At 32.3% G+C, this 72,089-nt stretch overlaps 4 protein-coding genes across 4 annotated transcripts; 2 read left to right on the forward strand and 2 right to left on the reverse strand.

Moving 5' to 3' along the window:
• The first annotated feature begins 11,664 nt into the window (after positions 1-11,664).
• On the forward strand, positions 11,665-14,271 carry LOC131601943 (L-ascorbate peroxidase, cytosolic-like). Its single transcript, XM_058873877.1, has 10 exons — positions 11,665-11,823; positions 12,017-12,147; positions 12,291-12,465; positions 12,569-12,634; positions 12,950-12,998; positions 13,085-13,170; positions 13,385-13,468; positions 13,560-13,658; positions 13,762-13,820; positions 13,945-14,271. The coding sequence occupies exons 2-10, from the start codon at positions 12,029-12,031 to the stop codon at positions 13,958-13,960; spliced, it is 753 nt and encodes a 250-aa protein (XP_058729860.1). The 5' UTR covers positions 11,665-11,823; positions 12,017-12,028; the 3' UTR covers positions 13,961-14,271.
• Positions 14,272-35,433: 21,162 nt separating this feature from the next.
• Positions 35,434-38,805, forward strand: LOC131601944 (mitogen-activated protein kinase 3-like). Its single transcript, XM_058873878.1, has 6 exons — positions 35,434-35,779; positions 35,899-36,028; positions 37,219-37,356; positions 37,479-37,811; positions 38,076-38,259; positions 38,379-38,805. Exons 1-6 carry the CDS (start codon positions 35,619-35,621, stop codon positions 38,546-38,548), a joined length of 1,116 nt encoding a protein of 371 aa, XP_058729861.1. The 5' UTR covers positions 35,434-35,618; the 3' UTR covers positions 38,549-38,805.
• A 12,003-nt stretch (positions 38,806-50,808) lies between these two features.
• LOC131601945 (uncharacterized) lies at positions 50,809-57,053 on the reverse strand. The gene is made up of 7 exons (XM_058873879.1): positions 56,870-57,053; positions 56,291-56,550; positions 56,057-56,164; positions 52,147-55,952; positions 51,916-52,024; positions 51,472-51,552; positions 50,809-51,046 (listed from the first exon to the last, which is right to left on the reverse strand). The coding sequence occupies exons 1-7, from the start codon at positions 56,913-56,915 to the stop codon at positions 50,966-50,968; spliced, it is 4,491 nt and encodes a 1,496-aa protein (XP_058729862.1). The 5' UTR covers positions 56,916-57,053; the 3' UTR covers positions 50,809-50,965.
• A 163-nt stretch (positions 57,054-57,216) lies between these two features.
• On the reverse strand, positions 57,217-59,343 carry LOC131601946 (uncharacterized). The gene is made up of 4 exons (XM_058873880.1): positions 59,029-59,343; positions 58,770-58,934; positions 57,794-58,041; positions 57,217-57,689 (listed from the first exon to the last, which is right to left on the reverse strand). The coding sequence occupies exons 1-4, from the start codon at positions 59,162-59,164 to the stop codon at positions 57,573-57,575; spliced, it is 666 nt and encodes a 221-aa protein (XP_058729863.1). The 5' UTR covers positions 59,165-59,343; the 3' UTR covers positions 57,217-57,572.
• Positions 59,344-72,089: the final 12,746 nt, after the last annotated feature.

Here is a 72,089-nt window from a genome sequence, read left to right on the forward strand (position 1 = left end):
AGAATAGGACTCTACAAGAAATGGCCAGAACCATGATCAATGAAACCAATATGGCTAAGCACTTCTGGGCAGAAGCAATAAATACTGCATGTTATATTCAGAATAGAATCTCTATAAGACCTATTCTAAATAAGACTCCTTATGAATTGTGGAAGAACAGAAAGCCCAACATTTCATATTTTTATCCTTTTGGATGTGTTTGTTTCATTCTGAATACTAAAGATCATCTTGGTAAGTTTGATTCTAAGGCACAGAAATGTTTCCTTCTTGGATATTCTGAACGCTATAAAGGCTACAGAGTATACAATACTGAAACATCGATTGTAGAAGAATCAATCAATATCAGATTTGATGATAAGCTTGGTCTTGAAAAGCCAAAGCAGTTTGAGAATTTTGCAGATATAGATATCGATATATCAGAAGCTAAAGAACCAAGAAGCAAAGTTTCAGAAGCTGAAAATCTCAGAAGTAAAGGATTAGAAGATCAAGTTGCTGCGTCTTTAGAGAATCTCAGAATTTCTGAAGAGCCAACAGTCAGAAGATCTTCTAGACTCACCTCTGCTCACTCAGAAGATGTCATTCTTGGAAAGAAGGATGATCCTATCAGAACAAGAGCATTCCTTAAGAACAATGCAGAATGTCAATTAGGTCTTGTTTCTTTGATCGAGCCAACTTCTATTGATCAAGCTCTAGAAGATGCAGACTGGATAATTGCCATGCAAGAGGAACTAAATCAGTTTACAAGGAATGATGTATGGGATCTTGTTCCTAGACCAAAGGATTTAACATCATTGGTACAAAGTGAGTTTTCAGAAACAAACTAAGCGAGAAGGGAGAAGTGGTAAGAAACAAAGCCAGACTGGTGGCTCAGGGTTATAGTCAGCAAGAAGGTATTGACTATACAGAAACCTTTGCACCAGTGGCCAGGTTAGAATCTATTCGTTTATTGATTTCTTTTGTCACTCAACACAACATCACTCTATATCAGATGGATGTTAAGAGTGCCTTCTTAAATGGTTACATAGATGAGGAAGTCTATGTCCACCAACCTCCTGGTTTTGAAGACTCTAAGTCTCCAGAACATGTTTTCAAATTAAAGAAATCATTGTATGGATTGAAGCAAGCTCTTAGAGCTTGGTATGAAAGATTAAGTTCTTTCCTTCTGAACAATGGTTTCACTAGAGGACAAGTGGATACTACTCTCTTCTGTAAAACATTTAAGAAAGATATTTTAATTTGTCAATTTTATGTTGATGATATTATCTTTGGAACATCTAATGCTACACTTGGAAAGGAGTTTGCTAAGTCTATGCAGGCTGAGTTCGAGATGAGTATGGTGGGAGAACTCAAGTACTTCCTTGGGATTCAAATCAATCAAACTTCTGATGGAACATATGTTCATCAAACGAAGTATGTGAAAGAACTTCTGAAGAAGTTTAATCTTTCTGAAAGCAAAGAAGCCAAAACTCTTATGCATCCAACGTGTGTTCTAGGTAAGGATGAGGTAAGTAAAAAGGTAGATCAGAAGTTGTACAGAGGTATGATTGGATCTCTTCTATATTTAACTGCTTCTAGACCTGATATTTTATTCAGTGTTTGTTTGTGTGCAAGATTCCAACCAGATCCTAGAGAATCTCACTTAACAGCTGTTAAGAGAATTCTGAGGTATCTGAAAGGTACTACTAATGTTGGTTTAGTCTACAGAAGATCTAAAGAGTACAACTTAGTAGGATTTTGTGATGCTGACTATGCTGGAGATAGAGTTGAAAGGAAAAGCACTTCTGGAAGTTGTCAATTTCTTGGAAGTCACCTGATCTCCTGGTACAGCAAGAAGCAAGCTACCATTGCCCTCTCAACAACAGAAGCAGAATATGTTGTTGCTGCTGGTTGTAGCACACAAATGCTCTGGATGAAAAGTCAGTTAGAAGATTATCAGATATATAAGAGTAACATTCCCATCTTCTGTGATAATACTTCTGCTATATGTTTATCTAAGAATCCTATCTTACATTCCAGAGCTAAACATATTGAGATTAAACATCATTTTATTAGGGACTATGTTCAGAAGGGTGTTCTTTCTTTAAACTTTGTGGATACAGACCATCAATGGGCTGATATCTTTACAAAACCCCTTGCTGAAGATAGGTTTAAGTTCATTCTGAAGAATATTAGTATGGATTTATGCCCAGAATGAGAAGATGAGAAGTTCTAATGTATGGATTAGTTCTGAAATGACCTTGTGATTATCTTCTTATAAGAAGTTCTGATGGTGATCAATTAGAAGTTCTAATTTAGTCATCTCTGACGTTTCATTATCTAAGTTGATTCAGAAGTTCCTTTGAAGCAAAACAGCTGTCACCAGCTTTCCAGAAAATGAACACGTGTTCACTCTTTTTGGACAAGCATGCGTACAGTTGAGGAGACGCCGCCTTAGGTAACTGTGCAAATCATTTCATTTTTCACTTTATCTCTCCTAACGTCATTTCTCATTAAATGCATTTGATTCCATGTTTTCTGTAATCATATTCATTCAAACACATACTGCATTTCATTTCAAATCCGTCCCTTTATATACTCATCTCAGATTCATTTCAGTCTTTTTACATTCTCTCTCTTCATTCATCTCTCTCTTTCTATTTTTCTTTCTTTTTCTGCATAAACCCTAGTTTGTAACCGAATCTTCAATATATCTCCATGCTTTCTTCATCAAGTTCCTCAAGTAAAGAAGAAATGCCTTCTGCTCATCTTGTTTTTCGCAAGTATGGTTATGCTCCATTGAAGACATGCTCCATTCTTTCAACTGAACTGGATAACAGTTGAGAGATAAATATCTAATGCTTCTGGTATTGCATCTCGTCAAACTGGTTTGTTGAAGCCGTTCTACAAAGTTTGGGCTGAGATTATTCTAGGATCTCTCTATCATAGAAAGAGATCTTTTACCTCAACATATATCAATCCGGATCATAAGTATGCTCTTTTCTGCATTGGAAGAGGGATTGAAGTTAACATCTCACACATTCTATTTCAGAATTTGAAAGCAAGTATTGAAGAATCACGAGATGAAGAACGCAAGAAGTTTCCAAACTTCAAGAAGAATGCTATTCCCTTCGCCAGAATGATTTCAGACATTCTGATAGAAAGTGACTTGTTGGATCCTCTAAGAACTATTGGAACATCCAGGTTCTTTGGTGTCATTCAAGGATATGTTATGAATGGCTTTGATCTATAAAGGATGCGTCTTATTGAGAAGGTAACTTCTGTTCCAAGAATATTTCCAGATATTCTGACCAGAAGGGTTCCTGTTGAAGGCTTCGCTTCCTTGTTCAAAGAAGAGCTTAACAAGGCTGTTAAACGGTATTTGAAAAATTCTGTAATAGCTCAATCTTCTGTTGATCCTGCATGAATTCGAGGAAGAGTGCTTCCTTCTTTGGCTGAGCTGCAGCAGAAGGAACAGAAGAAGAAAGAAGCAAGTTTGAATAGAAAATCTTTAGAAAAAGAAGCTAAGCAAGCTAAGAAGCGGAAGATTACCTATGATCCTCTCAAAGTAAATTCCAAGGAATATCGAGAGAAGCGCATCAGGGATACTTTCCGTGCTTTAAGAGCTGGCAGTTCCTCTAAGCCAAAGCCTCCTTCTCCTAAACCTCAAAATACACTCACCATCCCAGATATTATCCAACCACCTCCTTCTCCTGTTATTCTTAATCCCCAACCACTAAATGTTTGTCCCCCAACACCTTCTGATATCCCCTCTTCATCTACCCTCACCACAGAATCTCCACCTTTTTTAACCCTTTCCTTACCTGACAGAGAATCCAACCCCCACTCTCTTTTTTACCCTGACTACTGCTTCACTTTTAACCCTCCTGAACCTACCATTCCCATTGATCTTGCTCTATTCAACATAAAGTTCAGCAAGAGAATGGAAGTTCTGAGAGCTGCTTATGACTCCAAGTTGGATCATGTTGCTACTCGAAGGCTATGGAATCGTTTCAGAAGGGAGTTTTGGAATGATGCACTGAACATCCAGAGGAGATGTGTTGCTGAAGCATCTGGATCTTCTGGTTACTATTTGGATCTTGATGATGGCAAGTATTATCATCAAATCAGAAACAGGAAACCTCTTGAGGAGAAGAAGTTCACTGATGAATTGGAAGATGAACCATGTCTGACTATGGTTGTTTGGAAGCCTCATTATTCGGTTCTGACTGGAGACTTCAAATGGTTATTCAACTGGTTAAGGATGAATCCTTCTGAGGAAGCACCAAATATGGTTATTCCTGAAGTTGTCTACCCTTCAGAAGTTGCTGCTCCCATTCCTCCAAAGAATCTGGCTGAGATTCTTCAAGCTTTGGAGAATGAAGATTCTGAGATCCCTGATCCAGAATATGCTAAAGTTGTTTCTGAGTCAGACTCAGATGTTGAGATGGAAGATGCTGAGAATCACCCTGCTGAAAATGATATTCTCACTTTAGATGCTGTTGCTAGTAATGCTATCCTTCTGAATGATAGTAGTACATCTTCTTCTGCTGAACCCTTTACTCTAGTGAACGCTATCAAGGCTCTTCAACAGAATCAAGAAGTTCTTGCTTCTCGCTTGGATAAGCATGATGTAGCACATGAAGAGTTCAGAGACTTCATGAAGAAGCAGAATGAAAGCACTGCTGGGATTCATGACATGCTGGCCAAGATTATGTCTAAGCTAGGCTAGTCGTAGTCTTTTTGTGTCTTAGTAGTCTCCTTGTTCTTGCATCTGTCTTCTTGCATCTCCTTTTGTATCTTCTGATAATTCTTCTGATTAAATCAATGAAAATTATCTTCTTTTCTCTCATATTGTTTGTTTTTCATCTGAATCTTTTTTGCTTTTTGATGTTATGACAAAAAGGGGGAGAAAATATGATAAATGATCTGATTTATATTATCAGTTGCTGGAAGTAAGTCTCCACATTTCTAACAGAATTTGCAAGTTCTCTGTCTTTGAGTGTTTTGTAGGATTGAAGACATTCTAAAAAGCTCAACATGAGAAGCAAAGACATGAGGAAAAGCAATTCTATATAGAAACTAGCTCATGGAAATTGAAGCAAGCTGAGTGCTGTGAAGCTTCAAGATCAGAAGCAAGAAGGAAGAATGTTCTGATATTCTTGTGATAGAATATGCTCTAACACATTCTTACTCCTTATATGTTCTGATACATTTTTTATATGCTCTGATACATATTTTATGTTCTGATGCATTTTATGTGTTCTGATACAATTTGTTTTGTGCTCTAACACATACTATGTGCTCTGATACATATTTTATGTTCTGATTCATTCATGCTCTGACTTTTGTCGTCTAGTTTGTTCTGAAACATTTCAGGACGTAGAGATACTCTGATGATGCTCTGGTACATTCAACAATGTTCTGATACAAGCTAGCATGCAATGATTCAAGAAGAAATTCAAAGCTCTGAAGCTGTCCTATGGAAGCAAGAAGCAGAAGCTCTGAATGTTCTGAAGTTCTAAGCATATGTGATCGTCTCAACTGAAATGGAAAATACTCAGGGAAGTCCTTTATTTATAAATTTCTTCCGGTATTTATTTCAGGGGGGGAATTATTTATCTCAGGGGGAGATTGTTAATCTCAGGGGGAGACATATTCACACACTATGTTTATATGCTTATGCTATAACTGTGTAATTGTCCTTAGCCGTCTGATATTCTGATTGCAAATTCATATCATTTATATATGTTTTTGTCATCATCAAAAAGGGGGAGATTGTTAGAACAAGATTTATTCTGATCAATATTCTTAGTTTTGATGATAACAATGTATATGAATTTTGTATGAGATAATGTGGTACTCTAATTCTATGCAATTTCCATTTTAAGAAATATATAAAGAGTATGCACAAAATCAGCGCAAGAAGCACTGACTCAGAAGGTTCAAGTATGCAACATCAGAACATGCTCTCGTAAGACATCAGAAGATGGTCAAGTAGAATCAGAACATGGTCTATTGAAGCATCAGAAGAACTTGAGATCAGAAGCAGAAGCATTGAAGTTCTCATGGTATCACGCTAGAAGCACTTCGAGGTCAGAAGACAAGAAGATGCTCTGCATCAAGCTGTTTGACTCTGATGATATTCAAACGTTGTTTACACAAACATCAGATCAGAAGCAAGTACAAGATGGCAGGCTACGCTGACTGACAAAAGGAACGTTGGAAGCTATTAAAGGCAACGTCAGTAGACACAGCAAAAGCAAGGCTCGAGGTAGTTGACAAAAGAGTGAAACATTAAATGCAATGCTGTACGGATCACGCAATGCATTAAATGATCCAAACGGTCATCTTCTCAAACGCCTATAAATAGAAGTTCTGATGAGAAGCTGAAGATAACACTTTGTGCAAACTTACAGAAACGCTGTCAAATTCTAAAAGCTCTCAAACTTCATCTTCAACCTCACTCCATTATAGTTGTAATATCTTAGTGAGATTAAGCTTAAACTTAAGAGAAAAATCACAGTTGTGATAATAGCTTATTAAGAAGCATTGTAACTCTTATAAGAATTTGTTTACATTCATTTGTAAGAACTAGAGGAGATCAAGTTGTGATCGGATTCTCTAGAAAGTCTTAAAGGGTATCTAAGCATTGTGTTCCTAGAGTGATCAGGTTGTGATCAGAATACTCTATAAGACTTAGAGGTTATCTAAGTGAAAAACCATTGTAATCTTGTGTGATTAGTGGATTAAATCCTCAGGTGAGGTAAATCACTCCAAGGGGGTGGACTGGAGTAGTTTAGTTAACAACGAACCAGGATAAAAATCATTGTGCAAATTGTTTTTATCTTAAGAGTTTTAAAACTACACTTATTCAAACACCCCTTTCTAAGTGTTTTTCTATCCTTCACAATTTCCTATCCATCACAACGAGTTAATTATATGTGTTCACAAATACTTTATGTTTATTGGCATATGTAAAAGTTACTGCAATTTTGTCATGAATTGAGTTTTAAGGATAAACTGAGTTCTAAGAAATGATATTTGATTATCTATTTATAAACATTTTTGTTTTACAATTGTGTGTATATTCCTACTGAAACTTGGATACAATTGTGTGTATCTTCCTACTGAAACATTTTTTTGGTGCTACAATATATTAAAAACTCCTATTAAAATTATAGTTTGTTTTAAATAAATTAGAAACTCCAATCCCTTCTAAATTGACAAAAATTTGTAGAATGTCGATGTTGGTTTGTGATTGGAGTCAATTCTTGCAGGGAATAGCCGACGACACTTTTGGATGCCAATGTTCGTAATTGAGTGATATTCAGCTTTTGGGTTCTATTTCTTTTCATGGAGAAGAAGATGAAATCAGAGAGAGATGTGTTTCTTTATAATAAAATTGCTTTGTTTCTTTACAGTTTTGTTTTCTGTTCAATTTTATCTTATCATGTTTTTTGACGTGAGAATAACCTTAATGTTGATGTATTATAATTATAGCAGTTCTTTCTTTTTTTTTTTTTTGGTAGAAATTATAGGATTGCATTGATCACCTATTACAGATGAATCGATTGCATTGATCACCTATTACAGATGAATCGATTTGCTTCATAGCAGTTCAATTATAATTAGTCTTCTTTTATAATTAACGGATATAATTATAGAATAAATTTATGCCATAATTATGATTAATCTCTTTTTATTTTTTATTTTTGTAATATGTGTATACCTTTTTAATCAATATTTGTTTCTTAATATCTAAATGCATTGTAATATATTTATATATTTTGTATTCTAAATATATAAGCAAATTATTTAATTTTCTTATATTATCAAAGGTTTATAATTAGACCTTCGCTTGATTGATGTTTATATTAGCACATCTATACAATGCTTATTTTATTTTAATTAATATTTTTTCAAAATCCTTATTTTTATATGTTAAAACTTTTTTTTCTCAAAATGATTTATTTTATCTATCTTTAATTTTTCCTTTATTTATTATATAACATTTTTGAAACAATAAAAATGGAAATCTATTATAACTATAAAACTCAAATTTTACTGCTTAATGCAATTAATTTGAAAGGTTTTACGGGAGATGAAAAGTGAAAACCCAATTTTTTTAGTTTTCCATTCAAATTTTTAATTTTCTTAAATCTTAAAGGTAGTTAAATGATAATTACAATAATAATGCTCCAGTTATCATTTAATGTAGACTTTAAGAAATTTTATTATTGAATGTAATTATTATTACTAAATTGAAAATTAAATAATTCCTCTTAAATGATAATTACAATAATAATGGTCAAGTTATTATTTAATGTAATGTAATTATTATTACTAAATTAAAAATTAAATAATTTCTCATAATTATTCTCTCCATTTTTTATTATATGTCGCTTTAGTCTTTTTATACATACCAAGAAAATCTTTAACTTTTGCTAATTTTGTTAATATATTATACGAATCATTATGATTTGACAATGAAATATTTAAACTGCACTTATTTCATCCAAAAAAAATAAATAAAATGTACGTGTCTTTCCACTGATCCCACTAATAAAATAAATTCTTATTATAAAATGAAAATAAAATAAAATTAACTTTTATTATTTTCTCTCTCTTGAAACTATGCCATTTTTTATAGTGATTCCTTATTTTTCTCACTGAAACACTAAACCACTTTAAAAAATTGTTAATTTTTTATACTAAATTAATCGTAATTTGATAATAAAAATATACTGTGTTTTTTAATTTACCACCATTAATAAAAAACTTCTTATTTTAAAATAAAAAAAATGAAATTCACATTATTATTTTCTTTCTCTTGAATAAAGTCATTATACTATTAGCAAAATTAAGATATGCATTATACGTGACAAATTTATATGTTTTGTATTATGAAAATAGTATTCAAAATTTTAATTTAATGTTCAAACATATAATTTTTAGTATTCAAAATTTAAGTGGTTGTTGTTATTAAATTTATTTTTCTTTTTAAAATTTTTGTAATATATTAACTATAAATAAAACTATTATGAAAAATTATTTTGTAATTATTTAGATTCTTATTTGAGATAAAATTTATTTTGAAATTATTTAGACTTTTATAGAAATGTTCATAAAACAAAACAAAATTAATTGAGATTTTGTAATTTTTTAAAACTTATGCAATAACTAAAAATTTTCAGAATTTTTTCAAATTAACTTCATAATTGCAATCATGTTAAAAATATGTTAATGAGTAGTGATAAAAATTTAATGATAAATGGTATCATAAAAAATAATGATAAAAGATAAAAATTTATTAATATAGTCAATTTTATAAATTGAATAAACTACGATTGTTTTTATAAACGGGAATAAGTTACAAAGCATTTTAAATTTGAGATTTTATATTTATTACACTATTTAATGGAGACTACTTAATGTGATTATTTTAAATATATGAGAATAAGTATATATTATTTACCATACATTGGTTTTAAATTTCTATTTTTTTATAATTGTACATAGATCTAATTACTCTATTAAAATATTCACATTTTTTATTATTTGTTTAATTTTTAAATATTTTAAGTATTCATCAAACATAGAAACTTTTAATATTTGACGGGAGATGTCATACATTTTAGGTTTGGAAAAAATGAGCTAATATCTCAAATAGGTTTAATAAATTTTATTCTCTAACTATGTTTAATTTCTTAATTAAAATTATATTTTTTAAACTTATAAAATTATATATTTTTTATATTATAATAATATACATTAAATGTAGAAACTCTTAAGCATTTAACGATAGTTGTTATACATTTTCGTTTGAGAAAATGGGCTAATATCTCAAATAGGTTTAATAAATTTTTAGAATTAACTCATTTGGATTCAACTGAGATTTCTTAACTCATCTGAATTGACGGGTAAATGTGAATGTATCTATGAGATATCAGTGATTGACGGATCGTTTTAATGTCTATCTTTTAACTATTTCTTTTGTTACTGTTTTATATATTTGAAGTTATAAAATTAATTGACGGGTAGATGTGAATATATCTATGAGATATCAGTTATTGATTGAAATTACGTGAATATTTATGAACTGCAAAATAAGTTATATTATGTTTGATATTCCAAACACATCAATTAAATTTTGATAAATTATAAGTTATAAATATATTAATGAAATCTAACTGAAAATATGATGTCATATTTAGTAATTTAGTCATTGATACGTGTAATATGAATCCATGTGTTTATTGTTTTTACTTAAAGAGCTGTATTACTAGCTCTTTCATGGTTAACTATTATGTTTTTGGGATTAACATTGACTAAAATTTATTTGCATTTTGGTTAAATATATATGGTGGATTTATATAAAAGAACTTTACAAGTGATATTTGGATACATGTAATGTGAAATCTGGACCAGACCCGTGCGATAGCACGGGTTTCCTACTAGTTAGAATACGTAAAATGTTTTTTATTGCAAACAAACTTATTATAAAAGCTTGGAATATGTAAAAAAATTTAGAATAATAATGAGGATTGAATTAATTAAATAATAAAATAATTATTTAGTTGAAATTACGTTTAAGGGTACAAAATAAGGTTGTTAAACTGTTTTAATTAGGTTAATTAGGTACTTTTGTTAGTATATTAATTTCTTATATTAGTATTAGTATTAGACTATTTTCTCTGTTTCTATTCATAAAAAAAGTTTGCATTTTAAATACATTGAATAACCAATGTATCCACAATATATAAATCAAATACATGAGTTATTCAAACCAAGTAATTGAGCTCGGGCGGTAAACGATCTCTTGTTCAGGAACGAAGGTTCGGAGAATACCGAATTTGATTTAGTTATTCAATAAATTTAAAAAGTAAATTTTTTCTTATAAGTTAGACAAGAGACAGAATTACATAACTATCTTTTGGTTAAAGATATCATTCAAAGTCATTAGTTAGATCCAACAGTCAATTTATTAGGTCGTTTGACGAACATTGCATAGTAATAGCGTAATATAAATTGAAACTTAGACCAAGTTTAAAATAAATTATATAGTATTTTAATTAATTTTAAAATATTAAGTATAACTAAATATTTTTTGTAATACATAATTATATTTATTTTGCTTATATACAAAATCCAGATAATCATGAGTCATGATTCTTTAGGTTATCATTAATTATTTCAAAGATAAATTTATATTAAAAAATAGTAATTTCTAAGGTTCTAGAAAATTGAATCCCAAAAAAATATTAAACAGATCATTTTTAAGATAATATTTTTAATATTTAAAATAACTTAACATTTAAAAAAATAATACCTAATAAAGTTGGCATTTATCAATAATTAATTAATGGTTTTAAAAATAAAAATGACGATGTATGCACGACTTTCTTTTCCGAAATCTATTCTACAATATTATAGTCAACAACGGGGCTATGTCATAACTCATCACGCAACAAAACCCGTTTTCACGCATCTAAAAAACTCACGACCTTTCAGAATAGTATTTTTTTATTCCATTATTTCCCATTTTTCTCCGTCGCTCATTCGTCATTCACGAAACCTACCTCACCTACCCAACGATCAACCACACAGTGAATTTAGTCACTTACACGTGTATATTCATCTTAACCTTCGACTCTTCAAATCAACAATAACCGTACGATTCAAACCATCCAACGGTTAACAGTATAGCTACTAGAACTTTCGCTTCTTCCTTCCCCTTTATATTACGTGTTCTTCATTTCTAACACACGCTCTTCACTCTTGGCTCGTGCTCTCCTCGTGTCACTAGGGTTTATCGTTGTTGCTCTCTTCTTCTTAGATTTCGAGGTTCGAATCGCTTTCGATTTTAATTCTGCTTTTTCTTCGTTATAGTAATTGTAGAATAATCGAATCGCTTCTTGAATCGTTTTTTTAGTGATTAGATCCATGTTTTGTTCTTGTTTTTACTTCGATTTGTTCATACACGCGATGATCTGTTACTGTTATGTGATTTGTGAATTTTTGTTTGATTTTGATGTAGAATCGTTAAGCTATGGGAAAATCTTACCCTACCGTTAGTGCCGATTACCAGAAGGCCATTGAAAAGGCTAAGAGGAAGCTCAGAGGTTTCATCGCTGAGAAGAAATGCGCTCCTCTAATTCTCCGTTTGGCGTAAGTTTTATAATCTGCTTATTTTTATAGGATAATCGATTTGTGAGATTTTGATTTTGTAATTTTTGTGATTAAGTCTGTGTGTAATTTTTTGTTGATGATTTTCGTTGTGATTATTTTTTTGTGATGGTTTGTTTGTGTAGATGGCATTCTGCTGGTACTTTTGATTCGAAGACAAAGACTGGTGGTCCTTTCGGAACCATTAAGCACCAAGCTGAGCTTGCTCATGGTGCTAACAACGGTCTTGATATCGCTGTTAGGCTTTTGGAGCCTCTTAAGGAGCAATTCCCTATTGTGAGCTATGCTGATTTCTACCAGGTTGGTAATTTTTTTCTGTGTGCTTTGGTTTTAGGTTTGAGGTTATGTGATTGTTTAGTTTTTGTGATTACATGGTTGATGGTTTATTTTAATGGTAACACAGCTGGCCGGTGTTGTTGCTGTTGAGGTCACTGGTGGACCTGAAGTTCCTTTCCATCCCGGTAGGGAGGTATGTTTGACCACTACTGATACATGAGATCGCATTTGTAATGTTTATCAATCTCATTTACATGATTGATAAATCAATTATTGCTTTTAACTTTACTGGTTTTATAATGATTGAATTCATATCAGTGGATACTTTTTTTTAACATGATAAGTGTGTGGTTATTCTTTTATAACATACTATTATATTTATGTAAGCAAATTATGGTTGAATCTTTTTACACAGTAGTGATGATGTATCCTTTATCTTTCTTTTTTACTTTATTCATAAAGCTATTGGAAGCTAATATCAGTCCTTTTGTTTTGTTTTTTATATCAGGACAAGCCTGAGCCACCTCCAGAGGGTCGCTTGCCTGATGCCACCAAGGGTCAGTGTTTTTATAATTGTGATGTGAATTAATTCATATGTTTTATTGTATTTGTTTGGCTTAGGATTTGTTCTTGATTATTGCAGGTTCTGACCATTTGAGGGATGTGTTTGGAAAAGCTATGGGGCTTAGTGATCAGGACATTGTTGCTCTATCTGGTGGTCACACCATTGTAAGTCATTACTTTAAGCTTTCTTCTAGTATTATAGTTGTATTAATAAGATTTGCATAATCATATAGTACATTATGATTGTGCAATTCAGGATGTGGTTGGTAATATTACAAGCTGTATAATTAAGCTGACCTTTGTAAATGTTATATATAATGATGTATTCTCAATGCTGTGTGGTCTTGACTGTTTTGGTTATGCTTAATGTAATTGGTAGGGAGCTGCACACAAGGAGCGTTCTGGATTTGAGGGACCATGGACTTCTAATCCTCTCATTTTTGACAACTCATACTTCACGCAAGTCTTTTGAAACTTTTTCTTTCAACCTTGTCCCCTTTTATCCAGTTTAAAATTATCTCTATTGACAATATTATTGATAAATGTACAGTGAGTTGTTGACTGGTGAGAAGGATGGCCTTCTTCAGTTGCCAAGTGACAAGGCACTTTTGTCTGACTCTGTATTCCGCCCTCTTGTTGAGAAATATGCTGCGGTATGTATATCTCCACAATCTTTTTTAATAATGAAGTTCTGTATAAAATTATAATGTCTGCTATTAAGCTATTAAAATAATTCTCATCTGTCAATGTTGGCAGGACGAAGATGCCTTCTTTGCTGATTATGCCGAAGCACATCTTAAGCTCTCAGAGCTTGGGTAAGTCATATCTTATCATTAAAATTTGAAGCTTATGAACATACTTGGTGGTATACCTTTGTTATTTTAGTTGTGGATTGTGTCTATTAGGGAATTGATTCATTTATATATTTTTACCTTGCAGATTTGCTGAAGCCTAAGTGATAGAAGTTGTTTGGTGTTTAGAGAGGCGTTGTGCTCTGAATCTTTACATAAATTTCGTAGAAATTGCTCTTATCTTCAATGTGGATTCATCTTAGTTGGGTAGCATTTTGGTTGTATTTTGGAAGTTTGATTGTTTTCTCTATTGTTGAACCTCGGTTTAATAACATTGTTAAGTGGTAATGCCCAGCTAAATTGGTTTCCTGTTAATAACTTCCGCGACATATCCAAAGCTTTTGTGTTTTCCTGTTAATAACTCGTCGGTTGAAATTTCATGTGAAGTGGTAATGCCCAGCTAAATTGGTTTTTATACTCTTTAATATCACTTCCGGGACATATCCAAAGCTTTTGTGGTTTCCTGTTAATAACTCGTCGGTTGAAATTTCATGTGAAGTGGTCAATTTATCTATTTAGTAAAATTTGAAACATCATCCATTGGTAAAAATCAATGAAAGATATTGTTTATTAGATCATTGGGGAAGAAGATAACAACACTTAACTCTTTTTTAATAAACTATTAACATGTTGGGGGTCAAGTAACATATTTGCCCTTTGCAAAGTTGGTGAATTGTGATCGACTATTAAATGTTATAAACAATATCAATCACAAACCTTGCCCATATCAATTTCGCTGTAGAAAAAAAGATTAAAACAAGGTTGCACTAATGGTTAGTTATATAGTGATTTTAATTTAACAAGTTATACCTTAAAAAGCAAAACATTTAAGAATAGATTTATTAAGGGTTTTTAACTTGGAGATTAATTTCAGACCCTTACGGTCTTTGAGTTGGAATCTTATTAAAGAGATGTAGTTTAGATACTTATAAAAGAAAGAGAACGGAGGGATTAATAGTTGGTGGATTTTATCGAAAGAGGGTCCCGAGAATGGAGGGATTAATAGTTGGTGGATTTTAACGAAATAGAGTTTCGAATTTGGGGTTTTAAGTAAGTTGTGCTAAATGGTTGCGACACTAGTTTCTAGAATGATAGGTGATATGTCACAATAGGTTTTAAGTATAATTGGCTATCCCTAAGAATAGTAAAATTATTGATGTTGGTTGCAAGAAGTATTAAGTATATTTGGTTATCCTCAAGGATAAGTAGAGTTATTGATGTTGGTTGCAAGAACTAAGAAGTATTAAGTAAAGTTATTGATGTTGGTTGCAAGAAGTATTAAGTATATTTGGTTATCCTCAAGGATAAGTAAAATTATTAATGTTGGTTGCAAGAAGTATTAAGTATATTTGATTATCCTCAAGGATAAGTGAAGTTTAATGTTGGTTGCAAGAAGTTACAAGTAATTGGTTATCCTCAAGGATATGTAAAGTTATTGATGTTGGTTGCAACACTAGCTTCAGGTCTAGAGAGTTGCTAAATCAGAATGAAGAGAAAAATTTAAGGAAATTTTTTTATAGACTTCATCTTTATTCATCTTTATTGTTCATCCGCGGTGAAATTCTCAAAATGTTCCTATATTTCGGAAATGTATTTTCGAAGTTAAAAAAAAGAGTGATTTTGGAAATGCATATCTCAAAATACTTTTTTTTACTTAAAAAAAATTATTTTGAAAATACATTTTCGAAAACACCATTTCGGAGATGCATTTTCGAAAAAATGCGCATTTTGCTGTTTAAACAAAACAGCCTCCCCCATTTCCATTTTACTCTAAATTTCTCAAATCTCTAAATTACTCAAGCATTTGCAGAAGCACCCTACAAAGACTACTTCAAAGAACATCAAATTGCTCTCCAACATTCAAAGACCGCTTCTAAAACACTTCCAACAACACTTCAAATATGTAAAAGTTTTTAAAACTTGAAATTTAAAATTGAAATTGATATTAGGGGTGTTAGAAATTAGTATAATGTAGTACATTTAAGTTATTATATGTCACTGTATTTACTTAGATAGAAAAAAATTTGATTTTGATGCACTTAGGGCAAGGATTGGAAGTTATGCAAAAATGGAGTTCGCAGGCAGGTTTCGTAAGTGCATTTTCGAAAACACCTCCTTGACCAGTTTCGGAAATGCACTTTCGAAATTAAGCCAGAAATGTTTTTATTTTATTTTCTTGATTGTTTCGCATTCTTATGGATTTCAATTTTTTCAAGAAAATGACAGGCAACCCGCACAACTTAGATAGAGCAGAGAGATCCTGACAGCGTCGGCTAGATGCGAGCGGACGTCACAGCTGGCATCGACGTAGGGACGGGGTAGAGTACGAGTATCCGTTCAGATGGATGAGCTTGGTTCCTCATTTGGATCGAGGAGTCGGCTGGCTCGGGTGTCTTCTTCCCATCAGGAGGTACGGGAGGATGAGGAGAAGGTGATACCTGGTGTTAACCCTCCGCACGGGGAGGAGGAGGAGGAGGAGGAGCAGGGCTATCCGGGAGGGCCTAGGGACACTTCCTTGCTTATTTACTACCACGACCACGTCGCTCAGCATTTCCGTAGCTGTTGCCTATTTATTTGTTAGTCTTGACTTTTTTTTATATTCGGGTTGTATTATTTTGACATTTTCTTACTATTATATATATATATATATAAATATAATATTAGTATTTTATTCCAATTTGCGTGTTATATTTAGTTTATATCAAGCATTGTTACATTGAGCGTTGTCGTTTAATATAGAATACAGGACTAAACATTGTTTAGAAAACAAAAAAAAAAGTAGGTTCTGCATATTTCAGAAATGCATTTCTGAAACACCAAAAAAAATGTGAAATTGATGTTTTTAGAGATGCATCTCCAAAAACACCCCTCAATTGATGTTTTCGGAGATACATCTTTGAATTCTGGGAAAATTTGGAGAATTTTTTTCTTCAAAGATACATCTCCGAAATAGGGGTATTATGGGATTTTCGCTGGAGATTCTCCCCATAAAAGGTCTACAAAGATATTTTCAAATTTAATTTCTTTGAGAAAAACTATTCTGGAAGGAGTGGAATGTAAAAAGTTACAGAGGAAGAATTTAATGTTCTATATTATAACTTAATAAGTTAATTCAATAAAACCTCATAAAATATTTGTCAGATTAAATTGTGATTTTAGATGATTTTTATTTATTTTAAAAATTTGAGACGCTCTGATTTCAATATAATAGTGAAACATATTTAGACAAATTCAAAGGATTGAGTAGCAGGAGGGTAAAGACGTAAGTAGTGAGAATGAGGGCTATTTTGACCGGTTGTGTTTGGATAATTTTAGAGCAAAGAATGATAAGAACTATCTGAATATAAGTATTTGTGTTGAGAATTTTGTTGAAGAAATAAAGCAAATGTTATGAAGTAGCTTTATTTATAAATTTAGCTCACCTCTTCAAATAAAAAAACATTTAATTTAACATAGTTCTAGAAGAAAAAAAAAGTCCACTGTTCACTGTAATTTCAATTTCCAATTCAAATTTCTCACTTAGGGATAAATTCATTTCAATTTTCTAGAAAATCTATAAAGCAGCAGACCTAATATCTCTTTTCCACTTCATCCCATTAAACTAGTGAATGTAAAAGCTTGTGTCATAAGAAAAATATATGAATAGTATTAGAGTAAATAAAACCGTGTAACTGTTTTGGTAAAAGTTATACAAAGTTGGTTTGGGTAGTTAAGCAAGTTAGTTAGTTTGTAACTAACTCTATGCCATGTATAAATATATCCACATTATTCCTTTGTAAAACAATGAACTAATATCAGCAATTACAAGAAAATCTTGTAATGCAATTATCTTTAGTCTTCTAGTTTCTTTGCTTCTAATATCTTCTCTTTCCTTTATAGAAGTCTGAATGGCTGATTGTGAAAGTTCTTATTTAGTTTACAAAATATGTTTCGATTTTTAAAGCTGTATCTTCGTATTGCAAATTCAACATCCTCACACCTTCGCATCAAAGGGGTCAATCAAACTCTAAGAAAACGATTTTCTATTTTGGAATCAACATTTTGAAGGTGTAGTCATGACTCACAAGTTCTACAAAGTGGTATTTAATTCTTACATTTCTCCCATGTTCAAAATTGATGTTGATGGAGTTGACAACATCGTCTCCGTAAAGTATGAGTCTTGGATAATTTAAAAACAAACCCTATTCATTTGGCTTCTATCAATAATTTTTGAAGTTGTTCTTTCTCAAATTCTATCTTGTAATTTGGGACATATGCACGAACACTCATTCACTGATGAAAGCCAAAGTTCATCAATTAAGATCCGAATTAAAGATCACAAATAAGTGAAATTAATTGATTTTTTTTTTTTTTACGTATCACAACCATAACTGATTTGTTGCTTGCGATTGATGATCCTATTTTTAAAAGGCACTAAGTTAATGCAATTCTTCAAAAATGACTTAAAGAATAAAATCCATTCATATTTTATATATAATATAACAAATTTGCTATTTATTAGGAGTGAATTGCAGAGAGCCGTTGAATGTACTTGCAGTTGAGATTCTTTGTGATCAATGGGACAATAACTCTCGTGTACTAAGAAGGTCCAGGAAAGAATATGTCCCCTCTGGGGTGGTCGGGCAGGGTTGATATGACAGGTCTAGAACATTTTCCCCAAAGCCATTGTCTGTGCGCAACATGGTAAGGGTTTTGTTGTATCAATCTCAGATGCCGACAACTCCATCAATCATCTTTAGACCAACGACAAAAAATATTTCAGTTTCTTAGAGATTCATGCATTTAATGCTCCATGTTTCAAAACGTCTTTTTTGTAGTATCATTATCACAACTCTAAGGAACCAAAACTCTTGAGTACTTCGTATAAATAATTTGACACATTTGGTGGAATCTTCTTGCATGCAAGATAATAATCTTTGAAGAGTTAGTGCTACTTGCTTTTAGTGATTCTTCAATTTATCAACTATCTTTTTCTGTGGCATTTGAAAAAGTTAGTATATTATCAACAAGAAATCACATAAAAGTACTCACCAATCTGTTTACCCTAAAATTTGGTAAACAAGCACTAGTTTTTTAAATAGATTACTTGTAGGATCAACTAGATTGATCTTAAGACATATGTTCTAAAAGTTTGTTGATTTATTATGTAGTTTTTTTTTAAATAAAAAACAGTGACTTCGACCTCATTGAAATCTCTAAAATAAATGCAAGACTGAAAGTGAATGCTGAAAAATATAAAAATTTTCGAAAGGAAATAAATGCTAGATATAAATTTAATGAAGACTTTTGCAAAAAAATTAAAAGCGGTGTTTGTGGCAAACATGGGTTATACTTGTTTTGATAAATAATTGGCTATAGTTATTTTCATAAATAATTGAAAGAAGTAATAATAAAATAGGTTAATTAATAAGATAAAAATAATAAAGAAATAAAGAAATAAATATAAATTAAAAATATGAAATTATAAAATCATTCTCAATTTCGGCATTAAAATTGTTAAAGAAATTTAACAACTTTAATATATAGGATTACCTCACTATCTAACGGCATTTTACTACCTTATAATGAAGTTTCTTGGCACCAGTAACAACTCTTTGATGTAATTGTGTATTTAATGTTGTAATGGAGGAAAAACAATTAATTTTAAGTCTATACTAGAACAAAATTTTTTTTATTAAAAATATTTTGTATTTTTTTATTATCATAAATGTGAAATAGAAAACAATAATTTAAAAATAATAAATATAACATTACAATTGAAAATTAAATAAATTTTTGTTTGAATAAAGCAAAATTAATTTCTATCATTATGAATCAAAAGTTCAATACAAAGAGGAACAAGATGAATAATACTATGTCTAATCTAAAAATTGGCCGCTTTCGCTAACGAGTGGACAACCATCTTCACTCGACGTTTGATAAACTCAACCTCAAAGTTGGGAAAATTATGTAACAATAGCTTAATAACTAATAATAGAATAAAACTCAGAATTGCCATTGATGTTGGCACGAAAGGCTTGCACCACTCGAAGAGAGTCACTTTCAAAAACAACTCGATCAAAATTCAGATCTATAGCTCTTTGGATTGCTTCTTTGAGCGCTAAGGCTTCCGTTTCGATGATGGAAAGATTATCGACATCTCAATCCACACTGTAATAAGAAAGTTACCAGAGTTATCACGAACACACCAACCTCTGTTCGAAGTTCCACAATTCTTGTTGAAACCCACATCCACATTACACTTGAGCCAACCAAGAGATGGCGGAGTCCACTCCAAGTTAACACATGGTGATGGCCGTTCTCATTATCATGGATATGTTGGGCCGAAAACCATTCCTGCCACTTATGGAATGCAAGCCAACCAAGCTAAGAAACCTTCTCTCGTTCATTATTCCAAATAAATTCATTCATATTCTTCCACATTACCTCTATCATAACTGCAACTCTACCACCAGTATTCATATCATCTCTGCCGCAAATATCAAGAATAATCGACTTTACATCATGTAAAGAGTGCAATCGGTGATCAATAATATTATTCAAGCCTGCTGCCCTCCAGGATTGATTCATTTATGAACATTCAAAGAAGATGTGCCAATCATCCTCGATATTATTATCGTTAAACAAACACTCTCCGGCACAGGGGACATGATGCTGACAAAGTCTCAGCTGAGACGGAAGACAATCCTGACAAATTCTCTACAACAAATGTTTAACTCTAGAAAGAGTTTTAATATTTTATAGGCTATTCCAATTAAACATATTAACCGAATTTAAACATTTCTTCTATAAATATTGAAGGAAACTAATTTTAAAATGTTAACAAGCTTTTTAAGAGTTAAGAAATTATTAATTCTATTTTGAGAAAGTATTAAATTTGTTTTTAAGAAAAAAAGAAAATATTAAATTACTTAAAATAACACACACACACACACACATATATATATATATATATATATATATATATATATATATATATATATATATATATATATATATATATATATATATATATATATATATATATATATATATATATATATATATATATATAGGAGGGATCAAATTACACCCGAAGAGTTACACCACGAGTTACACTCGTTCAATAACTACATCTCGAAATAATATTTTTTAAATTCAACCGTTGGATTGAAACATAATATCATATAGATCATTCCTATAAAGTTTGAGCTTAATCTATAATGATTTACTATATCATTGAATAACATCAAAATTAACGTTATATGAAAGCTCATTTTGACGTTAATATTTGGATATCTTGATGATATAGTAAATCATTATAGATTAAGCTCAAACTTTATAGGTATGATCTATATGATGTTATGTTTCAATCCAACGGTTGAATTTAAAAAATATTATTTCGAGATGTAGTTATTGAACGAGTGTAACTCGTGGTGTAACTCTTCGGGTGTAATTTGATCCCTCCTCATATATATATATATATATATATATATATATATATATATATATATTGGTTAAATATAGTTTTGTTCTCTATAAAATTTCAATTTTTCACTTTTGATCTCTCTAAAAAGATGCCATGTTTTGCTCCTTATAAAATTAGTATGCACATAGTTTTAGTCCATGGTATTACATCAATGTGTATTTTTAAATAATTATTTTACAGACATGTTTAGAACGATATGAAAAGTTCTTTGAAAAAAAACTCAAAAGTAGAAATTTTTATTATTTCTATCATTATTTTTTGAAATTTCATTCTTCTCATTTTAAAAAATTCTAAAATTTAGTAAATAAATATTTGACAGTATTCTAAACATCTATGAAAAATATTATTCAAAATTTTAAAAGTTAGAGGATAATTAAACAATTTTTAATTTTTTTTAATAATAAGGACTAAAGTCTAAAAAAATTATATTTTTGTAGAAATTAAAATATATTAATTTTTTTTACTAAAGACTAAAAATAAAATTTAAAAATATTCATAAGAAAATTTTTTTTAACCCTATTTTATTTTTTAGAGAACACCACTTCTATATCTTTTGCCGGATTCTCGTAAAGTGTGACGGAGCTATATGACATACACAATACTAAATTCTTCCAATCTTACAATAGAAAAAAGCAAGATGAGTATTTTGGCAAGTTTGCCACTTGGCACTCTCTCATGCATTCTTCTATTTATATTTCTTCTATAAAAGGAAAGTTTCTTATAATATTTTATTATTATTTTTATATTATTTTATAGTTTATCTCATTAATGTAAGGACATAGATTTTGGATCAAATTTAATCAACTTGCGCGCATCTCTTCACATTCTAACATTGGTTTCTCAATTTTCCAACCCCAATGCAACTTTTCAGTATCCTTCAACTTATTGTGTTCAACATGCATCTGAACTTACTCAATGTATTCCACTTATTGTGTTTCCCATGTAACTCTCTATATTCCAAAGATTCCAAATAAATAAGCAGTCCAAATGAAGTTTCAAAATGTCACAACATAAACCAGTTTGGGAAATTCATTTACTATCAAAAGAATTACTGCAAAGTGAAAGGTAAAGTTTCTGATTTCTTTTTCAGTTCTTCTTACTAATCTTCAATTTGTTGCAGTATGATTTAGTCGATTTTTTTAACAACAATATGCTATTAGTGAAAGAAGCTTTGAATTTCAAGCGTGAGAAGATTCTTCAAGCCGTTGATTAATCGACTGTGTGTCCCACTTTCAAAGAAGAAGACATATCGATGATGAACGCATCTGCTACGGTCATCAGAAACGCATACACGACCATCACTGTCGTACTTTTCTCTTGCACCTCCGTTGCTCACCAGATCCGTCGTCGATAGCTTTTCATTTTCCTTTCTTCAATTATCGAATATATATCATTCCTTTTGATTGTTTCAAATTTGAAAAGTGAAAGCATGGATTTGGGTACTAATTTTTTTTAATTGTTAAATAGAGGAAGGATATTTGCTTTTATTTGTGAAGTTACTGTATTTTTTTGAATAAGAAAGAAAAGAGAATTTGATTTATTTTTTTTATCTCCATAATCGTTATTTTCCATTACTAAATATCTCGATAATTTTTATTTTTTATTTTCAAATTTTATCATTAATGTTACATGTTTAATTATTTAATTTTAAGCATCTTTTCAATGTAACATTGAAAAGTCCTAATTATGAAACAAATATACCACTTTAAGGTAACAAAAAAACCACTTTAATTGCCTTTTCATTATTTTTTTTTATTGAAAATTGGTCACTTTAATTGTCTTTCTATCACCCTTATTTCTATCACCTAACCTTAAAACAATTTCTCACCCATAAATCTTCTATTAAATTTTTTTCTACTGACTTTATTACAATATAATATGATTTAGTTGTTTAATTTTTTTTATTGATTTTGTTTGGTTCGCTGTCATGAATTTTTGCATAGTTATATTTTCTCATACATAGATAAGTGTTACAACATTTTGGTCTAATTTGTTGTAACAAAATAATAATATTTGTTATAATGACCATTAAATTTTAAAGTTAAACAGAATCAAGTGATTATTTTAATTAAATTTTTAAAATTTATCAATAATATCACATGTCAATAATAAAGTAATCAATAATAAAGTAATTTAACAATTATTTTCATGGAATAACAAAATTTACTTATAATATTTACACTCAATGCCTAACTTTTCTTTTTACACAATTTAATTTTCTTTTTACACAATTTAAATTTTTTTAAACGTATATTAATTCCCTACATTTTATTATTATATTATTTATTTTAATTTATTTTGTAAAGACATGATACATTAAAATTATAACATAATTAATTAGTTTATAAATAGGCTTAAATTGTTTATTTTCACTGTACCATTATTAGGTACACACTTACATGAATAGACCTTTAGGAATCTTTGAGTTAAAATATAGGATCAATATGTATCATTTATATGTAATTCAATATTTTATTTAATAATATATATAATAAATAAAACACACATTTAACAAATATTATAAGATCAAATTAATAAAATAAAATCAATAATTTATCTGAGTAGGATATTTTTAATAATATTAAATATAATTAGACGTCTTGCTCATAAATGTTTTATAAATCTCACCTAATTATTGTTGTTTACATTTAGCGACCTAATTATTGTTCCTTACATTTAGGGACATGAAAAATCATTGATTATTTTTAGGCCCAATATATTTTTCTTTCATTATGAATTATATATTTACATATTAACTCATATTAATTTATAGTAGATTAAATTAATGTTTATACAACTATTATAATTTTAAATATTATATTTTTTTAACCACCACTATATTATATTTCTTTATTATTTTTAACGATATTGCGCGATCCGTGCGAACACACGGATAAATGATTATTTAATTACTTTATTTATTTTTTTTATATTAAAGTATACATTTTCCATATGCCAAGATTACTTAATTTACCTATCTTTTATATATGTTTCTTAACCATCACTATACTATATTTATTTATTATTTATAACGAAAATGCGCGATCCGTGTAAAAGCACGGGTAGAATATAAATCATATTAATTTATTTATTTATTAATATTAGAAAAATGTTAATCAACTATAAATATTGGAAACAAAATTTATAATATAATATATATAGGAATATGACATATTTAGAATATTAATATTATTTTATTTTACAATGCACTTTTGGTTTTTGGTTGAATGTAAGGTTTATCATCCTTATTTTATTTAATTTGTGTTTTAATTTGTGTGTTTCTAAATGATGTGTGGTGCTATTATGATTTTTATTGTGCTCTTCCTAATCTTTCATCTATACAAGTATAATAAATAATAAAAAATTATTTAATTTATTAAATAGAATTAGTTTAAAATAATCAATATAATGTAAATTTAAATGCTTTAAAATGATTATAATAATAAATTTTTTATCAAATAATTTTTTATCAATTTATTTTACCTAGCACTTTGAAATATGTGGTTCATTATCTACCATTTTTAAATATGTTAATACAAAATCACAAGTAAATAATATATTAAAAACAAATATTCTTAATGTTTTTTATAAATAATATTTGTAAACAAAAATATTTATTAATTGTAATAGGAAATTACTTTAATGGCTAATGTACTCTCACAATTTGTATTTTTTGTTTTGTTTTAGTGAATGAAATAATATACTTTTATTCATAAATCAGCTATGAACACATATTATTATTAATATTAATATTATTACATATTAATATTACTATTATTATATATTATTATTTATAATAAAATATATTTAAAAAATAAAACTAAAAGGGAAGAGATTTAAAAAATAACGTGGAGATTCTATGGTGTGTGATCCTCAAAAATGGTATAACATTTATACTAAAAATTATTATAATATTTGTTTTAACAAGAAACGTAAGATAATTATGGTGTATATAAATCACAATTTTCTTATGTAAAAACTAAATTTGTCATTCTTTTTTAATTTATTTTGTTATGTATTCAATATTTATAAGAAAGGTGAAAAATGTAAATGTATAATATATCAATTTTATATTCATATGATATTTTTGCTAATGTAAATTCATACTATACGATCCAAGGCCATGAGTATATCCTTAATCCTTATATAGTTATCTTGAATTTCATTTTAGTCATTTTTATCGGAATCAATCATATCATCTCATAAATTTAAACCCGTGCCTCGCACGGGTATACGCACTAGTATATTATAATGTAAGTAGTAGAAGTTAAGAGTTGAAATTAAAAAATATATTTTAAACTAAAAATCAGTTTGGAAACATAATTGTTTTGAAATTTTTTATTTTTTAAAATTGGTTTTTGTGACAAAAGTATAATTTATCACAGGTGAACCATATAGTGGTTTTTTACCAAAATCCAAAATACCCTTATTTGATTTTTTACCACCACATTAAAATTGTGGTTTTTTGGTCTTTGTACCATAAAGTTTTTAATTTTATTATTAAAATAATACAACTCTTATATTTTATCAAACTTATCAAATCTCTCTCTATTATCTATTTTTTCTCTTTCATCACTTTCTCACTTCTTTCTTCAAAAAAAAAAAAAAACTATCAAAAAAATTTATCAATCTCTCTCTATTCTCTATTATTGACCTAAATATTTTTATATACGAAAAATTGTATTTATGATCAAAAAATGGTATACGGGAAAAAATATATTATTGATCTAAATATTTTAATATACAAAAATTTAATACTGATCCAAATATTTTTGTAAATGATACCTAAACAAAAATAATATTTGTATACGGAAAAAAAATCTATTATTTAAGAAAAATAATATTTATGACCCAAATATTTTTTATTTAAAAATGGTATACGGGAAAAATTTATATTTTGATCTAAATATTTTTATATACGAAATTTACTATTGATCCAAATATTTTTGTAAATGATACCTAAAAAAAAAATGAAGTCTGTATACGGAGAAAAAAATCTATTATTGATTTAAATATTTTTATATACAAGAAATGATATTTATGATTAAATATTTTTAATCCAAAAATGGTATACGGGGAAAAATCTATTATTGATCTAAATATTTTTATATATGAAATAATCAATTATTTATCTAATTTTTTTCTCTTTTTAACATTTTTATTTAAAATAAATGATGTATTCAAATTCGCGTAACCGAACCGAACCCGTGCGTATGCACGGGTTTGTTACTAGTTCTTCCAATATATTATAATGTAAGTAGTAGAAGTTAAGAGTTGAAATTAAAAAATATATTTTAAACTAAAAATCATTTTGGAAACATAATTGTTTTGAAATTTTTTATTTTTTAAAATTGGTTTTTGTGACAAAAGTATAATTTATCACAGGTGAACCATATAGTGGATTGATTAATGAAATTTAGATAATAATAAACATTTATTGAGAAACACCCGCCAAAGCAATATAAATTGGTTAAAAATAAATAAGATAAATCGGTTTTAAAATTTGTTCACATAAAAACTTAATTTTTGTTAAGAATTGATTTTGAACCGAACTAATCCAAATGTATTACGAGTTTGAAAAAATAAACCGGGTTCAGAGAAATGATTCTAAGAACCGCACAAAACCATATATATGGACCAATTCGGGTTGGTTTAAGATCCATGCACACCCTAAATTCTGCATATGTGGTTCAAATTGATGATTCTGGCAGTGAAGCAGATATATTGTTTGTTTTATCCAACAACTGGACATATGCATAAATTCTTGACTCTGATTGTTCTTACCACATGACGCAACACCGAGAATGGTTCACTACATTCAGGTTAAATAATTTAGTATTTGTTTATCTAGGTGATGATAAAGCATGTACTATCAATGGAATGAGACAATTAAAATTTTCATGGACGATGGTGGCGTGTGAATATTGAACGAAATCATATATATTCCCGAATTGAGGAAGAATATCATTTTCCTATGTACTCTACTTGCAAATGGTTTCTCCTACAAGTCTGATGGAGATAGGGACATTATGTAGGTCAACAAGATTTCATTGACTACGATGAGACCAAGGAGGATTAGTTGTAACATCTACAAATTATTGGAGGACACTGTTTTAGGGATGTTACATCAGTTGAGTCTGATAATAATGTGACCAAACTTTGGCATATGCAACTGGTTCATCTCAATGAGCGTGAGATGATTGAACTTCATAAGAGAAATATGTTGAAGGGTGTTCTTAATTGCAAGTTAAAATTGTGCAAGTATTGTATACTTGCAAAACAGTCGAGTCGGAAAACACAAAATAGAGTGAGTTTTAGACTATGTGCATTATGACGTATAGGGATCTACAAAAGAGGTTTCCATGGGTGGTTCCAAGTATTTTGTGACTTTCATAGATGATTTTTCTCGCAAGGTTTGAGTGTATTTCTTGAAGCAGAATTCTGAAGTCTTTACCAAATTTAAGTTGTGGAAGGCATCGATATAGAATGAGCAGAAAAATCAAGTATTTGTGGTCACATAATATGATAGAGTACATTGATTTGAAATTCAAGATATTATGTGAAGAGCGTGGTATTTAAAGACATTTCTCAATTTGTAAGACACCATAATAAAATGGTATGATAGAGAGAATGAATAGGTCTTTAACTAAAAGGATATGATGTCTCTTGTTAAATGCTGAACTATCATAAGGTTTCTAGGAAAAGGTAGTTAACATGACATGCTATCTTATTAACAGGTCACCATGGACTTCATTGGGGGGAATGGTTGCAGAGGTGGAATGGACAAGTAATTTATTGATCTTGAAAATTTAAGGATTTTTGATTGTCATGCTTATATGCATATATCTAGTGAAGATCTATCCAAACTTTATGCAAATTCGAAGAAGTGTATCTTCGTCGTTACATAAAATGTGTGAAGGTGTTCAAGTTATGGGATCCGATTAAAAAGAATATGGTAATTAGCATAGATGTTGTTTTTGATGAGAAATTCATGTTGAAATAACCAATTGCAACAAATGTCACCATCTTTAGATGAAACTTCTAGCCAAAAGATGATTCAGGTGAATGTTGATTAGAAACCGGTAAATAAGATAACGTTGGACCTAAGACTTCACACACAAGAGAGAGAGGGGAGGTGAATTGTATGGTTTGGAAAAACATAGTTTTGAAAACTTTTCGAGATTAAAATCAGAGTTAGAAAACATTTTTCCATTTCTAAGTCGCGAGAAATAAATATTAAAATAAAATGCGAAACTTAAAGAGTTTAAGGGAAGAGAAAAACACCAAGAGTTATAGAGGTTCGGTAAAAAATAAAATACCTACTCCTCTCCCCAAGAACTGATCTTGAGAGTTTCCATTATATACTTGAGAGCTTTTAGTAGGTGAAGCTCACAAACCCCCTTATACAAGGAAATAATGGTTTCCTACAACCATCATAATACAAGACAAAATATATGATTGTTTGCGTCTTCTCTATTGAAATGTTGATACTGAAGTGACAAAGCTTCATTCTCAAATGTAGATTGAAGCAACAAGTCTTCTCTCCACGAAGTATTTGAGCTCAATTTGATTTAACAGGATAACCAATAACCTCTTGAGATTTTAACAGAATGATCTTTTAACCTATGGTTTTAAATGTAACACCCTTCTAACCCACAAATAATATTTATAGTATAATACGAAATAAATCAAATAAAACATCCACACAAGGGTGCCAACTTCATAAAAACTTCACAATATATGTCCTGCTCCGTAACACGAGTTCTCAAAATTATTTAAACATTTATTTCATTGAAAGTATCATTAAGAACTTCACACATCGCAACAAAATTTATAGTTTGAAAACATATTTATTGAACTTCATAAAATTCACCATACTTCATAGTTCATGGTTTATAAACCAAAATACCATAATACCTTAAAGGCAATTCATCATATCAAAACAATTACAAAAGAAACATGATAGTTCCAAAAACACACAATTCATATCAGAGCAAGACACCCTTTATTCTAAACAAAAGATAAAAAGGAGTCCACGAAGCTATCCTCTAACTTCAGTGGACTATACCTGATTACCTGCACGTTACCTACATGGAGGCAACATTCAAACAAAAAATTTCATAATTATTATATGAGACATAAGGAATTAATATAGTATTGGTACAAAATATTCAACAACTACTCATATACCGATACAAAGTATCCTCATGCTTCACATACTTACTCACACCCGCACATAATCATTTATTCACAACTTCATCACACAATTCAAATCACAATCATCATTTAAATTATTCACATCATGAATAATCAAACATCATCCAATCATGCAATATCACAAACAATGCAATGCAACACCAATGGACTCATGCATATGGTACCTACACTTCAGTGATGACTCATTCATCATTCTCCAAAGATCCCCACCAACATGACCAATTCCTGCTTGGAACCGAAGCACTTCACAATATCGCACTCAATCCGCACAATGGGATTGAGACCATCACTAGACCAATTTTCCTACAAATATCACTGGACTATCATCATACAAATATGCTATGAATGTGTGATGCACAACTTCACAATAATCAATGACCACGACTAGTCAAAATGGCATCATCACTCGTTTACTCATCAAATCATATCATCATCTCAATTATACAAACATCACAAACATCTCAATCAACACAACACATACTCCATAATCATCATGTCATCAATCATCACAATAACATATAATTGCAACAAGTATATACATACATGTAATCACATAATCAAGTTCCATGCAAATAACCCTTTAAACCCATCCAAATGCATTTATTAAATTTGGGAAGATTATTAAAAAATTATTATAAATCATAAGCTTTCGTGATCTGAAATCATTTTTCAAAAATAACAAATTTCGTCCCAGTATGCTGTGCTAAGCGGGCTCCCTATCGCGCTAAGCGCATACCTCACTGACTTAACTCTTGGTTTATTTTCAAAAGCACGCTAAACGGGCTCCACTGCATTAAGAGGGGTTTGCGTTTTCTGTAGAAAATCACGCGCGACCTGCCTCTAACCAGTCCCAAACTTGTTAAGGCCTATTAACCTTGTTATAACATGCATAGTTCATTCTAAACATCAAATCACAAATGCTCATCACAACTTCATGAATCCTCATAAAACCCAAGATCTTCAAATACATAAAAAGGTGGATTTGACTCTAGATTGTGTTATCATTCACCAAAACAACAATCATCAACATCTTACATCATATTAATCATACAATCCAAACAAACAATCATCACATTTCATCAAAGTTATCAAATCATCACAAAAATCTAACATACAATTATCAACCCCTTAAATCAAACATAATAACTAGAATAACCCCCTTACCTTAGATTATTAGTTAGGTTGAATCTCTTCTCGAATTCTACGGTTGTTCTCTTCTCCTCTTCTTGCCCTAGCTCTCCCTGTCTTTCTCACTTCTCTAAAAAATCTACGATGAATGAATATTCTTCCCTTTTTCTCTTTTTACTTTGTTAGCCTTAGGACCCCTATTATGATATTCTTAATATGCCCTTACTAACTTCACCTCACATTATCTCTTTATTTTATTTTAATTAACTAAAAACGCTAATTAGAAACTATATTATTTTATTTTTTCTAACTAACACCTTAATTCCACTACCCCACACACATAAACATAAATATCACACGTCACATAATCTCACAATTAATTCATAATGACTCACATAATCCCATAAAACAACCAAATAATAGATTAAATAATTATATTTAATTTTTGGGATGTTACATTAAACAGGCTAACCATGAACCTAATGGTAAGTTCATCAATATTGAGAAACTTCATCCTTTAAATGACAAGGCTTACTAAGAACCTTAAGGGAAGTTCATCGATATTAACGATCTTCAACCTAAATAAATACCAGGAACTGACCATATAATTCCCAACCAAAGCTTTTAACGGGTTTAGCTTCTAACCACATATTTCTATCCCTAAATGGATTGTGTTCATCCAAGATGCATAAACAACATTCTTGGAGAACTTATACAATACTATCCAAGACATGTCACTCATAAAAGATATTTCATCACAAAAGCATTTGGCAATAAGAATTAGTGAGAAGAAGTGAAAATGAAAACTTAGAGAGAGAGAGAGGGAGAGAGATAGAGAATTTGTCAATACAAAATTTGATTTCTGGATGAAATGACACGAGGAATGAGACCTCTATTTATAGGCTTGAAATCCTCCAAAAGAGGAAACAACATTAAATAAAAAATCGCCATTACTAATCGATTAGACCAATCGATTAACTCATTTAAATGTAATGGCTATGAGTTCCAAAATAGATAAGAAGTGATATATAATCGTTGCTAATCGATTGGGTGCGTTCAAATTGCCTTGTTCCTCAAAAGCGCGCCAATCTAATCGATTGACACAATTGATTAGATTTAGTCAAAAATATTTTTTGGCTTTTTGAATGCTCCTAACATTTTTCTATGCAACTTCTATGTATACTTCTGAAGGCTTTTTTCTTTTCAAAAACATTTTAAAAAGGTTTTAAATGTGTGCGTGTGTGTGTATGTTTATAGCCATTTACTTCTACAAAGAAAGAACTTTTGCTTTTACAAAAGTTTCACTCGCTAAATTAACTCCACTAAGCCTTGTCTGATAGATTTTTTTGTGTTGACACTTTCTTTGAGATTTCTCTTGAGGATTTTGATGTAATATGTTTGTTTGCTTTTGTGTGAAACTTTGTTGATGTTTGAGGCTTTATTTACATCTGAAAATTTTGTCGATCCTTATCAAACCCATGACTTGCATCTTTAACCACTTAAATGCATTGGTTGACTTTCTTAATTATTGCATCTTTATCATGCTAAGTGTTTGTTATGCTCTTCACAATTTGTCATCATGTTGATGATATCTTTCTTTTTTGATCTTTTATAGCTATCATTAGGTTGCATCTTTATCATGCTAAATATATATTCTGTTCTTCAAAGTTTTCATCATCAAAACAAAAACTCATTACCTGCAAAACAAGGTTCCACATATACATGTAGTGCCTAAACCACACGAGGAACTAGGCTCTGATATTGAAAATTGACTGCGGGCGTGGTGTTTCAGGTGGAGTACATGATTATATTCTTGTACGGGACAAATAATATCGTTCAATCACGCCATCAGAAAGATATGGGTATGAATACTTGGTAGACTATGCACTTCTTACAAGTTCTAGAGTCTCTTCTACTCTTAGAGAGACAATAACTATTTAGGAAAAATATAAGTGGACATGTGCAATGGTGGATGAAATGGATTACTTGAAGAAAAATTATACATGGGAGATTGTTCAACTTCCTAAGGGAAAAAGGCCATCGTTTGTAAGTGGGTGTTTAAGATAAAACCAATAGTAATAGAAGAAGAAGAGAGAAAGTTCAAGGCTCGTCTTGTAGCAAATGGGTACTTACAACAGAAAGGGATTAATTATGATGAAATTTTCTCTCGAGTCTTCTAGCATACTTCTATCCAGGAAGTATTAACCTTGGTAGCCAGACGTGACATGCATTTAGAGCAGATGAATGCGAAGATATCATTTCTTTCACGCTAATCTAGATAAGCAAATTTAGATGGAGCAGTAAAAGTGGTTTAGTGTCATTTAACATGCCAAACTAGTTTGTAAATTGAAGAGGTCTTTGAGTGGTTTAAAGAAGTCTCCAAGGAAATGGTACAAGCACTTTGATTCATACATGTTTATGATTGACTACAGAAGGTGTGGGCATGATTGGTGTGTTTATGTTAGGAGCCTTGATGGCGACTCTTTTATTTTTCTGTTATTGTATGTTGATTATATATTGATTGCTGCTAATCATTTACATGATGTAAATGAAATGAAAATCATATTAGAAAAGAAGTTTGATATGAAAGACTTAGGTGCTACTAAGAAGATTTTTGGTATGCAAATTCACAAGGATATGAGTGCTAGAAAATTATGGCCCTCTTAGAAAAGCTATATTGAAAATGTGCTAGATAAGTTTGACATGAGTAATTCGAAGGTTCTGAGTGATCCATTGGCGAATCACTTTAAGCTCTCATTGGATCAGTGTCCAAAAGCAAATGCATAAATTGAGCATATGTCAAAGGTCCCTTATAGAAGTGTTGTTGGTTGTTTGATGCACGATATGGTCTGCACTAGACCAGATTTATCACAAGTTGTAAGTTAAGTTTGTAAGTTTATGTCCCAACCAGGAAAACATCATTGGGAAGTAGTCAAGTGAATTTTTAGGTACTTGAAGGGTACTATGAGTTATGATATCATTTTTAGAAAGGAGTAAGGTGATCCTTTAGTTGTAGAATATGTTGATTCAGACTATGCTGGTGATATGAATAATATGAGGTTTACAATAGAGTACATATTTACTTTATCATGAGGACCTATTTGTTGGAAATCATTAGTTCAATTCATAGTGGCCATGTCAACACTTGAAGCAGAATACATGGCGGTCGGTGAAGTTGACAAAGAAGCCTTATGGCTTACAAGATCGGTGAGAGAATTGGTGTTGAATAAGGTGGAGTTCGGTTGCATTATGATAGTCAGAGTACCATTTATTTAGTAACCAATCAAGTGTATCATGCTAGGACCAAACATGTTGATGTGAGGGTTCACAATATAGAGATCACTTCTATCTGGACAAATATTACTTAAAAAAGTCCATACTACACAGAATGCAACTGATATGTCGACAAAGTCAGTCAATAGTGACAAGTTCAGACATTGTTTTAACTTGTTACATGTTTCTGATCAGTGTTAAGTATAAAAGGTGTACCTCCTTAGTTGCTAGGATGAATTGTTATACAAGAAGTCTTCATAGGAGTTTGATATTCACAAATGTGTAGATTATTGAGTATGACTCATGTTCTTGAGTAAGACAAAAATAAAAGAAACTATAATTACTCTATAGTCGAAAAGATTAACATCATTGATCGAACTAGGTAAAGATCAATCATATTCATTATTTTTGTTTATCTTTAATTGATTGTTGTTCGACCAAACAAATACTATTATAATATGGGTCATGTTAACGAGTGCCCCAGGGGCACTCTTTAAGCATTCAATATAAAGAAAATATACCTTAAAAAAATTATTTATTTCAATATCCAATACATTGAATACAACCAATTTTAATAAAACAAATTTTGTTATTCTTTAAAAAAGTCAATTATTTCCATTTTTAAAACAATGAATATAAGTATTGCTTACATTTTTAAATTCTTAAAAAGTACCCCTGGAGCACTCGTTAGCATTACCCTTATAATATTATATTATAATTATCAACTACTTCATAATTGAACTTGTCTCTCATCTTATCCTCATCACTAGATCCATAAATATTTAATATTCATAAATATAGTTTTGCTTATTCTTAACCTTTTGTGTACAAATTTCAAGAGAGACATATATTTTAAACCAATCCATATTAGATGTCATTTGCATTAAAATTAATATTTCAACTAAAACCCCCATTAATATATTAAGTCAATGTTTATTCCACATGAAAAACAATTCCCTTTATAATACATAATAAAAAAAAACAGCTGCCAGATACAAATTGCCTCAATTTGTGCCAGAAAACAGTTGATCAATTATTTGAGAAATTAATCATTCTTGACTAAAATAGTACTGTTATATATCTGTGTTTTATTTCTTTTTAGGGACTTAAAAGAGCTTAATTAGTCCAAAACATAGGAATCAATTTAATTTATATTGAAATGTAGGTGTCAGTCTTTTTTTTTATATTATTTCCTTAACTTTTCTTTTTTCTTTTTCCAATTTTTTAAATTATTTATTCACTTCCTTAACTTCTAGCTAATGATATCAATTTTTATATATAAATGATATCAATTTTTATTTCATTGACGATATATGGTAGTTGAAATAATTGAACAAACGGAGACCGTAGATGAGAGGCGGCTACAATCTCAACCGTCCGATTAAGATCCAGACGCGTCGTTCTGTGCGCGTGTTTGTTTATTTCCTTCGCGCGTTTTCGTACCGTCTTCCTAGCATCTACTACGAAAGATTCTTAATATATTTCAACGTGTTTAACTAGCGCGAGTCAGTGGACCAAATGAAACTCACTCACACACACAAACTTTGACTCAGTAACTCGCTCGGTTCTTTTAAACATTATTTAAATTAAAATCACCGCCTTCTTCTTCAACACACCATCGATTTCACAGTTTCTAGAGAGAGAAATTCTTCTTGAGAGAGAAAGTGAGAAAACTAATGGCCGGAGTTAATCAAAACGGCGTCGCCGAGTTCCCGGCGGTTCCGACTCACGGCGGACAGTTCGTTCAGTATAACGTTTTCGGTAATCTCTTCGAAGTTACTGCTAAGTATCGTCCTCCGATCATGCCTATCGGTCGCGGCGCTTACGGAATCGTTTGGTATTGCTTCGTAATCTTCTTTGGATTTGGATATTTTTTTTTCTGAATCGGTTTTTCGATTAACTAACGGTTTTGGAAATTGAGAAATCTGAATTGTTATTTTGATTTGATTTTTGAAGTTCGCTGTTGAACACGGAGACGAATGAGTTGGTTGCTGTTAAGAAGATAGCGAATGCTTTTGATAATCACATGGATGCGAAGCGTACGCTGCGTGAGATTAAGCTTCTTAGGCATTTAGATCATGAAAATGTGAGTTATCTTTCTCTTAACAAAGTTTAATTGATTAATTAATTAATTAGATGATTTTGTATTTTACTTAGTATTAGAATTTTTGCACCGTACGGATTTTCAACTGCCATTAATTGTTTCGTGTTCTGTTCCAATTTTATTTGAGATTTCATTATTTCATATAACTCTTTATTTAGCATTTACCTGAAAAATGAGTCGAAATTTTCTTAATCAAGGTTCTAAAAATCAGTTCTACCGCGAAAACGGCTGCGATAAAACTGCGATAAAACTGTATCGACAGATGTTTTGATATTTTATTCATGATTTTTATGTTATTCAACAAATTGTAGATAATTTATACTGCGACGTCGAACGTAATCAATGATGCAACATCTATACCGACAGAAATCGCAAAAGCCTTTCGTCAACCACGGACTTTATTTAAAACCTTGTTCTTAATTACCTATCACTATTATTAAGAATAACAATTGTTTATTGTTGATGATAATTTACGTTGACATTTCAAGTCATACGGAAGAATACAAGTAACGAAGATATTTGGTAGATATCCAAACACGGCAATAATATGTATGGTATCATGTGAAATTTGGTTCCTTTTCATGTCCTACATGAAAATTAAATGCCTAAAAAATATGTGGTGAGTAGCGACACATTTGTTGAGATATAAATGGAACCAAGCCATCTCTGTTGACAATGGTGGATGGTGGACCATGATGATTGACAAAAAAGAAACAAGTCAATATTGAAAAAAAGAAAATGCCCCAATTGTTTTTATAGAGACACTAGTTATTTATAGAGGTTAAAGGTAGTACACTGTCAATGTAAACTAGTTTTACACCATCATTCAATAGAATTATAATATTCTGCCATGACATATCAATATTTTTAAATTAAAAGTGTGACTTGGTTGAATATACGCGTCTGATTGATTGACAGTGTAAAATTATTTTACACTTTTAGTGCGTACTCTTTTTTCTTATTGATATAATGATGGATTAAATTCAATATAAATTTAACATTTTTACTTGGCTACAAATGAAATTTGATTCATACCTAATTTGATTACTTTCATACGGTTTGAAAGTTTCCACTGTAGTTTAAGCATTAAGGTATCAAATGTGAAAGTCTCAATTTGATTATATAAGATATATTATAATGTAGTGATAGTTAAAATGTTTGTTTTTAAACAGGTAATTGGTTTAAGAGATGTTATTCCTCCACCATTGCGTAGAGAGTTTAATGATGTCTACATAACCACTGAACTCATGGATACTGATCTTCATCAAATCATTCGCTCCAATCAAAATCTGTCAGATGAACACTGTCAGGTCAGTGTTTTGAATTTGTTGTTTTTAATATCAGAAATTCAGAATCATCTCCTTGACATTTGTATGCTGGAATGAACTGAACTAACTGTTTTGCTGATGATTGGATGCTCTTGGACTTGCAGTACTTTTTGTATCAGATTCTTCGCGGACTAAGGTATATACATTCTGCGAACATTATCCATAGAGATTTGAAACCAAGCAACCTGCTGTTGAATGCAAATTGCGACTTGAAGATTATTGATTTTGGTCTTGCGCGACCAACTATGGAAAATGACTTCATGACAGAATATGTAGTCACAAGATGGTATAGGGCTCCTGAACTGTTGTTGAACTCCTCTGATTACACTTCTGCCATAGATGTTTGGTCTGTTGGTTGCATCTTCATGGAGCTTATGAATAAAAAACCTCTATTTCCTGGCAAAGACCATGTGCATCAGATGCGCTTATTGACAGAGGTAGGACTATAAAAATTAACATAAGCACATAACTAGTAATTTACTAATTTTCTTTAAAATTCAGCATTATCTTGAAAGACACTTTTAATGATATGGATGGAGTAAAACATTGCATTAAATGTTAAATGTTTTTGCTAGTTGCTACTAGCTCATATAAGTTAATGTTCATAATAAATATTTCAACTTAATATAATGAAAACAATCAATAATTTTATCATAAGTGATTTTTGCTATATATGCTTACTCTTGTTATCCCTTCCACAGCTTCTTGGCACTCCAACTGATGCTGATGTCGGGTTAGTGAAAAATGAAGATGCGAGAAGATACATCCGACAACTTCCTCAATATCCTCGTCAACCTTTAAATAGGGTTTTCCCCCATGTTCATCCCTTGGCCATCGATCTCATCGATAAAATGTTGACAATTGATCCCACAAGAAGAATTACGGGTAATTTTCTCATCCTCGCATCCATTTAGTCTATGTTTATTTTGAACATTCATGTTATCTGCATTACAAGTTGAATAAATTTTTCAAATTTTCATATCGGCTTGTTTCAACAATGGCAGTTGAAGAAGCACTAGCCCATCCATACCTTGAAAAACTACATGATGTAGCCGATGAACCCATCTGCATGGAACCATTCTCATTCGAGTTTGAGCAACAGCATTTGGACGAAGAGCAAATAAAGGAGATGATCTACAGGGAGGCATTAGCACTCAATCCTGAGTATGCTTAAATAAGAACGATAGAAGGAATATTAAGTTAATAAGCAAAGAGAAATTCATTTTTCGATTTTTTCATCAAATTCCCAGCAATGCAATTTGCAAGAAGGAAAGGATTAAGTTGAATGAGAATTCAATCTGTTGCCAGTTAAACCCTTTAGGTGAGTTCAATCTATGTGACTAGTTAGGTGCAATTATAGCTTGTTGTAAAGTTTAATTTAATGATATTAAATTAATTTCTTTAACCCTGTTTTGTTGGGTTTGTATTTTTTTTCCGGTCTGTTTTCTCGGTTTACTAAGGACTCGGCATGTAATCTGTTTAAGTTAATTTGCATTGTTGTAACTTATTGCTACCATGATTTATTGTTTTTTTTTTCTGCTATATCATCCGTATAGTGGATATGAATTCAGTAAACAAAACTTCTAGACAAGCACTTTCTGTATGGTTCACAAATTTTGATGCTTTACTCTTTACTTAATGTTGTAAGAAACTGAAGCATTCTCCATTTAAATTCAACTTATGTAAAGAAAGTTAATACTGAGGTACCATAGAATTACTGATAATAAGCAACGGAAGTCAGAATAAAAGGAAAGTCGTTTTGCGTCTATCAAGTCATCTAGTCTTTTAAATAGTTAAGGTCATGTAAGATTACAAAAAGATTCTACAAGATTATAACACTCTCGCGTCTTTAAAACAAAACAAATGTCGTTACATTCGTTCTAACGTTCATGCACACCACAGGAGGTGTGCGGAACCTCAACTGTCTACTAACTAACGCTTCTCATATTAAGCTTAGTTTTACAAAATCTGTGACTTCCTACTAGCATTGTTTTACGGAATCTGTTCCTACTAGACCTTCTCTAAAGCCTGGTACCTTGCCCGGGTTGACCTGTTTGATTACGGGTTATATATTCAGCAATGAAGCACGGATACTTCAAAAACCCTGCCGAATCGTATCCGATACGTCCCGATACGCCGATACGCTCCGATACGGCTCCGATACGTATCGGAAGAGCATCCGAATTTATTTATTTAAAAAAAAAATTAAAAAATTTCCGATACGGCGGCGATACGTCTCCGATACGGCGGCGATACGTCTCCGATACTCCTAGATACTTGACTCTTTATTTTTTTCAACAAATTCTTCTTTTTAATCATCCTTTATTACCCTATTAATGAGTATTCATTCCCCAGTCATTCTGTTTATATCCTAATTAATTCTACCCTTTTTCAAAATTGATTTTAATTCACGTAAGTTCTTATGATTAGTTGATTACTAGTAATATTTAAAATTTAATTCATACAGTATTAATTATTATTTATTAATAATATTTATGATGAGATGTTTTTGACTAAGAATGATACGATGCTTGCATAATTTCTTTTATTTCAGTGTTTTTTTCTTCTTGTACACCTTGATGAATTGGAAGCGGCTCTATTTACCTATGAGATGTAGAAAGAGATGACATTGATACTATTCCAATATCTTAAATTTAATGTTTTTAACTAATTTAGTAATGTTAAAAATTGTCTTATGAATATGATTTTTTTAAACTATCATTTAACTAAATGTTTAATTATAGTTTGTATATACGTATCTTCAACGTATCGTATCATGTATTTTTCAATTAGTGACGTATCGCCGTATCGGATACGTGTCGTATCCGATACTCGTATCGTGTCCGTGCTTCATTGATATTCAGGCACGCGCAGAAAGTCTCGACATTCTTTCCAAGTATTTTAATTGATTCTTTCAAAACCAACGTCAAACATATACTCACTATCATGTGATACACATTAGTATCCAAGATTTACAATTGATTTCTCCTAATTATGTCTCACCACCTTTTATTACTTAAAACACTGTACTTTTATATTGATTATTAAGTGATTTTCCATTTTCCTTGTACTTGTAATCGATTGCATACTTACTTCATATAATCGATTACACTTCATCCAAAAACTCAAAAATTCAGCTTTTCTTAATTGTAATCGATTACAGGATAGATGAAATAGATTACAACATCATCCGGAAACTCATAATTCAATTTTCATCACTAAACTCATAATTCAATTTTCATCACTTGTAATCGATTACAACTCCCAAACAGTTTCTACTTTTTCTCCTCATCACATACAGCATTCCAAATCATAATCCAAACATTTATGAATAGCAAAACAAGCATGCAATCACATCAAGCAATCTATACACATCAATCTCAATACCAAGCATTTAAAACAAGTGATCACAACATAGAATACCCAATTTCCATATGCACCCCTTAATTTAGGCTACCCGAGATCAAAGACTAAGAACTCCATCTCAACAATGGAGATTCTGAATTTTGAGACTTTGACTCTTCTTTGTTGATCAACCATTTTTGATAGCCTTGTGTTAGAAATCTAGATCTAGGGTACATAAAAAGACAATAAAATAAAACAAACTTTTCTTCTACTCTTTTCATGGTAGCAGCATACATATATATATTAGGGTTTTCCTCTCCTAAATGGGCCATGGGCCATACAATTTAACTTAACATAATAAAGCATATTCTAAAGTTACTACTATTGCACTCCCCTAATTCATTATAAAATCCTTAAATAAATTGGGCTGCCTTTTAATTCTGTTGGGTCGCATAACATTACTCCCGGGCCCAAGAGGAACCTTGTCCTCAAGGTTCACTACCCCCTTTCCACATTTGGACTTGTTCTTTGGAAGCCCACCAGCACTTTGTTGTTTAAAAATATCAGCATGCAAACCGTTGGCAGATGCACAAGCGTCCACGTAACCCAGTTGTTGGGATGGTACGAACAAACTAGGGAAATCACAGGAAATCTGAGTTGGCTCTTGTGATTGGGCCGCTGGAGATAAGGTTTGGACTTGGGACGCGTGTTTGCGTGGACTACAGCTGTTTCCACTATGCACGCGGTTTGAATCCTTGGGAAGTACAATCTGAACGTTATCAAGGGTAAAACCGTCCCCACACAGTACTTTATTTGTACTACTTTGCTGAACATTAGGGTTAAGTATCCTCTTAGATCCCCACTTGTTAGAACGCTCCTCAGCAGCACTTCTATCTACCTTCTTCTCTCGTTCTGTTCCTGTCTTCCACCCCTTGTTCTCTCGTCCTTCTTTTTCACAAACTTGTTGCCTGTTTGGATCTGCAGGTATCATCAACTGCTCCTTTGTGTTGTTTCCTTCTTGGCCTTGTTGTGATGGTTTTATGACTCGGTATTGTGTTGTTTGTGCAGGGTTGAACGGCGGTGGTAATACAGTGTGTGGTTCTTCACCATGAAAGGGTTTCAGCAACGATACATGTACCACCGGATGAATCCGAGACGACGAAGGTAGATCCAACATGTAATCCACCTTACCCACGCGTTTGATAATTATGTATGGGCCAAAGAACCGTTTGGTCAATTTTGGAGATACACGGCGCTCCACAGTTTGCTGACGGTATGGTCGTAACTTCAAGAGAACCAGATCCCCTTCTTGAAAGGTAAACGCGCGCCGCTTTGTATTAGCTTGTTTCTCCATAACTACTCTGCTTTTGGTCAGATTTGTTTTTAATGTCCCTATGATTTCCTGTTGTTGCTGCAAGGTCTGATCTAAGGAATCCTCCTCGGTTGAGCCAGAGACATAGTCTATCAATTTTGGTGGGTCGCGACCATATAATGCTTTGAATGGTGACATCTGAATCGCTGTGTGAAAAGTCGTGTTGTACCAGTATTCTGCCAAATGTAAGAATTTGTACCATTTGCGGGGATGATCTCCAGCTAGACATCGAAGGTAAGTTTCTAAAGAACGGTTTACCACTTCTGTCTGCCCATCCGTTTCTGGATGATAAGCTGTTGAATATTTCAGGTGTGTGCCTTGGAGTTTAAAAAATTGCTTCCAGAATTTGCTGAGAAAGATTGGATCGCGGTCAGAAATTATAGAGCGTGGAGTACCATGGAGGCGAAAAATGTCCACCGTAAAACGAGCAGCCAAGTCTTTTGCAGTAAAATGTGTCGGCAGAGGAATGAAATGGACAAACTTACTCAAGCGATCACAGAGAACCCATACGACAGTGTGTCCATATGAGTTTGGTAAGTTTGTTATAAAGTCCATAGTGATATCTTCCCATACCTTGTCTGGAATTGGCAGAGGTTGTAACAGACCTTTTTTCTTTTGAGTTTCATATTTGTTGTACTGGCAATTAGAGCAACTTTTAACCATGTTTTTAACTGCAAGGGACATTCCTGGCCAACAAAAGGAAGAGCTAATGCGTGCTAAGGTCGCTTTGACACCAGAGTGACCGCCTTCGGGAGTACTGTGGTGTTCTTTCAGGATACTTATGCGCAGATCTTGTAGATCCGGTATGTAAACTCTCTGTTTGTAGTAAAGTATTCCTTGTGAAACTGAGTATTCTGTGTTAGGCGATGTTGCTAATGTGAGCAAGTTTTGACCCACTGTATCATACTGGTAAAACTTCTGTAGGGTATCAAACAGATCTGGAACTGGGGACGATATCGCCAACAACAGGGCTTCATTTTTTTCAAACTTCCGGCTTAAAGCATCTGCAACTAAGTTGGCTTTACCAGGTTTGTAAAAAATCTCAAAATCGAATCCTTGCAATTTAGCTGTCCAACGTTGTTGTTCTGGCGTTTGTATTCGTTGCAATAATAAGTCACGTAAGCTTTTCTGATCAGTATAGATGTAAAATTTGTGACCAATGAGGTACTGACGCCATTTCTTGACAGATTCAGTGATGGCCAGCATCTCACGAGCATACACCGAAGCTGCTTGCATGCGAGGACATAGTTTCTTACTGAAGAACGCAATGGGATGACCTTCCTGAGACAACACCGCACCAATGGCAACCCCTGATGCATCTGTATCTATGTTGAAATGTTTTGTAAAGTTAGGTAGAGCCAAGACCGGCATGTCGGTCATTTTCTTCTTGAGCTTTGTAAAGGCCACAGTAGCCTCTGGACTCCATGTAAACTTATTGGAACGTAACAAATCGGTGAGGGGAGCGGCGAGAGTGGCGTAATTTTGAACAAATCGACGATAAAAACCGGTGAGCCCCAAAAAACCACGGAGTGTCGAGAGTGAGCGTGGCTGTGGCCAGTCTAGAATAGCTTTTACTTTTTCTGGGTCAGGCGCAACACCACTTGCTGAAATCACATGTCCCAAGAAGTCAATCTGGCTTGCTGCAAACACACACTTAGACAACTTGACAAAAAATTTGTTATCAGCTAGTAATTGGAAAATAACCTGCAAGTGTTTAAGATGTTCACTCAAACTAGGACTATAAATTAAAATGTCATCAAAAAAAACTAGAACGAAAATTCTAAGATGTGGCCTTAGAAGGTCATTCATTGCTGACTGAAACGTAGAGGGACCGTTAGTAAGCCCAAAGGGCATCACTAAAAATTCATAATGTCCGTCAAAAGTTCGAAAAGCTGTTTTATATGTGTCTTTCGATGCAACCCTGATCTGATGATAACCTGAACACAAGTCTATCTTGGTAAAAATGGTAGCTGATCCCAACTCGTCTAAGAGTTCATCAATAGTGGGAATGGGAAAACGATCTTTAACAGTAACTGCATTTAAAGCACGGTAATCCACACAAAATCGCCATGTTCCATCTTTTTTTTTAACGAGTAACACGGGTGAAGAAAAAGGGCTGGTACTAGGAATAATGGTCCCATCCTCCAACATTTGTTGTATTAAGGTAGTCATGGCGTCTTTCTTTGAGTGGGGGTAACGGTAGGGTTTGACATTGACTGGGGCGGTGTTAGGTAGAAGTGTGATATGATGATCATGGGAGCGTGGTGGTGGGAGGCCTTTCGGGGTTTGAAAAATGTGTTGAAATTCTGTGAGTAATTTGGTAATTTGGGATGGTAACGGTGCAAGTTCATCTGATTTATGTGTAAGACAGTGTTGTGGTGGGGTAGGATCGATGGGTTCCATAAGTAATAGATGAAAAGAAGCAATGGAATTAGTGTGTAGTAGCTGTTTTAGTTGATGGAATGAAGTTTGGGTTGGGCCAGAATTTGTGTCGCCTGTTAGAGTGATAGGTTTGTTAAGGTGTTGAAAAGTGATGGATGGAATAGAAAAATCCGCCTGAATTTGGCCTAAAGTTCGAAGCCAGGCCATGCCCAAAACAATATCCGCCCCTTCAATCGGTAGAAGGTAGAAAGGTAAAGTAAAAGGTTTATCTTGAAGCATGATCTCAACCTGATCGCAAGTACCTTCACACTGTAAATGAGAACCATTTCCCACCATCACCGAAAAATGATTGATAGGGTTAGTTTTGAGATTTAAATGATGAGCGATGCGTGGTTGCATAATGTTGTGAGTGCTGCCAGTATCTACAAGAACCATTACCGGCAAACCTGAGATAGACCCTTGGAATTTGAGTGTTTGTGGTGAGAATTGCCCAGTAACAGCTTGGGTGGAGAGTTGAAAATACGTGTCTACTAACTCAGATTCTGTTGAAATCTCTATCTTGTCTTCCTCTAACAATTCTGTAGTAGTGTCCTCATCCGCCACCAAAATAAAAAATCTGCTAGATGTGCATTTATGACCCGGATAAAACTTTTCATCACAATTAAAGCAAAGGCCTTGTGCTCGCCTTTCTTGTAGTTGGGCTTGGGTTAACTTACGAATGGGGATTTTAGATTGTGGCGTGTTGGAAGGTTTCGGAACAGGGTTTGTAGAAAGGGTGGGGTTTTGGGCTTTGAAATGCTGAGGAAACGGATTAGGAGTTGCTGACTTTTGGTAGGTCGCTGAAAAGGGCTTAGAAAAACGGGTTTTGGCTTCTTTAAATTTTGCTTCGATGAGTTTGGCAAGACCAATAGCTTGGGATATAGAAGTGGGCTTATGAATTGCTAATTCGTGTTGAATATCTTGTTGAAGCCCAGAAATGAAACAGTTTAGAATTGCCTCGGCTGGTAACCCAACAACTTTGTTACCCAACTGTTCAAACTTGGTTTGGTATTCCATAACAGACCCCATTTGCTTAAGTTTAAACAATTCCGCTTGATGGTTCTCAAACGATGATGGACCAAATCTCAATTCTAAAGCACGAGTAAACGAATTCCAATCCGTTAATAAACGATTTTGATACATCCACTTAAACCACCCTAAGGCATCACCTTTCATATAAAATGAAATAAGTGATAAACGATTTTCCGGCGGTAAATTATAGAACCCAAAAAATTGCTCCGCTTGAAACAACCATTCCAATGGGTTAGACCCATCAAATAAAGGTAATTCCAATTTTGGGGTTCGTAATGGGGGTAAAGGGGGAATTGAATAGGGCTGATGAAATAATTCTGGCTGGGAAAATGGGTAAGCAGTAGGGTTATTGGGAAAGAAACCTGAATGGGGAGGTACGAATTGTGAGTAAGCATGTGTGGCTGGGTGGCCTGCTGGTATAGTGAAAATTGATTGGGTGGACACAGGAATTTGTTGTGCAGCTGTGGAAATAACAGGGATAGTGTATGCGGACTGGCTGGGCACATGTGGTGGCTGTGTGGTGGCTAGGGCAGCAGGAATTTGGTAGGTAGTTTGTGTAGAGACATGAGGTGATTGTGATGTCTATTTTAAGGCAGATGTGGTAGTTGTTCTAGCAGGAGAGTTGGTAGGTGTAAACACATGGGTGAAAGGTGGAGAGCCAAAAGAAATGGAGGAAGATGAGGGATTAGTACCTGAAGAGCTTGCTGTAGGGTTTGCGGCAGCTGACGTGTTAGTAGGTGGGTCACGGTGAAGAGCTTTTTCAAGGGTAGCCATTACCGCTTCAAACCGGGAGTTTTCCACATCTTTTTCCTTATCCAGCCGAGAGGTGAGTGCGTCTACTTTTTGGGTAAACACCTCCGACATATGAGCAAAACGTTCGTCTAGTTGTTCTTGTGTTTCCACCATAGCGTGGTTCAGCTGCAAGGAAGACATTTGGAGAGCTTCTTCCAAAATCTCCTTGGAAGATGGGTTGGGAGGCTTTGAAGGAGCCATGGGAGGTTAGAGAGGAATCAATGAAAGCACCAATGATAGCCTTGTGTTAGAAATCTAGATCCAGGGTACATAAAAAGACAATAAAATAAAACAAACTTTTCTTCTACTCTTTTCATGGCAGCAGCATACATATATATATTAGGGTTTTCCTCTCCTAAATGGGCCATGGGCCATACAATTTAACTTAACATAATAAAGCATATTCTAAAGTTACTACTATTGCACTCCCCTAATTCATTATAAAATCCTTAAATAAATTGGGCTGCCTTTTAATTCTGTTGGGTCGCATAACAATTTTCCTTTGACATGCAAGACAAGAAGATGATTTAGGCACGGTAAGAAATGACTGGAATGTTGGAAAAATGAAGTGTTTATATGAGCTAATGAAAAGACTCAAATGCCCTTCTTTCTAACCAAGTTTTCCAAAATGCCTTCAATGACGGCCTGTCATGCTAGTCTTACATAAGCCACATTTTGACCAGGATGGAAGTGAGGTTGGAAAATACTTACATACACACGACCATAACACATGTACTTATACAACCAATCACATTTTTTTTATTAATTAAAAATTAAAAATAAAATTGTCTCTCTCCTCTTTTATCTCAACCACCCCAAAACAAAATTAAAATTTAAATAAATTTAGATTCTCTCTCTTTTTATTGGTTGTTCCTGAAAATATGAGTTTAGGTTCGTGCCCATGCAAGTATTTCTCAATGAGGTATTAGAGTTACCTTCATTGGATACACGACTTTTTTTCAATATCAAATTTATTTAAGACTTTATTGTATTGTATTTTATATTATCAAGACCAAAATTTTATTGATGGTATGGTTTCCGTGAATGTCGGTTCTACAACTTTTTATTAACCTCACTTAAAATTTTTAACTGAGTGCTTACAATAAGATTATCCACTTCTACTATTTAAAAAAAAAATTTGTTACATAATATAATAATTTTTATTTTTAATATCTCCAAAAAATTCTTTAATAAAAGACATGGAAAATACAATGTTTACTACTCGCTCCGTCTCACAATAGGTGTTCTCTTTGAAATTTTCACACTTTTTAAGAAAATAATTAATTATGTTGATTTCAATGATAAAATGAGTCTCATTTACTAAAATAATATTATTAATAATAGGTAGTGGAGTACTTAAATGAATTAAAATACAATAAATAAAGGTAAGTTAGTGGAAAGAAATAATAAATATTACATTGATATTTTAAATGGACAAATAATTTGAGACAAATAAAAATTGGAAAGAGAACACCTATTGTGAGACAGAGGGAGTAATAATTAAGAGTGTTATAATTATTTTATGGTAGTCTACAGAATTGTACAATATGTATAAAATTCTAGTAATAAAATTGGTCTCAGTTACCATTTAAAAACATTATTATATATTAAAATAATAAATATTTACTAAAATCTAATTAATGATATTAAATTTTAAAAGTATGGTAAGATCATGGTATTATGATTAGAAACTGTATATTTACATTATACAAATTTCAAAAAATTGGAGTTTGCTTAAATATTTGTTAATTTAGTGTATATATATATATATATATATATATATATATATATATATATATATATATATATATATATATAAAAATAATTATCTTATTTGTAATTGATCGTACCTGATCAGAAGGATCGTCAAGGCCTGCTTGGAGTTGGATCTTTGAGAAGTGAAGGGGGGGTGTACCTGCAAGGTACTCCGATGCCAAAGTAAGAAGACGAGCAAAGGAGTGCAAGTACGAGCTAAAGGTTAGAAGAGATTGAATACCTTACCCTCTAGTGAAAGAGGGTATTTATATCTCCCAGCGCTGGGCCATGATCTCGCTACTGGGCTGGATTTCCAGGCCCAACTAGGAGACTGCCAGTCTGCCAGGTTTCCTAGGCGGAAATATCGGAGATGCGTGAGTGTTCTCCGTCCTGGTAAACCACTCCGAAGTTTAAGGGAGATGCGGTCTTTTAGGGACCACGTGGACTCCACATTATTCGGGGGGTTGGATATAAAGGAGCCCTATGAGGAGTAGGATCCTCGGCAGAGAGGGTGCTCGCGGGGAGCACTTGTGCCGGGCACCAGACAACTCACGGGAAGCGCTTACGCCGGGCACGGAGTAGACGAGCACCGACTGTCCTTTATGGGCCATGGGATGGTTTGGACCCCCAAGGTCAAGTGGGTCGAAAGTAGATTGGGCCGAATCTTGGCACAGTCCAAAACAGTAATAAATTAAATCTAATACGAATTTCAATAGTTTTTCAACTATAAGAAATTTTATGTTTTTAAAACGAAATTAATAATAATTTTTCATATTAGTTTTAGTGTATAAAATGTGGTGTAAAAATAAGATTATGTTTTACTAAATTCTTTGTACACGGGAATATGAAGTTATTGATCAAAATATTGATTATTGACTGGACATTAAGTTACTGATCAAAATATTGATTATTAACGGGACATGAAGTTACTAATCAAAATATTTTTTAAGATACACGGGGACATGAATTTATTGATCAAATTAATATTTATACACGGGAATATGAAGTTATTGATCAAAATATTGATTATTAATGGGACATAAAGTTACTTATCAAAATATTGATTATTAACGGAACATGAAGTTACTTATCAAAATATTTTTTAAGGTACAAGGGGACATGAAGTTATTGATCAAACTAATATTTATACACGAGAACATGAAGTTATTGATCAAAATATTAATTATTAACGGGACATGAAATTACTAATCAAAATATTCTTTTATTAATTATACATTCAATTATTATTTTTCACGGGTAAACAAATATTTTTCTATTAAAAAATATATATCTGAAAAGTCCCGTACCAGAATCTGTATGAACGCACAGATTTGTTACTAGTTAAAATACACATACAATTACATATGTAATATGAAAAGTGATGTTTAATATGATTTATTTTAGTTTTAATTAATGATATGAATATTTAAAAAAAATGTAAATGAGTTGTTTAAATATTTAAAAAGTGTAAAATAATATAAGAGTTATTTAAAGAGCCCAAATAAATTTACTTAGTTTAATGAATATGGAGCCTCTTAGTGAGAGAATTTTACTTGCCACCCAAAAATTAATCTGACACCCCCAAAGGATTGAAGAGACTAAAATACTCAATCAAAATTATTTATTTCATTTTAAGAAATCTGCGAAGACTATCAGATTTTTCAAATTTTAAGGCGATACCGGAAATTTGAGCAGTGTACCAGAAATTCTGCGAAAACAAGTAAATTTCTGGTATTTTTATGAAATTTCCAGTAATTTTTACCGAAAATTGTTAAATTTCCGATATTTCATACCGGCAATTTTGAAATTTCCGGTATCTTTATAAATTTTTAAAATACCGGAAATTTTGAAATATTTGAAAAGTGTCGCCAAAATCTCAACCGTTTAAAAAAAAAAAATTTAAACATACCGGAAATTTAGTTTATTTGAAAATTTCCAGTATACTGGAAACTTGAAAATTATGGTGTACCGGAAATTTTAAATAAACTAAATTTTCAATATGTTGTACCGGAAATTTAAAACTAATGAATTTCTAATATTTTTTACCGGAAATTTGTTAATGTATACCAAAAATTTTGTTCGGAGATTCTTTGTTTTTCAATTTTTTTAACAAAGAGATAAAATTGTGGAAAAAAAATGGGGGGGTGACAGGTACAATTTTTTTTTTTGACAAATTAATTTCTCTCTTAGTGAAAAAGAGGAAAGTACTTAAAATATAGTACACAACAACATCAAGCTAAACATCAACATCAGGCAACTATAACATGTCTGAAAAAGATTAAATCTATCAAACAAGGTTTAGAGGTATGAAAGTAGCTCTTTTGAATGTTGACATTTTGATTGTGCTTATTTTAAGAGTCAATTTTCTTTTATAGAGTCATTGTGATGGAAAGAAGATTTAAAGCTATTGAACAAAGGTTGAGGAGGTATGAAAATAGCTCTTGAGTCTTGACATTTTCAGTGTGTTGATTTTAAGAGTCAATTTTCTTACGTTGATTAACAAATAAAACCAACATAAATTTTAAAGAATCTAAATTTAGTTTTTGCAATATAAGCATTGTCTAAAATACATTCAATTTATGTTATCAAAATATGAGGAAAGGGCTAAGCCAAGTTCATTATAAAAAAGAGCTGAATTGAGTTAATTTATAAAAAGAGAATACAGTCTTCCACCTTATACCTTGTAGGAGAACTTTCAGAAGAAAAAAAATGATATATTAAAAAAGAACAAAACCAAATATCATTTACAATTTGAGAAGAATCAGTTTAATATTCATTTATAAGCCTCTCCGGGGTAACATATAGTTGTGGCAACTAGTTCATTTATATTCATGTATTATCAACCAAAAATGTCAGTGATTATTGACAGATTTGTCATAAAAGATCGGAACTCTGGATGTTATGTTTGGTTATTTTAGTACAATCAAATGGTCCAATCTCTTGATTTTTTTTCACCTGTAAACCATAATGAAACAAAGAAATAAGCCATATCCACAACAATACATCATCAAAAATAAAAAGCATATAGAACACCATGAACGAATTGAGAAAAGTAATATTAAAAATATGCAACTTTCTGATTGAGATGTTCTCCCTATAAAAAGATTTGCTTATGAAACTTTATCAAAGTGATATCAATGGTTCGGAATGGAGATTGGGGAGACTTTGGTGAATGACAAAGGTTGGTATATGGCCAGTGAAAAGGTATGTGAAATTTCACAAATGTTCCAATCATCCTAATTCTAATGCCTAGTCCTAGTATTTTACTTTTTTAAAGTTAAGAATTGAATTCAGAGAAATTATACACGAACAAATGAGATAGCAAAAAATCCATACACTTTGAATTTGAATCGAATCTAGATAATGAAGAATGGACCTACCGGTGACCAAGGGTTTGGTTCATTCTGGACTTTGTCAGGGGGAGAATTTTGTACAGCACCGCTTTTCATCGTTAAAATCTCCTGCAGACGCAACAAATAAGATGAATCAAACATGGCAATTGGCAAAAATCACCACATTCCAAAGAAGTGAAGAACTAATGCTTTATGTAAAGTAAGGAGCCTTAACCTTAAACACAAGTTTGATTTCACTGCCATATGCAATTCAAACTATGCAAGTAAACATTAAACACAAACAATTACTAAAAAAAAATCAATGGAAACATACATAAATATAAATATTAAAAAGGAGTCGATGTTAAAGACCAAAAAAATGGCAATGTAAGACTTCAAAACAAAAAAATAAGTTGGCAAGAAATACTGTCAGACAAAGAAACTTAATCAAGGATTAAAAGTATGGATGTTCAGTTAAGAAATCTGAGTCACCTCTCCAGCGGCTTCTATTGCAGCTAACCATTCCTCAGTAAATGGAACAACATTCAGTGGAGGTGCCACTATCGGAACTTCCTGCTTAGTTTTAGTTGCATCTATTCCGCTGCCACTCACAAAATTAACATTGGTCTTAATATGTAAGGCTTCAAAACTGTCATAGATTTAAAATGGAAAGGCTGCCAAAGCATAGATGAACAAAAGTTATACAACAAAAAACATACTTACAGATGAATTGTTTTGCTGTTGTCTTCCGAAAAGTCTATGTTTTCTTTTGTATGACTCAGCGTGTCAGTATTAGGAGACTTTTCATTCTCAAAGACAGTAGTTACAGCTATATCTGAAAAACTTTCACTGTTCAATGTACTAACTTCATTACATTGTGGGATTGTTTCAATGAAGGTTAGATTATCAGAAGCTAGTAACTTCGATTTCTCACTTAAAAGACATTGCTCCTCAGGTTTCCAAGCAACTACACTTGTAAAGTGGCCTTCACTAACTTCAATAGAAGAATCTAATTCAGCAGAAATAGCATTCTCATTGAGTTTCAGTGAGCTAACTTCGCGACCTTGTGGGATTGTTGCATTGAAGATTGAATTTTCTGAAGCTAGTAATTTTGATTTTTCACTGAAAAGACAGGGGCCTTCACTCATTTCAATAGAAGAATCTAGTTCACCGGAAGTAGCATTTTCATTGAGTTTCACGGAACTAACTTCACTGCCATGTGGGATTGTTGCATTGAAGATTGAATTCTCTGAATCTAGTAATTTTGATTTTTCACTTAAAAGACAGGGATCCTCACTCACTTCAGTAGAAGAATCAAATTCAGCAGAAATAACATTCTCAAGTTGAATTTCAACTGAAGGAGATATATCTAAACCTTCTTCTACACCACTGATTCGCAAAAGTTCGACCTTTTCATCCATATCTTGAATTTTAACTGAAGGAGATATATCTAATGAACCTTCTTCTGCACCATTGATTCGCAAAAGTTCGACCTTTTCATCCATATCTTTAATTTCAACTGAAGGAGATATATCTAATGAACCTTCTTCTGCATAATTGGTTTGCAAAATTTCCACCTTTTCATCCATATCTTGATTTGCATCATTGTTTACAAGCATATCAGAAAATAGTAACTTTGATTTTTCACTTAAAATACACTTCAAAGAAACTGTAGTTGTAAAGGGATCTTCACTCACTTCAGTAGAAGTGTCAAATTCAGTAGAAGTATCAGGCAAACCTTCGTCAGCATCATTGATTTGCAAAAGTTCCACCTTTTCTTCCACATAACAACTTCCATCTTCTGCACCATTGATTTGCAACAGTTCCACCTTTACATCCACCTCATGATTTCCATCTTCTACATCATTAATTTGCAAGAGTTCCACCTTTTCATCCACATCATTGATTTGCAAAAGTTCCACCTTTACATCCACATCATTGATTTGCAAAAGTTCAACCTTTTCATCCACATCACGATTTCCATCTTCTGCCCCATTGATTTGCAAGAGTTCCGCCTTTTCATCCACATCACGATTTCCATCTTCTGCACCATTGATTTGCAAGAGTTCCGCCTTTTCATCCACATCACGATTTCCAACTTCTGCACCGTTGATTTGCAAGAGTTCCGCCTTTTCATCCATATCATGATTCCCATCTTCAGCATCACTGATTTGCAAAAGATCCATCTTTTCATCCACGTCGTGATTTCCATCTTCTGCATCATTGATTTGTAAAAGTTCCCCCTTTTCATCCACATCATGATTTCCATCTTCTACATCATTGATTTGCGAAAGATCCACCTTTTCATCCATGTCGTTGATTTGCAAAAGTTCCACCTTTTCATCCACATCATGAATTTGCAAAAGTTCCACCTTTTCATCCACATCATGATTTCCATCTTCAACATCATTGATTTGCGAAAGATCCACCTTTTCATCCACGTCATTGATTGGCAAAAGTTCCACCTTTTCATCCACATCATGATTTCCATCTTCAACATCATTGATTTGCGAAAATTCCACCACCTTTTCATCCACGTCGTTGATTTGTAAAAGTTCCACCTTTTCATCCACATCATTGATTTGCAAAAGTTCCACCTTTTCATCCACACCATTGATTTGCAAAAATTCCACCTTTTCATCCACATCATTGATTTGCAAAAATTCCACCTTTTCATCCACATCATTGATTTGCAAAAGTTCCACCTTTACATACACATCACGGTTTCCATCTTCTGCACCATTGATTTGCAAAACTTCCACCTTTTCATCCACATCATGATTTCCATCTTCTACGTCATTGATTTGCAAAAGTTCCACCTTTTTATCCACATCATTGATTTGCAAAAGTTCCACCTTTTCATCCATGTCACTGACTTGCAAAAATTCCACCTTTCCATCCACGTCATTGATTTGCAAAAGTTCCACCTTTCCATCCACATCATGATTTCCATCTATGTTTACAGGCATATCTTCAATATCATGATTGGTAGAATTGTGCTCATTGCTATGGAACCCGCGTCCTTCAAATGCATCCTCAACTAAATTTTGGTCCTTGAGTTCTGTCGGTGAAACAATAACTGCTGGCAGAAAGTCACTATACAAGTGAACATCTTGGGAATTTACAGTAACAGCACTAGGCTTTTGAAACCCAGGAATATGGGAATCTTCATTTATGATATTATCATCTGCCATTGAAGATGCTGAACCAGTTATACAATCTTCACTCAACCTATCCAATTCAAACTCTGGAGTTCTATCATGGATTGCTTTTGAATCAATAACCTGGTCACATTCCATATCCATCGGGCTTCTTGGGATGAAACCTAATTGATCATTTACTGGAAGTTTGATTTCAATTATTTTCGATTCATCCTCAGTAGCACCATTGATTCCTAGTATAGACTTTTCAGGAGTAGCACCATTGATTCCTAGTATAGACTTTTCAGGAGTAGCACCATTGATTCCTAGTATAGACTTTTCAGGAGAACCTTTGGAAAATAAGGTCGGCACATGAACTGGCTCAGAACAGTTCATATCAGAGATATTTTCTTTTTCTGGTCCATTTTCTTCTACACCACTAGGATTTAGAGTCTTGGGTAGGTCTGCCTGTAACTGCTGACTAACTGCCTCTAAATTAGTTTGGGTGGTGTTTTTGCAATTGAATGTGAGACTCTCATTCAGTAAATGCCCTTGTGCATCTCCCCCATATCTACCAAATTCATCAGCACCATAATTTACCTGCTCCGTATTCTTACATGGGGTTCCTTGTTTAGATCCTTCGGGGACAGTTTTGCTAAAATCATCAAGGCTAGATTTTAAAAGTGCAGTCTTGACATTGTTGTCTCCCTTAAACTCTCCAGAATGTCTATCATTCTTAAAAGAAGTTCTATGCTCTTCCTGTAGAATCAAACTTTCCTTGAAAGTCGGAATGTCACCGGGGGGCCCTTTGATTTGATCATCTTCATCTCGTCCAATGGCATTCTGCACAGTGTTAGAAGTGCTGTGCATGATAGGATTGAGCGTAGACTGCGGTTCCTGATATAAAGACCGGTCCTCATTTGACGAAACATCATATAACTTGTTATCCAGAGCGTGGTCAGCCTCTTTCTCCAACTGCTCCTGTGTCTGACTCTTTGTAAGAAATTCCTTTCCGTGTGTAGGTAATGCCATGTTCTCCATGCTAGAAATGATCTTATTTTCATGTAGTTCTCCTTGCTCCTGCGATTTTAAGATGACATCATCCGGAATGTTTTCAACCTCTGCTTGCTTACTTATTATTTCAAAACTCAAAGAATCACACTCCACTTCTACACCAGCCATCTGCTTATTGTCTATTTGCACGATTGCTTCTGACTTGACATCTGAAAGGCTTAATTCCTTAGTATTCTTTGCTGCCCCTTTGACAATTTTGGATCTTGCCTCTTTAATAGAAACTGTTTCCAACTTCCTGAGTTTTGGAATGTTACTCTCAGAAGGTTTGCAAGGTATAGAGCTTTTCTGCAAGCTGTGTGAACTGGAAGCTTTTACCTGCAAAGCAGTAATAGACATGGACATGATATCAATATGTGAGTGGTATTTTATTGATGCATGCTCCTAAATATAATATAGGGAAATGAACAGAGTAATCATACCTGAGAAAAGAAACCAATGGAAGGAGATGGCTTCCGTAGGCCTGATGATTTTATTGTCCCTGTTTGATGCATGCTGGATGGTGGACGTGGTACGGAAACTGAATTATCCTGTGCAGCAGGTTAAAAATATTTCAAGAGAATAATCAAATAATTTGTAGTTAAACAACAGAAATTACAAAATTGATGAAGTAAATGATGAATATTTGAAAACTTTAAGATAAAGTAAGCACTTACCGAAAGTTTTCCAGCCTGCTTGGTAAGAGTTCTACTAACAGAACACTTGTCAGCCATATCAACTTTAGGGATGCTTGGAACATATGTAGTATTTTTAGAGAGGCTTGGCATAGGATCTTTTGACAAACGAGGGATGCTTGGCGTAGAATTTTTTGATAGGCTAGGGATGCTAGGCGTAGGATTTTTTGACAAGCGAGAGATGCTTGGCGTAGGATTTTTTGATAGGCTAGGGATGCTTGGCGTAGGATTTTTTGACAGGCCTAACAAAATAAAAACAAGATCAATAAATTTTGTGGATAGAAAAGAGAGATTTCACACTTCTGAAGTTCAGAATGCTGAAGTGAGAGATTCATTTTAAATAGAAAAGTGAAAAGCTAGTGATTGATTAAAAAAGCCAATAACTGAGATTTTGATCATAAGCATGTATTTTGACTAACAAACTATAAATTTGTTTAAATTTCATCGTTGATTTTGAATTGACTACTATAAACTACTCACATTTTCCTTCTAAACTGTATTCCTAGGTTTACGAGAGTTAAATCTAGAAAAAAAGGATCAAATACAAACTACAGAGCTTACCAGGATGTGCATTCTGATTTCTTTTTGAGGAACTTGAGCTCAACATTCCACTCCTAGTGGTAGTTGCATTTGCAGAAACATTAGATTTTGGTCCTGGTATCCTAGTGATTTTTGACTCTTTGCTCGGCGTTTTAGCGGTGTCAGTTCTTTTTGCTTTTCAAAGGAGTTAAGGTAAGCACTTTCATTATTCAACAGAAATACACACAAAAAGAGACTCCACTCTGACACTGTTTGAGTTAACTTCAAATTCATAAAATCACTTCAGCTAAAAGAAGTTTATAAAAGGTTATGGAGAAAATAAATGAGAAAAGTACCTAAAAAAAAGTAAAGAAGCAGAAATTAATTACACCTTATTCAATATAAACTTTTTCTTTAAAAAACACATAGTTACAGTAAGATTCTTTCTACGTTTTTTCTCATAAGATTCTTCTTGACAAAGCTGACTGTTAACAATATGCATCTAAACAAGTTTATAAAATCACTTCGGCTAAAATAAGTTCACAGTTTTTACTCATGAAAGTCTTCATAAGTTTATAAAAGGTTATGGAGAAATTAAATGAGTAAAGTACCAAAAGAAGTAAAGAAGCAGAAATCAATTACAACTTATTCAATATAAACTTTTTCTTTAAAAAACACATAGTTACAGTAAGATTATTTCTATGTTTTTCCCCATAAGATTCTTCTTCATAAAACTGACTGTTAATTATAAGCATCTAAATAAGCAATGGCAAGGATATGATGAAGAAGGTATCGTCCTTGGAATAGCACTGCGCTTATATTTATTTCCAACATTGTTGGTTGCAAGCACTTTCCTCTTTCCCTAACAAGCATAGGTACAAAATAACACATGATAGAAATTAAGAAGGGTTCAACTATGATGCACTGTTATATATACTAATAGTATAAAGAGTAAAATAGACTAACCAAGGAAGCAACGGGTGGTGTTCGTTTGACCGATGCACCAGGCTTTGGTGATAAGCCAGAAACAGCACCAATCTTTTTCGCTCTGATTGAAACACCTCCGGATGAATGTTTAAACAGATTTCCTTCGATTTCCTGCAATGCTCTTGAAGTTGTAGCAAGTTCTTCTTCATCTATAACTTCCAAATTTGACTTCGAATTAGGTGTGGCAGTGCCACTGATCATAGAAAGCTCTGTGGGGTTCAAAACACCTGAATAATAGGGTTTCAGCATGAATGTTAATCAAAAGTAATAGAAAACCATATTTTTAACTTTCATCAACAATGAACAAAAGATATCCATTCCATACTATAATCTCAACCATCCTAACATTAATACTAATCATTAATTAGCTATGAAGCACGGACACCCAGAGATGACACGACACAGACACTTCAACACCAACAATGTCAAAGACATAGTACACCGACCCCGACACGGACACCATCCTAACATTCATACTAATTATTAATCAGCTATGAAACACAGACTCCGACACGGACACCAAGGCATGACACAACACGGACATAGTGTCAAAGACATGGGACACATACCTCGACATGGACACCATCCTAACATTAATACTAATCATTAATTAGTTATGAAGCACATACTCCAACAGGCACCAAGACATTACTAGACACGGACACTGAAACTTCAACACCGATAATGTCAAAGACATAGGACATCGACCCCGATGCAACACCACTACCTATAGTCACCACTACCTAGGATTTTAGCTTCATTTTCCATCCTAACATTAATACTAATTATTAATTAGCTTCATTAATAACATAAGACACCAACACCGTTACCAAGTGTCAGACAATGCGACTCACCTACTCTTAGAGGCGTATGTGTTCATAGTTAATTAGTAATAATAACATTGGCAAATTTTTCATTTCCAGAGTTAATTCATGAAAATAGAAGGAGAGAATACCTTGTTCAGTAAAGAAAGCTCTATCCCATGCCAAACTTTTGCGCAAATTGAACCCACCGAATTTTTTCTTCCTTTTCTTCTGCTGAGACTGCTGAGAGACTTTCGGAGACGAAGTCAAATCTTCAGAAACTACCGAAGTAATTTCGATTCCCTCTGCTGGTTGCTCTAATCAATCAGATATGTTGAAGAAATTAGTAATCCATCATAATTTACAAACCATTAACAAAGTTTAACAAAACGAAAATGCAAAAACCCTAACCGGTTTGAAGAGGGCGGGATCTGATAGATACAAGAGGAGAGCATGAGAAAATGTCGGCGGCGGTAGAACCGTTGGCGCCGGAGAGTAGAGAATCGTCCTCGCCGGTGATTTCTAAGAGATCGGAAATAGGATCCATGATCGATTTAACTGCAATTTTCTTCTATGCTCAGTTATCAGTGTGAGTGAAGTGGATTAGGTTTCGCATTTGTTTAGTGTGTTTGGTTCTGCAAATTGATTGCAATTTCAAACTTGAAGCAAGCGGGGTTTGTGTAGTGTATAATTTGCGAAGTTTCATCCAACGGTAGCGAAAGGATAGAAATGTAATTGAGCTGCGTTCACAATTGTTGTTAGCTTTTACTTTTTCTTTATTTATTTTCGTTTTGTAAGTTTCAAAATGTAAGTTGTCTAAAAATAAATGGAATAAGCAATATTCTAGATCTAATCTGTCAATTTTAAATTTTAAAATTCAAAAAAATTTAAATATTAAAGTATTCTTCTAATTTTTTTAAAATTTAATTGATAGCCACGGTAGGGTATGCAAAATATCCGGTTGTGATGTCCAAATCCATAATCAAACCTAAACCATTTTTAAATATCCGGATATATTTGAATGGTTATTAACCGGTTTAGTTATTAATGGTTTGGTTATCCATAGGGGTGTGCAAAATATCCGGTTGTGATGCCCAAATCCATAACCAAACCTAAACCATTTTTAAATATTCGGATATATTTGAATGGTTATTAACCGGTTTAGTTATTAATGGTTTGGTTATCCGTTCATATAATCCGGATATAATTAAATTGTTATTAACCGATTAAATTATTTTGGATTTGGTTATAATCCGGTTAATATCCAAATCTAAATATTTTAATTGTCAAAAAAAAAAAATTTTTTTTGAAAAAAAAATTTCGAAAAAAATAATTTTTAAAACTGGATTTTTTAAAAAAATCGGTTATATAATCATAACCAGTTTTGATTAAAATGTGGTTATGGTTATAGATCCAAACCATTTAAATGGTTATGGTTATGGTTTGGTTTTTGAAAATAACTAACCATGCACACCCCTATATATATATAGACCCACTTGTTTTTATAAAGGTCTATTTTAGCAACATGCACCTTGGGGTGCATTTAAGTTTTTTTTAGTTAAAACTTACTAAAACACACACTTATTTTTATGAAGGTCTATTTTAGCAACATGCACCTTAAGGTGCATTTAACTATTTTGTAGTTAAAGCTTGCTAAAATAGACCTTCATAAAAACAAGTGGGTCTATTATAGCAAAACCCATATATATATATATATATATATATATATATATATATATATATATATATATATATATATATATATATATATATATATATATATATATATATATATATATATATATATATATATATATATATATATATATATATATAGTTAAACTATGGTCTAGAGTTCCATTCGACACCAACCGGCGGCCATTCAAGTGTCACACCATCTTTGGCCCGTGTCTCTACTTCCTTCCTTTGGCTATTATAGCAAAACCCATATATATATATATATATATATATATATATATATATATATATATATATATATATATATATATATATATATATATATATATATATATATATTTTAAACTATGGTCTACTCTAGTTTCAATGGAAATGAAGGGCTAAACTATTAAACTATGTTGCAAGATATCAAAATCTACATTATAGAAAGATGCACAATCCTCAAGATGAGATTTCAAAATTTGGTTGATGATGATGTTTTGCCTAATATTAGAAGGAAAGTTGAGAGAATCAGCATTTACACCAACTTATAGCTTGTTAAGTAGGTAAGATTGATTAATTTAGGTTATTACGGTTGTGCATTGTCAGCTGATATATATATATATATATATATATATATATATATATATATATATATATGTATGTATAAACTGATATATGTTAACATATTATAGGATGTTTGATGAACACATCTTTGAAGTAAGACACATTGAAAATTTAGCAGAAAAGTTTTCTGTAAATTTGAAAGACCATATAGGTGGGAACTCACAGGATTTCCATGTGTTCATGCATTGCCATATATGAAGAGTAGGAACTTTAAGATTGATGATTATTTCTCTAAGTATTCTAGGAAACCAAGGTACATGTTAGTATACAAACATGTGCTTTATCTTGTAAATGGATCAAACCTCTTGGTTATGACACAATATCCAGATGTATAACCACCTAAGTATAGGAAAATGTCTGGTTTAGCAACGAAGAGGAGGAATCTTGAGCAAGGAGAGATTGATAGGTCTGATCGTAAAATGAGAAGAACGTGTTTAATTGTCAAGTGTAGTAGGTGCAAACAGTCAGGTCACAACAAATATACTTGTAAGGTGACTCCAACAACTCAAGCATCTCAACAGTCATCTCAATTTCCTCAACAACATGTTCAACCTTCTCAACAACTCGCTCAAGCTTCTCAACAACCAACATAAACAACACAACAATCTACTCCAAGAACTCGAGGAAGATAGGCTACTCAAGGATTTGAAGAATTTTGGAAATGGTGAGATGAATTGTGTGTTTCAGGGTGAAATGAAGAAGAGCATATATAGTGATTGAGGTGATGAAAACAGTAAGATGAGAGTGAATCTAAGTCATTGGATTGTTGGGAAATGGAGAGTGGGTAGTGAGTTGGTTATTGAGTTTGAGATAGTCTTGTAGAGTGTGTTGAATTGGTTACATTCTATTTACTCTATTATATGATTGTTAGGGAAATTTCCGTTAAATTTTTATGTTATCAGTTAGAAATGTTAGCTGATAAAGGACATTTTCAGTTGCTAGTTGTTAGAGGTTAGCTTAAAAAATAAATTAATATCAGTTGGAGTTAATTGATGTTAAAGTTAGTTTTGTTACTGTTAGATTGGTTTTAGTAGTTAGAAAAGGGAAGTTACAATTAGTGTTAAGAGTTAATGTTGGGTATACATGATGACAGGGTTTATGACTTGTTTGATTTGTTGTGCCATTTTTTGTGTTTTGACTTGCTTGAATTGAATTGTTTGGAGCTTGATGAATGTTTGGACATGAACTATCATAGCTGCATTGGGTGAAATAGGTTCTTTTAGATTCAACTGCTTTTGGTTTTTTTGAATGAGATTGGATAGAAATGCACAGTGGAAGTGATCTTGTGTATGTGTGTATTGTCATGATTTACACATTGTAAGGCTTGTGTTCATGATTCTTACTTGATTTATGTAATGCCTTAGCATACTTTGAAACCATTTGGACATGCTTAGAACATGATGGGAACATTATGCTTGTAACGGACTCCATCGGCTGCTCTTGACTAAGGCACTGATATTTGGACTTGAAATGTTATGGATGTGGTATGGATGCATTGATGTTTTCAGTATTGAATGAATATTAGATGGTTAAATGACATGATGTATGCAAAGCTATTTGAATGCCAGGTTTGTAAGTTTTTTTTTTGATTTTATGATGATTAATTTGTTTGCATTATGTTTGAAAATGACTGGAATGCTTGGAGTTGTCTTTGGTACGGATCTGTTAACATGGTAATGCCTTATGTCATGATGATTGCAGGTTATTTGTGTGTGCACGAGGGCATAAAATTTGGATGTCTTATAATAGTATTCATTACTTTTCATGGCTATTTAGGGAATTGATACAGGCTGGTATATTTGTTTTATGCAGATCAAGGCAAGTGCAGGCTGAATTGGTGGTCATACGTATGAGGTTGGACATAGCTTGAAGTCATTGAAGCAACATGGTTCATGGAAAATAACAATGATCATTATGGATGGTGACATGAAGGATCATGATGGACATAAAGATGAAGAAGAATATGTCTAGGGTGAATTTAGATTCAGAATCTGGTCTTAGTCATTTCTTGACCAAAAAGTCAAAAATTGGTCAAAAAGTCAACTATTGCCAACTTGTATATTTTCCAATGTAGTTTCCATTTTTGTAATGTATTCTTGAATTTGTAATGACTTGACTTGGAATGGAATGTTGACCTTTGTATATTTGACTTCTCTCTTGTTTCTTCTAGTTGAAGTAATCAATTAAATAGTCCATCCTTGTAACTTTGAGTAACTTAATAAATCAAATACAGATCAACAAGTTCAAAGGAGTTATGACTTGGTCAAGTGTTTGATCAAAAGTCAACTATGCCATGAATAACTTCTAGATGCTCCTTTCATGATATGCATATCAAAATCAGCCATGATTCAATCTTGAAATGAAAAGTTCCAACTATTAGGTCAAAAGTCAACCTTCATAGTTGCCTTTGACTAAAAAGTCAATTGCAATATAGTAGCTTGTTCCACAAGTAAACACACCAAGAAACCTTAATCCTTGAGACTTGCCGTAGAATTAAATCTTGATCCAATAGCATTCAGTGGAATTTACAAAATCTTGTACCATAAGTCAGAAATGAAAGTCAACCCCAACTATCTGATCAATAAGGAATAAGAACTTCCTTTGATCACCACATAAATAGAAAAATAAACCTTAATTCAACTAGTAATTATGAACACAATGAAGATGCATATCAATCCATGATCCATAAGAACTCTAGGTCCAAGTTCACAGTTTTGAGTGGATCCCAATAGAATGGCTGGTATCACAAGTAATAATGAAGCCACACCTTAACTGATGAACAAACCCTAGTATTGAGAAAAACCTAAATCCAAGATTAATGAAAGCCTCGGTTGAATAAGTTTGCATAGTGTAGGATCCTTAAGCCACATGAAACTCTTGGTCCCTCCAAGGCCATTGATCCCATACTTTAGATGTTTATTCAATGAGTGAATGCATGATATATATATATATATATATATATATATATATATATATATATATATATATATATATATATATATAAATGATCTAATGCAGGTATGTAGATGAAATGAGAAGTCTAAGCCAGATAGGTTGAGAAGGGTATGACAAATCTGGGGTATGACATTACATATAACCATATCTATAGTAATCATCAATAAATGTGATGAAGTAATGAAAACCTCATATGGCTAGTGTGTCCACTGGCTGTCATGCATCAGTATGTATAAGGGCCAAAAGAGCACTATCCCTTTCACCTTTTCTTTTGAATGAGAACTTTGTCATTTTTTTCAAGTAAACAAGAGTTGAATGTCTCTTATGATTCATAATCAAAAGAGTCAAAGAGTCCATATTTATGGAATTTGGAAATGTGTTCCTCATTTATGGGGCCTAAGCGAAAATCATAATGGTAAGTCGGATTTAACTTGTCAGGTTTATTCCTTTTAGCATTAATGTTATAAATTGGAATTTCAAGATCAAGGAGATACAATACATTATTCATTTGTAAACTACCAGAGAATATATCGTTTAAGTAAATAGATAAACAAGTGTTCTTTATCATAAATGAAAATTCAAACTTGTTCAAACAAGAAACATAAATAATATCTGCTAATTAGAGGTATATAATAACAAATATCTAACTTAATTATTAAGCCACTAATTAAACTCAATATATAAGTTCTTATGGATAAAGATCAAACCTTTGATCCACTGCCAACACGTAGAACAACTTCACTTTTGTCAATTTTCTACTCCTACTTCACCTTTTGTCAAAATTTGAGAATGGTCTTAACTTTTGATTTTAGATTCCGCTCAGCAGTTCTCAACATGCATAGCAGCTCTAACAGAGTTTTGTTCATATTATTCATATTGAAATTAAATAAAAATAAACTAAAGATCTTCAACAATAACTCCATGATCAAATCAATCGCAAGCTCTTTTCCTAGGGGAAAACCCAACCTTTTAAGGTTCTCCACATACACAATCATCTTGAGTACAAGGGGACCTACAAGGGCTCCCTTAGCTAGCTTGCCTTGAAAAAAGGTTTTAGAAACATTACATCTCTTATACCTAGCCTGCTCTTGATAGAGCATCTTTAGGAGTTCGATCATAGCGAATATCGTTACGTTCTCATGTTGCTTTTGCAATTTAAAATCCATGGTAGTCAAAATGAGGTAGACAATTTATGTAGCATCATCACCATGCTTCTTATAAGCATCTATTTCAGCCTTAGAAGTATAATTAAGATACTTTTCTCCAGGAACAAGTGTATCTAATACATATAATTTTTTTTCATGTTTGAGGACAATCCTCAAGTTTCGGTGTCAATCCAGAAAATTTTTCCCTGACAATTTTTCTTTGTCAATGATTGATCACAAAATATTGTTTGAAGTGTTTGTTGACATGGTAATCTAAAATGTGAAGTTATAAATATCATAGAAAATATATATTAAATTATCCATTTCATTATACATGCTTCCACTAATTTACTAAAACCAAATGACCTCAACATTTGGTTCAAAAAGTTCTGTTGGAAGATTTTCTAGTGGATCAAGATCTATATTTCACTTTTGTTTTAAGTCATTGGTAGGATGATTACAAAAAACTCAATTATTTAGGTAGGAATTTCTTCCAATTATATATACTACAACTCTCGAATTTTATCAGTTGGGTGCATAACTCCTTATTTTAATCCATCATATGGATTGTTCCAAAGTCTTGCTTGAAACATATATGATATTATTTTTGTTGTGAATAACGACAAGGTTCAATTTCAATCCATATTTTGATACGTGAGGAAAAGAATAATAGCGACTAAAATATATGACCTTCAACAATAATAACCAATAAGTAGTAATTATAACATAATAAAGCGATAAAAGATGAAAGGTTTGTTTACACAGTTGGATCAAAAGATCTACTCTAGGGGAGAGAGCAACTCTCAAATTCACTATACTCATAAAGTTGTTACAAGAGATTATAGATGAGTTACAAGAAAATAGAATTCGTCTTCAGAGTTTCCAAGAACAAACCTTGAAGGCTTCCTAGAACAAAGCCCTATTTTCTACCCAAGTGTTTCTCAACCTCTCCAACTCTCAATATATGAATCAATCAAACCCAAGATTTAGAAGTATTTTCCAATCCCCTTAGATAACTCAAAAGGTTTCCCAAAACCTTAGTCTTTCTAATTCTTCCCTTGAGAAGACCATAAATCCTATAAACCCTAAGATTGTCACACTTTCAAACAACAAAGAGATACATATATTATAGCTAAAACCCAAACCCAAAAACACAACCCATTAATTATTAGAATAAAATATTGTAAATATTTTATAATATATTTTTTATTAATTTAGACTATATATATCCAATATTCTAACATTAAATAACTGATCCACAAATCAAACCAGTCAAATTCGAAATCTGCAAACCATCCAAATCGAATTATTCTAGTTGCTTTTCGGCTTTCTAATTTTTGTCAATCTCAAAATATGTTTTCTTTCTCTTCATCAACAAAGGTTTTAAGGCATACATCAACAATTTTGATTAGTATAGTTAAGTTAAATTCAGATTTTTAGCAATTGAATATTATATTTATCCCTCATTACCTTATTAATATAGAACAAGCACTTCGTTATGGGCAAAATCGACATTATTCGATACTAGTATTGATGAGTAATAAAACTTGGTGAGCGTAAACTTAATATTTATTTTGAGGGAATTTGTAAGTAATTTAATCTCACCAACTTATTTATCATATAAACTGTCTTTCAGATACATCAACTGTCTTTCACATACATCAACATACATTCACATAAATACATATTAATTCATATAATTTATATCACCCTTATCATAACAACTATTATAAGATATTGAATTTCATGAATAAAAATAAAACATCATTTGTGACATTCACAACCTATATGAAAAAATGAGAAAAAAAATTAATATTTTTATGGAAAATTAATTAATGTAAAATAGATATTTTTTAAAATATGTTTGCACATTTGTTTATAACGTATCTGATCAATCTAACTCAAACCAACCTTGTGTTTTTCGATTTGGTTCAGTTTGGATTTTGTCAAAAAAATTGCAAATCCAAACTAATCAGTTTATTTTGGATCAGTTTGGGCATCAAACTCTTTAGAAACCGAATCAGGCTGGCCTACGAACACCCTTATCATTAATTCACATGCTCATCATAATCTCAATATGTTGTACAATACCAGTTCTCTAATATATTACCTTAAATAAACAATCACAATACCCATTTCTATCAATTGGTACCAGATCAATTTTGATTTGGGACAATAAATTCACATTAAGGGAAAACAAACATGTCGTAGTTTGAGGGCAAAAGTGATGCCTATTTGTACTTTAATATTGTAGGAACAATGAAGAGTGAGAAGTTGCAAGAAATGGTAAAAGCCATGATAAACAATGCTCTCATATGGTAGCATTAGTGGAGTATATGTCATCTACAAGTGAGTTGGCGAACATTTCATGATGGGTTGCTTTGGCATTTTAAGCTAGAGTACAGAGACGTTATTCCTATATTTGATGAAAAAGAGGAACCTGTATTAGAATCTGAGAAGTCCACGCTTCACACATTAAATCTTCAACAAGAAGAAATAAACCCTACAAAATTATGCGCTCATTCAAATAGTGGGAGATAGAAATGAGGAAAAGGTAGAAATCGCAAAAGTAGAAGGTGCTGAAAATTCGTTTGTGAATGTCATTATCGAAAAGCAATAAGAGACAAAAGCAAATTTTTGCAAATTTATTGTGTGACTATGGTGTATATGGTGTGAGTATGGTGTATGAATCGAAGACAAGACTGTTTAGAACGACTACTAGAGAGAGATATGCTTCACTCAAGTTGAGCACCCTAACGCCACGGCCGCCAAATACAGAGAAGCCCTTGGTGAATGGTGACTTATCCTCTGGTTTGATCAAACTGATGTTGTTATTGCCTATTGTTGTCATGCTACATTTTTTGTGTCAAACAAACCACTTAAAACAACGTGTATGATAAATCATAACTTATCACATTTCATGCCACACTCTACCATTCTACTTCAAGTTATGAGTCCCTAATGGACACTTATGTTATCCTTCATCTTCATCTTGGGAGGATAATGTGATAGTTTAGAGGGAAATATTATGAGTAATAGGTAGTTTATTTTATTATTATTAAATAGTATTTGTGCAATAATTATTGTGTAATAGTTTTAGGTATTATTATTAAGGGAAAATATCCTTTTTAGTCCCTTATCTTTAATTCGGGGTTCATCTTAGTCCCTTGATTTTTAAAAAGACCAATTTGATCCCTTATCTTTTCAAAAAGTGTCACGTTTATCCTTTCTGTTACCTCTGTTAGTCAAAGTCAAATGAAATGGTCATGTTAGGTACACATGGTGCTAACATGGACATTTGTTTTTAAAAAATATGGAAATTTATTTAAAATAAAAAGTATATTTTGAGTTTCTAGATTTGATAGATAAATATTCATCTTCTTGTAAATTCAAAGATTCCTATCAGAAAAAAAAATCTCTATAGTTATCTCACTTATAAAATGTCCATTCCTATTGGCGCACACAAATTTTCTGCAAAGACATTACCAACAACATCTTCAACCTTCAGACCCAACACATTCATAGATTCATCTAGAAAACTATCCAATATCCAAAATATGATGCGAAGAAGGTGATGACTCAATGGATTCCTCTACATAGTCGCCATCACCATCGCCTTCCCCTTTCAGAAGAAGATTCAAGATCTGGAAAGGCAAGAGCCACTCAAACCAACGCTCGAAAATCACGTTTTGATGTTGAAATTTACCAAATATAAAATTTTATCTTCTCAAATTCTAAACTCAAAAATTCATCTCCTGAAACCCATAGTTTACCGAATCAAAAAAATTTCAAATCCAAAATTTCTAGTAAAGTTTGAAACTTGTTACATTCTTCGTAAAAATGTTTGTGCCTCTTCTTGTTCATCTGCAACTTTATAGAAAATATAATTTCTTATAACTATAAAAAAAGCCACATTGTTCAAGCAAATTTGGGACGCTTATTCTCCCCATGATTGACGGTCAAGGGATAAAATAAAACAAGAAACTAACTCTGTTGCTTTCCACTTTATTTAATTTATTTTGTTGTGAATATTTTTATGTTGCTTTCCACTATAATTTTTTTGACAGTCATACTATGTAATATTAAGATTTAAATTAAAATATGTATGGAGAAAAACGGTTGCATTCTGCGTATAAAAGTTAATGTTTCAAATACACTTTTTAGGTTTTGTTTTCATTGCCTCAAAGTTGAATTTGTTATTACAATAAGGTTAATATCTAAATGTATGAGTTTTCTTGTTTAATATAAAAGAACAAAATATTTACATCCATGAAGCTATTGGAGACGTTTCCACCGAACAATTTTAATGTGTTCACATGTTTTAGTTTGGGGAAGAACAAATATTGTATTTTTTGAGTTTAAGGAATAACATGGAACAATAAGTATAAATTGAAGTTAACTTGGTAAGTTATTAATTACAGTCCTTGTAACTAAATTATCAAAAGTAAAGTGGTCTAATGGTATTGAAGGATAGAAAAACACTTAGAAAGGGGGGGTTTGAATAAGTGTAGTCTAAAAACTTGAACGATAAAAACAATTTGCACAGTTATTTTTATCCTGGTTCGTTGTTAACTAAACTACTTCAGTCCACCCCCACGGAGTGATTTACCTCACCTGAGGATTTAATCCACTAATCGCAACAGATTACAAAGGTTTTCCACTTAGCCCACGACTAAGTCTTCTAGAGTATCCTGATCACAACCTGATCACTCTAGGAACAAATGCTTAGACACAAGCTAAGACTTTCTTAGAGTATCCTGACCACCACGTGATCACTCTAATTACAACTGCTTAGACACAAGCTAAGACTTCCTAGAGTATCCTGATCAACACTTGATCACTCTAGTTACTTACAAATTAATGTAATCAATTCTAAGAGTATTACAAATGCTTCTGAAAAGCTATAATCACAACAGTGATATTTCTCTTAACGTTTAAGCTTAATCTCACTAATATATTACAACAGCAATGTAGTGAGCTTTGATGAAGATGAAGTTTGAGAGCTTTGATTTGAACAGCGTTTTAGCAAGTTAATATTCACAGACATCGTCAACCTTGCTTCTCATCAGAACTTCATATTTATAGGCACTTGAGAAGATGACCGTTGGGAGCATTTAATGCTTTGCGTATTCCGTACAGCATTGCATTTAATGTTTCACTCTTTTGTCAACTACCTCGAGCCTTGCGTTTGCTGTGACTACTGACGTTGCAGTTAATAGCTTCTAACGTTCCTTTTGTCAGTCAGCGTAGCTTGCCATCTAGTACTTGATTCTGATTTGTTCTTTGTAAATACTACGTTGAATATCATCAGAGTACAAACAGCTTGGTGCAGAGCATCTTCTGATCTTCTGATCTTGATATGCTTCTGAGCGTGATTCCATGACTTCAGTGCTTCTGCTTCTAAACTCAAGTTCTTCTGATGCTTCTAATAGACCATGTTCTGATTCTGCTTGACCATCTTCTGATGTCTTGCCAGACCATGTGCTGAAGTTGCATACTGAACCTTCTGAGTCAAAGCTTCTTAGCGCTGACTTGTGCATACTCTTTATATATTTCCTGAAAAGGAAATTGCATAGGATTAGAGTACCACATTATCTTGAGCAAAATTCATATACATTGTTATCATCAAAACTAAGATTATTGATCAGAACAATTCTTGTTCTAACAGGTATGTCACCTTGTACTACAATTAACTTGAGCTTGATTCGAAACTTGCCTCGTCATTTATGAAAATTAGAGGGAAGGGACTTAAATGACACTGTTTGAAGATATAAAGGACTACATCGGTCTTTTTTAAAATTAAGGAACCAAAATGAACCCCGGGGTAAAGATAAGGGCCTAAAAATGTATTTTTCCTATCATTAAATAGTTCCGAATTATAAATAAAAGGTGAAAGAATAAAAAGTGAGAATTAGGTGTTTTGTATGTTAGTTGATTTAGGAGAGATTGTGCTCCCTTAGTGGTACAATACCAATTCTCTAATAAACCATCACAATACCAGTTTCTTTCAGTGATCTCCCTTAGTTTTAAGCAATGCTTAATACCATACCATGTGGCTTACTCCAACAACAAAACTCCAATGACATGCATTAAATTAAATCCTTCAAATTTTAACAAACAACGAGCAACTTGCATAAGATGCCGCAAGGGTCCAAATTATATAGACCCAAGATCAATTTATCAATAACAAGATATTGATAAAGTTTAATATACGTAAAATATGATTAGAAATTAGGGTTAAACACTATTTTCTCCTGCCATTTAAAGGTGAATCCTGTAACACCCGTATGATTTTAATTTTAATTTAAATTGTAAATTTAATTAGTATTAGAATTATATTGAATTATGGAAAATAAAATTAGAAAATAAAAGGTTTAAGGCATTGGGCCGATGTATGATGTTAGCAAGGAAGGAGGTGTGAGTTAGTAAAAAGCCTTTTCTAATTAAAGTTATTTTTCATAAAACAAGAAGGAACTTGGGAAAAGAATAGAACGTGAAAGAGTGAAGGTTTGGAACACGAAGAACGTGAAAGAGGAACAAAGAGGGAGAGACCAAAGATCAAGAATTTGGCTAAGGTAAGGGGGGACTCTCCGGTTAGCATCTATTATCATATTTTTAGATGATAATATTGATTAGGGATGTCGTTTGAGTCAATTGATTTGTATGTTAGGTTAGGGATATTATGATTGATGAAATCTCATGAATTGTTGGATTAAAGTGTGTTGTTTTGATGTATGATGATGCATAATGATGTAATTTGTGATTGTATGACTGTATCTGGTGCTTAGAGTCGATTTAGGGGCTTGAATGTGTGAAATCGCAGGGTCTGTCACAGACCTGAGATTTGGTGAAATCGCGGGTCCGCTGAGCGGAGGGCCCGACCTGGTTAGCTTCTGTCTAACGTCGCTAGAGGTCCGCTGAGCGGAGGTCTGAAGGAATTCGCTTCTGCCTTGCGTCGCTGAGCGAACCTTGCTGTGTAGAAAATTGTCCAAACTTGAAAATGATGTATCTTTTGGACCGTAGGTCTGTTTTTAGTGCCGTTTTGAATACGGTGAACCTCATGAGATA

Source organism: Vicia villosa, linkage group LG5 (genome assembly GCF_029867415.1).
Source record: "Vicia villosa cultivar HV-30 ecotype Madison, WI linkage group LG5, Vvil1.0, whole genome shotgun sequence".
NCBI lineage: Eukaryota > Viridiplantae > Streptophyta > Magnoliopsida > Fabales > Fabaceae > Vicia > Vicia villosa.

What these genes read in the sequence shown, in the direction of transcription:
- LOC131601945 (XM_058873879.1), bottom strand. Translation starts at nt 56,915, where the DNA reads ATGTTGAGCTCAAGTTCCTCAAAAAGAAATCAGAATGCACATCCTG. An exon ending in AGCAGGCTGGAAAACTTTCG is followed by an intron (nt 56,165 to 56,290) that starts GTAAGTGCTTAC and finishes CCTGCTGCACAG; the next exon opens with GATAATTCAGTTTCCGTACC. An exon ending in AACCAAACCCTTGGTCACCG is followed by an intron (nt 51,047 to 51,471) that starts GTAGGTCCATTC and finishes TATGGTTTACAG; the next exon opens with GTGAAAAAAAATCAAGAGAT.
- LOC131601946 (XM_058873880.1), bottom strand. Translation starts at nt 59,164, where the DNA reads ATGGATCCTATTTCCGATCTCTTAGAAATCACCGGCGAGGACGATTCT. An exon ending in AGCTTTCTTTACTGAACAAG is followed by an intron (nt 58,042 to 58,769) that starts GTATTCTCTCCT and finishes CCTATTATTCAG; the next exon opens with GTGTTTTGAACCCCACAGAG. An exon ending in CACCACCCGTTGCTTCCTTG is followed by an intron (nt 57,690 to 57,793) that starts GTTAGTCTATTT and finishes TATGCTTGTTAG; the next exon opens with GGAAAGAGGAAAGTGCTTGC.
- LOC131601944 (XM_058873878.1), top strand. Translation starts at nt 35,619, where the DNA reads ATGGCCGGAGTTAATCAAAACGGCGTCGCCGAGTTCCCGGCGGTTCCG. An exon ending in GGCGCTTACGGAATCGTTTG is followed by an intron (nt 35,780 to 35,898) that starts GTATTGCTTCGT and finishes TGATTTTTGAAG; the next exon opens with TTCGCTGTTGAACACGGAGA. An exon ending in TCCCACAAGAAGAATTACGG is followed by an intron (nt 38,260 to 38,378) that starts GTAATTTTCTCA and finishes CAACAATGGCAG; the next exon opens with TTGAAGAAGCACTAGCCCAT.
- LOC131601943 (XM_058873877.1), top strand. Translation starts at nt 12,029, where the DNA reads ATGGGAAAATCTTACCCTACCGTTAGTGCCGATTACCAGAAGGCCATT. An exon ending in CTTTCCATCCCGGTAGGGAG is followed by an intron (nt 12,635 to 12,949) that starts GTATGTTTGACC and finishes TTTTTATATCAG; the next exon opens with GACAAGCCTGAGCCACCTCC. An exon ending in CTTGCCTGATGCCACCAAGG is followed by an intron (nt 12,999 to 13,084) that starts GTCAGTGTTTTT and finishes TGATTATTGCAG; the next exon opens with GTTCTGACCATTTGAGGGAT.